Below are 62,614 nucleotides of genomic sequence, written 5' to 3'. Positions count from 1 at the left end.
TGGTTAAAAGGAATTAACTAATCCCCAAATGGGAAATCTAATCATTTTCATGTCTTTTTATGGAAAAATAACCCATTGTTGATATAAATGTCATTTTCTATTTTAAGTATTTACATGTAGGTTTTAAAAAAATAGTTATTTTACAAGAAAATAATGATGGTTGTTTTGTTTAAATGATGCCAAAAATAGATGAGAGGTTAAGGGCTTGTTTGGTTGTTGTTTTTGAAAACTATTTTGGAAAATAATTTTTTAGAACAGTTTTTGGTGTTTTCAGAAAAAAAAAAAAAAAAATTATGTTTGGGAACTAAATTTTGGAAAACAGTTTTTGTTTTTAAAAAAAAATGTTTAAAAGATGTTTTTTTTTCCAATTAATAAAGTGTTTTCTTCAAGTAACTTTATATTATAAATTTATAAATAATTTTTATATACACAATTCATTTAAATTTTAAAAATTATTTCATTTAAAAATTTTTATATTAGTTGACAACTAGTTGTTGTAGATTATAATCATCAACCCATATAAAACAATGAGGATGTTCCTATAATAGATAAATTATTAAAAATAAAATAAAATATGATGTATGTATTTCACTAATATCAATATATTTTCATGTGATAATTAAATATACTTACTTAATAACCATTGTTCTTTTGTGTTTTCAACATGAAAACACGCATCCATCCACACCCATAATAACACATGGGTCTTTTGTCCATCATACTTTTACAATTATAAATTAAATTTATGAGCAATATTTAATCATTAGAAATTACAAAAAAACATCACATAACACTATGAGAACTAGTTAAGTTAATAATTATATATAAATTCTAACAAAACACTAAAGTGTTGATAAATATTTAACATTAAAAATAGGATAAGTCATGGATTGATATTAATATAATTTGCCCACATCACTTGAGCAATTTGATCTCTACAAGTTGTCATAGCTGCTGCACTCTCATCTGATAAATCAATTGAATGGTTTGTGCTACTTGTGCTCTCTTCTTCACCTTGGACTGAAAGGTCTTCTACCTCATATTCTCTAAACAATTGATCATTTCGAGTTGATAGACGAATCCAATTATGAAGAGTACAACATGCAACAACAATTGATGATTGCCTACTTGGCTTATAACAAGGCATCATCCTTAATATTGGAAATCAAGTCTTCAAAACACTAAAACATCTTTCAATAATATTCCGAAGAGATGAATGTCCATAATTAAAAAGTTCTTTATACCTGATAGGTTGATTACGTTTACCCTGATATTCTTGTAAATGATATCACTCATCTCTATATGGTGGCAAAAATCCAGATATACAAGGATAACCAGAATCAACTACATAATATTTTCCTTCACTTGGCCAAGGAAAATTGACTTCTGGTCTAGTCAATGCATTCAAAAAGACATGTGCATCGTTTGCTGTTCCTTTCCAACCAACATAAACAAATGTAAACATCATGCCAAAATCACATACACACATAACATTTTGTGTTATAACTGTTTTTCTACCCCTAAAACTAGTTTGTCTATCAGTTGGGACCCATGCACTAATATGAGTGTCATCAATTGCACCAATGCAATCTTACAACAACAAACATTCATTATTATTAAGGAAATAAATTAAATAATGGTCATGAAAACTATTTATGTACATGAAATTCACATTTATAAATATTTTTTATAAACTCTTACCTTAAACCATGGAAAATATTTAGGATTACTAGCAACATATGAAAACACCTCATTGATCATATTATTAAGACGTATGAGAATTTTGCCTAGTCGACATAATGCACGTCTAACTTTTTTTTTTTTTTTTTTAAGTTTTTATAAAATTTGAAACAAAAATTGAGGGGAAAAAAAATGAAAGAAAAGTAAATAAAAATGATAATAGTTTGATTAATTTTAAAATAAAAATATTTTTTTATATATTTTTAAAATAAATCAAACATGATAAAATAATTTTTATTAACATTTTTTTCTTGATTTAATCTTTAATTTAATTAAAAATTATAGTATATTCTATTGAGATGAGATAAAAAGTTTTAAAAAGAATTAATTTAATTTTGACAACTAATTTTCACCTAACAAGCTTGTAAATAAAATAAATAGGACATGAAAATGAATGCAAGTAAGGTGAAGTTTGAAGATGGTCACTTTCCAAGGGATTCCCACGGTTGAAGATGGTGTCATATTTGTGTTGACCAATATATTTTACCAACCAATATGCTTTGACCAATAAATTTCACTTTATGTATGAATTTTTTTTACCAACCATTTTATCCATACAAATGACCCTCATGTCCCTTAAAAATATCTCTGACCATTCTAATCTTGAGAAAAGTCTTTACCTAATATTACTACCTTATTTACATATTACTACTCTCACTCTCTCTTGTCTCTCATTTTTTCAAAATTGAGAAAAAAATCACCTGCAAAACCCTCTTAATTAGCAACTCGTTTTCTTTCTCTTCCATGTCCTCAAGCAGGTTTTTTGTTTTTCTTGAACAAAACAACTCAAGATTTGATCAAAACTGAGAAACAAGAAAAACTAGGATTTTTTTTTCTTTCTCGTTCCCCACTTTTTTCATCCAAACAGGAAAAATAAAAAAACTAACAACACATAATAAAAAAAACTTAGATCTCATTCGAATAACAGAACTGAGAAACAATCTCATTCCAAATAAAAATAGATTTCAAAACAAACATACAATACCAAAAAAAATTATCTCTTTACCCAGATCTAATATTTTTCTCAACAAATGTTACCAAAATAAGCATATTTTACTAGATCTACCAAAAATAACTTCAACATATGCGGAAATAAAAGAAAAGCACAAATGTGTTGGTGGAGTTACCTTTGTTTTGTGCTATTGGAGATGCCGCCATTGTGCTGGAGAAGAGGAAATGTGAGAACAAGAAGAAAAAAACACGGAGAATAGTTGTTCTCTTATGGCTTTTTTTTTTTTTTTTTGTTCTGTAACCAGTAAAAAAATTGGGAAAACAACATTTTTTTGTTATCTAAAAAGTGCCATTTTGAGAACACGGAGAACAAGAAAAACAAAAACAACTTTCTCAACCAAACAAGTTTTTAGTGTTTTTTGTTTTCAAGAATAGAAAAAAATTCTTCAAAACACCAACCAAACAGGTCCTTAATTTCAAAATTTGGCTTTTGAGAGAGGCCCTTTTAATCAATTAACCCTTCTTAAAAAGGATTCTTGCTTTTGGGTCGAGAAAGCACATGTTTTGAAATGGTAATCATGATTTTTATGTTTAACAATGGTTTTTTTTTATAAAAAGAAAAGAAAAAAAAGAAGTAAGTGAATACTAAGAAAAAGAATCGAGTGAAATATACATGGAAAGTAATGCATAAGATGAGATTAAAGAGATGATGGACCTCATTAACAGATAAATTATTATTTTATTTTATTTCTTATTATTAGTGTAATTAAAATAATAAAATAGAAATATTCACATAGTTTTCATGTGATCTCATTCTTCTTCCCTTCTTTTTATTATAATAATATATTATTCATATTACAACCGTTTTCAATGATGGTTTACAATAGTGTGCTAGTGCCCCCATTTCCTTTTTATGGTTTTTTAGCCTTTTTTTTTTCTTTTTGGTCATAAAATATATCATTAGGATTATATCAATAAGATTATTGAGCTTAGTTTCGTTTAATTTCTTTTATCCCATTATCCTAACCTACATTACATCCTGGGCCTTGAGACCATCCTAAGGCCATGACATCAACATTGTGCTTGATAGCTCACACATGGGTGGTACTTGAGTTTGGTTGGAGATTACATGGATTATGATGGATAAGAAATATTGAGTTGATTCCTTACATTGGGGTATAGCCATTTTTTTTGGGAGGTCATTAGGTTGATTCTTTACATTGGAGCGTGATGAGTGATATGAGTATTATTAGACTATTACATATTTTCATTCTTCTATATTGGGGCATAACCATTTCATAGAAGTTCACATATGGGCATAACCATTCCTTTGAAGGTGATAAGATATTCCTTTCACATTGAAGTGTGAGAGACAACTAAGAGATATTGAGTTGATATGATTATACTGAGGCATAGCCATCATAGAGAGTGTTATTTATACTATGGCATAACCACCTCGTTTTGTTTGTTTATGATTCAGGTTGTGTGGGACCTTTGGAGAGGAGGACACTTTAGGTTCACTTTTTTCAGCATACTTGCTTTGTTTTGCATACTCACCTATGTTGTTTCATGCCTAGAGACATCTCACCTTTAATACCTTTGCTCCAATCTTTACCTTACCAAAGATAAACTATCTACCTTTATCATGTTTTGTTTATCCCATTTCATTGTCACATACAACCTTATTCCACTTTCTTGATCAGGGAAGGATGTAGACCAATCTTGAATTTCCTAGTCAAACCATTATGTGTCTTTTGGACATTAGGTTCAACATCTTCTATGATGGCAAGACCCAATAGATCATCGATAAATTTATGATGATGCTCTCATTTTGATAGTCGACATGTTATGTTTTCACTTACTTACATCGAGGGTCAGAGTTTTGGTTAACATTGTGTGGACCCCGCATTTCGATCGCTCGAATGCGTTTCCCACTCGAATGGCGAAACTCGATTTTTATTTTGAAAAATTGATTTTTATTGATTATTTGAAAATGACTTGGAGTCGCCACTTATTTTTGTTTTATTTTTAAAAGGGTAAACAAAATAAGAAAGAAAAACCCTAAGTGTGACTCCTTATTTGGAAAAGGTGATCTACGAAAAACCGGATCGGGTTCGGGGGTCAGGTTACTTATCGGGAAGGTACGGTAAAGACCGTAGCACCCCTCTAAGTCCCTAAAGTCGGGTCTCTACTAATAAAATGAAGCTGACATGGCAACCAATGAGAAAATCAATGAATACTCAAATCGATCATGCACGTATGAGAATTAAAATAAGCGTAGAGAGTGACTATGATGTGAGAAGCTACGTACCTGGGTGGCAAATCGATATGCGCTATCAAAAGGGGGTTAGTGAACCAATATAGTATGAATATACGCGCATCACAAAGCAGAACAAATCAATCTTGCATGACAATCAGATCAATCAATCAATCATGAATCACATATGTAGGGCCCCCACCAAAGCCCGTTTATTTTTGCATGAATTAATTCCATAAATTCCATTATTCGGAATTACAGAATTTAATTCTTGCCTATTTTTAAAACATTTTAAAAGATCATGAAGGATTTGAAAATTGCTTGCCGAATAGAAAGTGGAAGCAAATTTTATTAAAAAGAGATTTTGAGTGATCCTAAAAATTCTAAAGATGAAAAATTAAAGAGTAGAATTCTTTTGAAATAAAATAAAATAAATAAATAAATAAAAGTAAAGAAAAAGAAATGAGAATTAGAGAAGGATATTTACAAAAAGGGGATTTGAGAAATCATTTTCAAAATCAAAGGTGATGGAACAGTAGGTGGCATGTGGCCCAGAGGTGACCATGCATGCCATGCAAGAGTGGGTCCCACGGTCTTATTTTACCTTACTCACCTTTTGACGCATCCAGTCCACATCGGGGATGCCAAGACCACGAACAGCAACATCAATACATAACAAGATGCCTTTCTCGACTTTACAGAAATCAAAGAAAGTGGAGGTCCGCTTCTGCTGCTTTTGCTTCCCATGAATATCAAGGCAATCTACCTGAATGTATCTGAGAAGTTCTGAATGTTACTTCACCGAGTTACATGAAGAGAAGAAAACCATCACTTTCTTTGTCAGATTCTTCTTCAAGAAAGAATACAGAAGAACGGATTCCTTGGCACTTGGCACAACACAATACCCTCGCTGCAGCCCTTTATTAGTGACCTTTGTCCTCCCATCATCCACATCAATATAGACAGGAGTTGTCTGGAATGATAAGCGTGCAAGATCTTCAACCTTCTTAGTTGATGGCTGAGAGAAGAGCATGTTTGCCTCTCCTTTGATAGACTTAGCAATTTGCTTCATTTCTTCCTCGAAGTTCGCTTCCAATATCTTAAAGTGACATGGCCACCATGCAAGGCCTCCACCAATGAGGTTTGATTGGGTGTTCCCTCAAGACCTCCCATGCAGCCGACTGTGGAGATCACATCCATCTTTGGTTTAAATTCTCCCTCAACAAGGGGACAGAGAGTACCATCAGCATTGTGCCATTGTGCTAGAATCCCACGTTCATTCTTAGGCTTTACACGCCAACAACCATCAGACTTCACTTGTATCTCAGTTACATCTTCCCCACAAGACTGCATCGAGGATGTCATGCGATTGAAAATACGGACCAATGATAACATTCTCTAGAGAATATTTCTTGATACAAATGGGATATTGCCACTTCCTAGAACATTGGTTCATTTCCACAAAAATTTCAAGATCAGAACGGCCCATGTGAGCACAAGGTTTGAATCTTCCAGCAACCTTCATTCTTGAACCACTCATAGGACATCGTAGATTGACAGTAAAGAAATCTGCAACTACTTCCAGGTCACTGTCACTATCAGCATTATCAATTACACCTGGCATTGTGACACGGCGGGTCCAAGTGCACCACATTCCGGGCGGTGTTTCTGGAAGCTTGTTGAAGCAGAGGGACGTTGTCGGCAAAGGAGATCTTGACCCGGCACAGCAGCGGAGCACTGGAAGTGGGATCCAAGAAAAAGATCGCGGCCATCAGACGGTGGAGAGGGAAAGTGGAAGAGCTTCAATGGTTGCTTGACGTTCTGGCGATGGCGGAGGCATTTCGCCGCCGGCGGCAAGCCGCCGGCGTCATTCAAGGACGGCTTTGCTTGCTCTTTCTAGGAGACAAATTAAGTGTGTCTCTTAAACTGTTGGTGGCTGCACCGGCATCAAACTCTTATGAATGCAGTGGCTTGCTAAATCTGATTGTTTGTAACCTTCACCTTAAGGTCATCCACCAAGAGGGCAAACCTCTTGGACTGAGTGCCAAGGCCTTTCTCTGAAAGATCAAGCTCCAGGCCAAGCGCATGCATGTATGTTGCTGAGCCATCAGCCCGGAACTTCACATCCTTGTCATCAGGGTAAGCTCTTTGCCCATGCCTTCATCACCAAGGGGTCATTAACGCTAACGAGCAGAATTTCATCAATGTCTTTTTATTTCATCTCTCCTTCCTTCTCAATGAAGCTTGGCACGTGCTTCAAGCTGCAAGTGGGAGTGAAAGCACCGGGAACACCGAAAATGATGACCTTCCTGTCGGTAGCCAGGGGGTACACTGAAGCCTACTGGAGCTGATCTTGCTCATCGAAATAAGTCAGAATCCCTTCCGGAATAACGTCGCCAACTGCAATCGGAGCCATGGTCGCCACCGGAGATTTTGATATCACAAGCTCACTGATGAAGATTGTAGCGTGATCCAACGGTTTCTGTAAAGTCTTCACCAATTATGATTCCAATACCATTAACAACAACATGATCAATAGCCAAAGATTGAACCAAAGTTAATTCTCGGATATCTAAATGAACGAGGCGCCCAGTGAAAACTGCAATCTTAATTTAAACCCTTATGGCAGCAAGAGAAAATATGTCTGCATCTCGTCCCATATCCGACTTTCTTCAATTCCTCCAGTCTCCTTGAATAGCCCACAGTTAACAAAATCTCTAATAGACCACATTAGAAGGGAGAAGACAACGGCATGCCATGAACATGACATCTCTAACATCCCGATGCATTCTTAGGTAGAGGATTCCAAGGACGATTGGAGACATCTCTCCAGAATAATGAGAACCAAATATGTGGCCAAGAAAAGTATCAACACCACCACTGCCTCAGGGTCCATAAAGAAGCCATGATTGGCATGCATGACCAAGAGTAACTAAAGAAGCCAGGGATAAAAGAAAGTGTAGCTGGAATCTGGGTGCCACCATTCCAACTGTCAAGCAGACAAGTGTTTCGTAATGCTGCCATCTAGGAAGAAAACTCTTTGGACACCTCTTTTACAAACAAATGAGGCAGTAGCTAATCCTGAAGGCTGACCATTTAATCAACTGAGTCTTTGACCTCCCATAGCAAAACCCTACTCACCAAACCATAGTCCATTCTCACTATAATAACCACCTTCAAAACTAACACTGATAGGACTTGGAGTTGTTGAAACATAGAAATGCTCTTCTGGCCAACTTAACATAGCTTCACGAGAGACCTTCCCAGACCATTTCCCAAGGATTTCTCGCGGAGCTTATACAGAAGTCTGACCCGCCTGCTCTTTGATAACAGCTTCAGCCTGAGGACATGTATCCTTATTGGAGCTCATGACCAGATCCGAGTCTTTTCCTCACATCCCATGCATTTAGATAAGAGCCACAAGAAGGAAGAAACCATGGAAACAGAGCATAAAAGAAAACAAAATAAAGATGTCATCAAATGAGGCTCCACTTCATGAGTTATCGGTGAACCTTCTTCTTAGGTGAGAAAAATAGCACTAAATGCAAATATTGGAAGGATTCTTGGGTATTTCATAACAGAGACATGGCACACCAAGATTAACATAAACAAGCATGAATTCAGGATGATATCTCAACAAGTAATAAGTGGCCTTCATTATCCACCCCAAGCAAACCAACAATCACTCAAACATCAATAGGAAACGTAGAGGAGTAATAAGAATCCAAATCAAACAATAAGTCAGTTTGGGTATTTCATAATAGAGACATGGCACACCAAGATTAACATAAACAAGCATGAATTCAGGATGATATCTCAACAAGTAATAAGTGGCCTTCATTATCCACCCCAAGCAAACCAACAATCACTCAAACATCAATAGGAAACGTAGAGGAGTAATAAGAATCCAAATCAAACAATAAGTCAGTTGCATTCATACCTGAGAGAACCTTTTCCAGTAAGGCTCTGTTCAGCTGTAAACGCCTTAAGTCCTCCTCCAATGCCGACTAAAACCGGCAAGCTTGCCACTCTGCTCTCTCACCAGCAGCCTCCAAAAGGCAAACCACCTCTGTCCGAATCCCTCCAAAGTCCTCCTTCCCCGCAGCTGAATAAACTCCTCTGTAAGTCCTTCCCAAACCAAAGAGCCTGCTACCTTCCTCAGCTGAAAGGATATTCTCTCATTTCTCTCAAAAATCCATATCTTCTCTCACCCTCCCCAGAATAACCTCCTCTAGCTCTCCAGAAACTCACCTCTCTGCTCCAACCTCAAACCTCCCTGTTCTCTCTCTCTCGTTCTCCTCTCAAAAGCACCATCTCTCTTGGAAAAACTTCCTGGAACCCCTTCAAAATATCTTCTCTCAAAAACTGGAAAGGAAGCTCCCTTCCCTCTCATCAATGGAAAATCCCCCTATCTCACAGAAACGTACCTCCCCTCAGAAAACCAGTCTCCTTCTCTCAGGTATCTCTAAAAAAAATCCCCCTCTCTCATACGCTCCTCCTGCTGAAAAGGCACCTCCCTCTCCTCCCGCTTTTTCTCCCAAGTAACCCAACAAAAACTCCTCTCCCCCAGATCTCTGCAGTCTTCCCCTCTAAAGATCTCTGCCCACTTTCCTCTAACGGCTGAGCCTCTGTCTCCCACTACTCTGTACCACTACCTTGCTAATAACAGAAGACGCTCCTCAATACAACGGCCTGCAGATCCTCATGCCACCTGTCAACCTTCCATTGGCATCCTAAAAGCATCATCTGATTCTGCACCAGCCTCTCAAGAGAAGACACGTGGTGAAGCAAGGCTCTTCCACGTGGCAAAATGAGCAGCTGCCCGAATGGCCCCAAATGGGGGGTCTACAAATATGCCCCTCTTCGGTAGAGTTCACGAGTGTAAAGAATATGAACAATGGAGTGAAAAGAAAGTGTGAATAGTGAGTGTAATGAAGTGAACTCTACCGAAGAACCAAGGAGACCCCCATAGGGACACTAGTGAGATGTGAACTCACTCAGGCCAAAAGACAAACACAAAGGCTCTAATCCTAAAAGAGAAAGATGGGTGCCTCAAAATGCCTCTGAAGCCACACTAAGGATCCAAGCTCCCTCTAAAACGTCTCCAAAAGTGACCCGAAGATCGATGTCAAAGGTGAGTAACGGTCGAACCACCCTGGAGTACGAACAAGAATGCGTCTAAAGGAGACTGCCCTATGCGGACTACGAGATGAATAGGCGATAAGCACAGGGTAACGAGGTGAGGAGAGTGAGAATAAGTGCAAATCCATGAAGGTGAGACATGCAATGCCAGAGAATATGAATGCTAGGAGCTGTGACTCTGCATGACAAGACTGACTCTAAACGCTAAACTAGAAAATAAGAAAATAAAGCTCTGCAAGCCGAACCAAAAAAAACTAACTCTAAACGCTAAACTGAGAAAATAACAGCTCTGGAAGCCAAACCAAAAAAACTAACTCTAAACACTAAACTAGAAAATATGAAAATAAAGCTCTGGAAGCCAACCAAAAAGCTAACTCTAAACACTAAACTAGAAAATAAGAAAATAAAGCTCTGGAAGCCAACCAAAAAGCAAACTCTAAACGCTAAAATCGAAGGCCCATAGGTGAAGACCTACGGTGGTGATAATAACTGAAACAAAGGCTCATGGATGAAAATCCATGATGGTGAATCTGAAATGCCCATAGATGTCTGATCTATGGTGGTGAAATCTGAAATGCCCACAGATAAAAATCTATGGTGGTGATAATCTCGAAATGCCCAAGGATGAAAATCCATGGTGGTGATAATAATCTCAAAAGCCCAAGGATGAAAATCCATGGTGGTGATATAATCTCAAAAGCCCGAGGATGAAAATCCATGGTGGTGATATAATCTCAAAAGCCCAAGGATGAAAATCCATGGTGGTGATATAATCTCAAAAGCCCAAGGACAAAATCCATGGTGGTGATATAATCTCAAAAGCCCAAGGATGAAAATCCATGGTGGTGATAACTGAAACAAAGGCTCATGGATGAAAATCCATGATGGTGAATCTGAAATGCCCATAGATGAAAATCTATGGTGGTGAAAATTTGAAACAAAGGCTCATGGATGAAAATCCATGATGGTGAATCTGAAATGCCCATAGATGAAAATCTATGGTGGTGAATCCGAAATACCCATAGATGAAAATCTATGGTGGTGAATCTGAAAGCCCAAGGATGAAAATCCATGGTGGTGATAATAACTGAAAAGCCCATAGATGAAAATCTATGGTGGTGATAAATCTGAAACAAATGCTCATAGATGAAAATCTATGATGGTGATAATAACTGAAAAGCCCATAGATGAAAATCTATGGTGGTGAAAATCTGAGTGAAGGGGGATGTCCTAAACAGGATGACAATAGGGGGATGCCCTATACAAGATGACAGAAGGGGGATGCCCTAAACAAGATGATAGTAGGGGGATGTCCTAGGTGATAACTCGCAAAGATCGACAAATGCGCCTGACAATCATGAAATCAGCACGAGACATGGCAAACCCAAAGAGAGGGGAATGCCCCAAGTCAAGCGCTAAAGGGGTATGCCCTAGTATGATGACTCGGATCAAGAAATAGGTCGAGCAATGAGAAGATACGCAAAAGACCTGATAAACCCAAGGATGGGGGTATGCCCCAGTGTGACGACCCATAAAGATCGAGTAGTGAGAGAATCTGCAAAATATCCGATGAACTCAAGGATGGGGGTATGCCCCAGTGTAAGATAGTAGTCAACATGGGACACAGAATGTCACCGAACAAGATACTCTGGGATATGCACAATGATGATGCAATGAAAATGATATACATAGCCTCAATGAAAAAACGCTAAAACAAGTCCAAACATCACTGAAACTATGCTGACAAAGCAAAACTAAAATAATGGATCAAACAAATGCTGACCAAGACTCTGAGTCTGAAATGTAAGCAAATCAAAACACGACATGTCAACTATCAATATGAGTACATCATCACAAGTGCATCAACAATCCAATAGGTCCTGCCATCATGGGAGATGTTGAACCTAATGTCCAAAGGCGTGTGAAAACTCAACCAGAAAGCTCAAGACTAGCCCATATCTTCCCCTGATCAAGAGAAAGGGATAAGGTCATGTAAGACGATGAAATATGTGGGCTCGAAAGATGTAAGGCTCTGATAAGATGGGTGCAGGTATAACAGTGTCCAATGTAGGATGTATAGGTGTGTAACAAAGGAAAGTGGGTACCCAAATCAAACTAGGTATGCTGAGGAGACTGAGCCCAGGGTATCAATGACTCCATGATCCATCGAAAGTCGCAACCATGAACACGAAATGGAGTCTCAATGTCAAAATCAGCAAGGTGGCTATGCCCCAGTGTGACTGTGTCATCTCGAAATGGATAAGCTCTCAGTACAAGATAAACTCTGGGAAGTATGTGTCCGACATAAACTGTCATCTCACAAAATCATCATCGATGAGTAGGCTATGCTCCAATGTAAGCATCTCCAAATCGAACATCAATGAGAGGAGTACAACCAATATACATCATCTGATCAAAGTGAACCTCTGCTCCTCAAAGCCATCGTGGTAATGTGAAGAGAGTATCTGACCTCCTCTAAAGAAAAAGTACGTCCCAATGTGAACTGGTATCTCTAAGATCAACCGCCAATGAAAGGGGTATGCCCCAGTATAGGGCAAACCCTAAAATGACTAAACTCTACTGCATGCACTCATCAGTGCCCGTGTCCTGATCCAATCATCTCAAAAAATGTCAACAATGATGAGAAGGCTATGCTCTCGTGATCACATCAAAGAAATCAACCAATCATATCCCGTACTCCAATGTGAAATGAATCTAATCGCCTCCAAGGAACAACTATGCCAAAAAAAAACCATCATCGATCGAAAGGGGTATGTCCCTGTGTAAAGTACACCAGATGAAATGCGCCAATCATGTCTCATGCTCTAATGTGAAAAAAGGACATCTGATATCCTCCAAGGAATGGACATGGCTCAAAAATCCGTCATCGACTGAGAAGAGTATGCCTCGACATAATGGTCATCCGATAATAAAACTCTCTGATATGGCTATGCCCCAGTGTAAGGTCATACCATAACTCCCGGTCTGTCACAATCAGAATGCTCTCGAATCAATCTCAAGCATCGCTCACATAAGAGCTATCAAACATAATGTGTGATGTCATGGCCTCAGGGTGGTCTTAAGACACAGGACGTAACGTAGGCTAGGGTGATAGGGTGATAGAAATGAAGGGAAACTAGGCCCAAATACCCAATGATCAAAACCCATGCCCTCATGTATAAAATGCAACATGTATAGAAAATATCGTGAGCCATGGACCTGAAGATGCCTACTGTGAACATGGTAACAATGATGATGCAATGAAGAAAAATCGAACTCATGACGAGATGTATAATGATGGTGCGAAGAGGGTATCGAACCCGAAAATGAGGTCACTGTAAGAACGAAATAAGGGGTGGAATGAAAATGATGAAATAGAAGTGAAACGAGGATGATGATGAAGCATAGAATACGAGAACAAGTGATGATCTGCTCAAATCAAATATGAAAGGAGGTCACGTCAATAACGAACACAATGATGGAATGGACAATGACCCAGAGCTCCTAAGAGAAGGCCACTCATCTCGCTCTCAAAACATACAACAAAATGAATACGAAGAATGAAAGGTCCCGGGGAGCTCACATACGAACTCCCATCAATAGACATATCCAACAAAGCGACCCTCGAACACTAATATACACATACTCAATGATAGAGAATAATACACACATGTGCCTCTTTTCTTTTTTTTTTCTTTTTTTTTTTTTTGTTCTTTTCATTTTTATTTTTTTTTCAATTTTTTTTTTATTTTTTTTTATTTTTTTTTTTTACATATATACAAATATACATGCTCTAAAGCAAACCAAGAAAGACCCAAAGACGGGATAAAAAATGAATAAACATGCCCTCAAATATCAATATATCACAAACTCTCTCTAATGATGTGACCCTCTCAAGCCAAGGATCCCTGGATCAACGTCCGTAGGATAGATAGTGGAAAATGACATGACTACCCTCCATGTAATGAATTGAGGATGATCACCACTCGGGGTGAGAGAAGATGAAGTGGAACAAATGATAGATATAATAAAGGAGAGGATGAAGAACCAATAAGATGTGACGAAATGCAATGACGCAATGATAGGAAAAGATAACGAGAAAGATGTGTCCCTCGGTCCAAGGCTCATGAAACTCCTAAACAATGCATGCATACACTAAAGGGCCCCTATCCCGGTGTAGAAGATGAGCAAGGCTATAAGAAATAAAAGGCTATGATGCTCATGCAAGGCTCAAAGGGCTAGCAATGGTCTAGATGTCAATAAAGGTAATAGGGTGTGAGCTAACCGAAATGAAGGCCACCCATCCTGCGACCACGGTCTCAAGCATCGTGCTATCAAGCCCTCAAATGATCAATACTAAAGATCGAGGTCCATCTGACATAACCACATCAATCCTCTAGAATCATGCATCAAACCGTACTCCGAATGCTCCATAATAATCTCAAAGATGATCCTCTCAAAGCAAAGTAAACGGTGATCTCATCAAGCAACTGCCCATCACAAGCCAACTCTCATCATACAATATCAACCTCTGTACTCATGGCAAAATAAGTGATAGTATCATCAAGCAATCGACCAATCCACATATCGTAAGCCACCCAAATATCATAAGCCAACCCTCTCCATGCAAAATCAACCCTAGGCTCAAACTCCTCACACTCTACCTGGTCGAATCAGAGAAGGGATGTGCAAAACTAGAAAAGCCAAGGATGGAAAGGTCATATAATGGTCTCAAAGGGTGATGCTGTGTAAAGCTCACAATGGATGGATGTAGGTCAAAGCAAAGTCAAAGTGCGGGAAGTGAGCAAGGTACTGCTCTGATCATGAGAAGATGGATCACAATCTCGAACTCTCTAGGTCAAATCTCTGATCCTAGGCTAATAGGCTCAATATCCTCCATGATAGGTCAAGCCTCAAGACCACAATATGCAAGTGAAGAGATGCCCCAAGTCAAAAGTACAACACATCATATCACAAAACACAAACACATGTCCATAAAGGAAAATGCATCCAATGGGATAATCCGATGAGTACATCATGTAAAAGAAAGACAACAAAGACAATACTCAAGAATCGAGTTATAGTCTCTAAATGTCAAAAGTAAAACAAGACTAAACAAACAAAAACAAAAACAGTGACTGGTCCTGTCATCACGTCTCTGGCCACAGAATGAACAAAATCTGAGTGCCACCACACCAAGGTAAGCCAATCATGAGTCAATCGCCCAAATCAATAAGATCAGGGACTGCTGGTGAAGGAGCGTCTGCATGCATGGCCTGAGCTGGGGTAGAAATAAGAGACATATCAGACTGAGGATGCCCAAACGTCCCAGAATCAACAATGTCCTGTATGGCATGTCGTAGAGCAGTGCAACGATCAGTGTGATGTCCTACTGACTGGTGGTACGCACAATATAAATCAAGACGAAACTGTGGGGGGACAGGATCTGGAAGTGCCCTAGGAGCCAGAGGAGCCAAAAATCCCATGGCCTGGAACGTCTCAAAAACTCTGCTCAGGGGTGCGCTCAAATCTGAAAAGTGTCTCCGACATCGTCGATGGGGAGGAAATCGATCCTGAGGAACTGTAACGACCGGAGGGCCCCGAAACTGGGGCGGAGGTTGTGTCGGCGTAGCCAGTGAAATGGATGAGGAATGTTGCTGGAACACTGAATGTGGGCGAGACCGTGGATGTGAGGCACCCAAAGTAGCAGGTGTCGATGAAGTCAAGTGTGGCAATGAAGGCATCGCTACTCCTGGAGCTCCTCTCGATGACGATGGATGCCCTGACAAAATGAGCTCAATCCTCTCAACCCTCCGTGTCAAATCCGTCATCATCTCATAAAGAGTAGTAAGAGTAATGGGTGCGATCTCGTTCGACATGGTGAACCTCAACTGAAGAAGTCTAATCTCGATGTACTCTAAAAATATCATAACCATCATGCCATCAATCTCTGCTCGGGGACCAGTCACGACACTAAAACTGTCCAAGACTCTAAAACAAGCACATGCAAAAGACAAAACAAAACAACACAAGATGCTACACAAGATAACACATAAGATGCATGATACGAAACAATGATAATAATAAAAAGAAGACATAAACACATACCCAAGAAAACAACAATATCACTAAGTGAAATGAGAGTACATCATGCAAAATAATAAGACAGTAAGGTCTACTCTCGAAACACAAGGTACGACTCGAATCACTAACTATAAAACAAGACTCAAATACAAAGCAAATGAGAACAAAAAACCCAAACGACCAACTAACAATGTAGTCCCAAAATACACCAACAAGGTATGCAATATCAAAGTGTCTGGTGAATATCAGTGCCCTGGGTGTCCAAGATGTGATGGTATACACCCGAAGGAGGAGGAACTGCATGTGTGGACTAGGCTGGAAAGGAATCCACAGTCATATCCGGACCAAGATCAGTATCTGTGGTCGATATGGGAAAGCTAACTGCGCCACTGTCAATAAGATCCTGTATGGTATGACGTAAAGAAGCACAATAATCAGTACGGTGGCCTGCCATCTGGTGAAATGCACAGAACTCATGAGCATGAAAACGCGGAGGTAAGGTACTCGGGGGTGGCCTAGGGGCCAATGGTACTAAAACACCAGTAGATCTGAGTCGCTCAAAAGCTCTATCCAAAGGCATCCCCAAATCAGAATAAGTCCTCTGACGTTGCCGATGGGGACGAGACTGCTCATGCCGTGGGATGCCAGTCTGTGGACGCTGAAACTGAAATGAAGGTCGCACCATGACGGCATGAGGATGCGTAGAAGGGTACAACTGAACTGGATGAGGATGACGATGCTGTAAAGGTGGGAAATCACTCCTGGGTATCTGCAATGATCTCGCATAGGAATGATAACCAGGTCGTCGATGCTGAAAGTCCGCAGAACATATGTCTCCATAGCCCTCAGATGATCCACCAACTCTCTTTCCCTCAGTATCTGGGGAAGGAATAATATCTGACCATAATCCTCTAGATATGCCATCATCTACATCGAATAAAGCCTGAACCAATGATCTGAAATCCTGGAATGGGACCCCTGTCAGATGTCGAGCAAACCTAGGATGCAAACTCCTCAAAAACATGCTCATCTGATCTCTCTCGGTAGGTCGCTCAATCATCTCTGCAGCCCTTTCCCTCCAGCGAGAGATAAAAGAAAAAACAGACTCATCTGATCCCTGTCTAAGAAACTCGAGCTCTCTACGTGTAACACTTGTATCACCACTGAAGGAATACTGTTTCAGAAACTCCTGTGCTAAGTCCTCCCAAGTTCTCCGACGAGATGACTCTCATGAAGCGTACCATCTCTGTGTCATGCCGCTCAATGATAATGGGAACAAAGTGAGCAACTGTGCCTCATCTAGACCATGGGCTCTCATAACTGTGCTATAAAGTCTGAGATGAATACGAGGACATCCAACACCCGTATATCTCTCTATATCAGGCATCCTGAAACCAACTGGCAAAGTGGCTACTGGCACATCGCCAGGGTCATCCCATGAAATCATCTCATCAGGATCTCTCATCTGTCTAATCCTCTGCTCGAGTCTGTCCATACGAGAATGAGGATCCTCAATAACTGTAACTGGTGTGACCATGGGTGGAATGACAACAGCATGATCATATGAAACAGTAGGCAAAGTCTGTGTAGCTGGCATCTGAACAGGTATAACAGGTGGTGTCACTAAATCAGATGGCGTGTCCTCGAGCACTACATGCCTACTCGGCTGACTATCCATCCTCTAACTCAAACTGGCCAATGCCTCCTGAATCGAAACCACAGAAGCGATAAGCTAACCAATCGAAACTGACTGTGAATCTGTCTATAGCAGCTCAACGATACGAATCAACATCTCTCTCACTCAACCCAGGGCACTGAACCAAGACTGGGACTACAAATAACCCCTACAAAAGAACCTAAACACAACGACTCAAAAACGACTCATGCAACAATGCGGGATGCAACGAACAATGACCAATGCATGATACACTACAACCCAATACATGACAGGGTGTGATACACAATCATATGGTGACAATCAAAAATATGGATGTACGATAGAAACTCTGGAGTCACATGAGCGTTCAGTGTGAGATAACCACAAATATGACTAAAGAATTTCTATCGATGATCCAGAAAATGATCAAGGTATGAATAACAACACTATCACGAGATCGATACTCAATCTAGACCAAAATATCCTTGACTCAACCTTCAACTCGAGCTCCATGAGAAAAAAAAAGTGATAAGGTGATCAAGGCGAATCTCTCGAAAAATGTGTGAATAGGAAAATGTGCCTTTCACCTTTCTGTAATGAAAATATTGAGCATCGAGTTGAAAATCGAACCAAGGATCAAACAAATGATGAGGTACTGAGCCCGTGATAGGTGTACAGTATAAAAATATGATCAGTGAACATATCCCAAAGTATCGAGTGAGTGACAACAAAGTGAAGGGGTGTGCCGAGCCAAGAAATGATAACGAAAGCCCTAGGGAGAAAACATGCCAAACTAATCGAGTGAAAAACACAAACTAAGGCGACAAGACGAAAGGTGATCCGACCGATACTCAAACCCAAACCGATCTCCAAGCACTCTCAACTGGAGACTAAAAAGAGGGAATACTGGATCCGAACTGTAACCACAGAGGCTCTGAAAGCCCTCAGATGCACCCACGTGTAGGGAGGGAGTCCTAATCGAATGATCTACGGCTCAACCTACAAGGTCAAGGTGGCTCTAAATGGATATGGGTAGACTTTAAGATATCCCTAGCAGAAGCGATCATACCCTCCGGCGGTATGCAACCCTCTGCACGCCTCCGAAGAGACGGGGCGCTTCCATGCAAGGTGGTCATCACCTCCACACATGCACTACCTCGCATCCCAGGGGGCTCCTATAATGAAAGCTCTCACATCTCTCAACACTCAATAGTCGACTAAAGTGCATAGTGAATGGTGTGGGTGCATCCGAAAACCCTAGAAAGCTAAAACAGAAGAGGAAACACACTGGCCACACAAATATCCATGAAACCTAGCTCCGGGCTATATAGGTCTTCAACGATCGGACTCCTCCCGACATCAGTGTATCAGTCACCTCCAGAATGCTCCCGTACATCGATATAGCCCGTCGCTAGACCCTACTCCTAATCTCTGGCTCAGTCAGAGAGCAAGCACACAGAAGGTCTCACACTTGCAATAGTGAGAACCGAGATGAAAGGAATGACCGACACCAAGAGAGTTGGAGGTAGGGGGATAGAAGTGAGACCCACATAGACAAACGACATGCAATCATGCAGAAGGAGGGCAGTCATGCATCATACAGTCAAGCAGAGTACAGGATATATCACTCATGTCCACACAAAAAGCTACAACTATCAGGATGAATAGCGATATGAACATCATGCTCAAAAGACGATCGAGAGAATATACAAGCAGGTGAATCAACGTGCCAAATCAATCGATATATACCGATGAATCTATACATGCAAGGCGATCAAAACAGTCATGGCAAATATCAGAATCACTATGCTAAGCGTAATAAGATAGGCAATCAATAAAATCAACATGTCAATATCTCAAACGAATATGGCAATGAAGCACAGAGAAAACACCTATCTCAGAATCCTCTATCAAGAGGAATCAATCATCATAATCAGCATGTCAAATATCTCAAACAAAATATATCAATGAAGCACAAAGAAAATCACTGTGTCAAAATCCCCAATCAAGATAATCGACTAATACGATCAATCATGTCAATGTCCCAAGTGAAAACTCGAGAACCCTCAATGTGCAATCAAGAAGTGAGTACCCACTGATAGACTCATCAAATGCCATGTTTGCTTCATCTTAAGTTCAAGCTTGACCCTCTAATGATCCCCAGCGGAGTCGCCATTTTGTGGACCCCGCATTTCGATCGCTCGAATGCGTTTCCCACTCGAATGGCGAAACTCGATTTTTATTTTGAAAAATTGATTTTTATTGATTATTTGAAAATGACTTGGAGTCGCCACTTATTTTTGTTTTATTTTTAAAAGGGTAAACAAAATAAGAAAGAAAAACCCTAAGTGTGACTCCTTATTTGGAAAAGGTGATCTACGAAAAACCGGATCGGGTTCGGGGGTCAGGTTACTTATCGGGAAGGTACGGTAAAGACCGTAGCACCCCTCTAAGTCCCTAAAGTCGGGTCTCTACTAATAAAATGAAGCTGACATGGCAACCAATGAGAAAATCAATGAATACTCAAATCGATCATGCACGTATGAGAATTAAAATAAGCGTAGAGAGTGACTATGATGTGAGAAGCTACGTACCTGGATGGCAAATCGATATGCGCTATCAAAAGGGGGTTAGTGAACCAATATAGTATGAATATACGCGCATCACAAAGCAGAACAAATCAATCTTGCATGACAATCAGATCAATCAATCAATCATGAATCACATATGTAGGGCCCCCACCAAAGCCCGTTTATTTTTGCATGAATTAATTCCATAAATTCCATTATTCGGAATTACAGAATTTAATTCTTGCCTATTTTTAAAACATTTTAAAAGATCATGAAGGATTTGAAAATTGCTTGCCGAATAGAAAGTGGAAGCAAATTTTATTAAAAAGAGATTTTGAGTGATCCTAAAAATTCTAAAGATGAAAAATTAAAGAGTAGAATTCTTTTGAAATAAAATAAAATAAATAAATAAATAAAAGTAAAGAAAAAGAAATGAGAATTAGAGAAGGATATTTACAAAAAGGGGATTTGAGAAATCATTTTCAAAATCAAAGGTGATGGAACAGTAGGTGGCATGTGGCCCAGAGGTGACCATGCATGCCATGCAAGAGTGGGTCCCACGGTCTTATTTTACCTTACTCACCTTTTGACGCATCCAGTCCACATCGGGGATGCCAAGACCACGAACAGCAACATCAATACATAACAAGATGCCTTTCTCGACTTTACAGAAATCAAAGAAAGTGGAGGTCCGCTTCTGCTGCTTTTGCTTCCCATGAATATCAAGGCAATCTACCTGAATGTATCTGAGAAGTTCTGAATGTTACTTCACCGAGTTACATGAAGAGAAGAAAACCATCACTTTCTTTGTCAGATTCTTCTTCAAGAAAGAATACAGAAGAACGGATTCCTTGGCACTTGGCACAACACAATACCCTCGCTGCAGCCCTTTATTAGTGACCTTTGTCCTCCCATCATCCACATCAATATAGACAGGAGTTGTCTGGAATGATAAGCGTGCAAGATCTTCAACCTTCTTAGTTGATGGCTGAGAGAAGAGCATGTTTGCCTCTCCTTTGATAGACTTAGCAATTTGCTTCATTTCTTCCTCGAAGTTCGCTTCCAATATCTTAAAGTGACATGGCCACCATGCAAGGCCTCCACCAATGAGGTTTGATTGGGTGTTCCCTCAAGACCTCCCATGCAGCCGACTGTGGAGATCACATCCATCTTTGGTTTAAATTCTCCCTCAACAAGGGGACAGAGAGTACCATCAGCATTGTGCCATTGTGCTAGAATCCCACGTTCATTCTTAGGCTTTACACGCCAACAACCATCAGACTTCACTTGTATCTCAGTTACATCTTCCCCACAAGACTGCATCGAGGATGTCATGCGATTGAAAATACGGACCAATGATAACATTCTCTAGAGAATATTTCTTGATACAAATGGGATATTGCCACTTCCTAGAACATTGGTTCATTTCCACAAAAATTTCAAGATCAGAACGGCCCATGTGAGCACAAGGTTTGAATCTTCCAGCAACCTTCATTCTTGAACCACTCATAGGACATCGTAGATTGACAGTAAAGAAATCTGCAACTACTTCCAGGTCACTGTCACTATCAGCATTATCAATTACACCTGGCATTGTGACACGGCGGGTCCAAGTGCACCACATTCCGGGCGGTGTTTCTGGAAGCTTGTTGAAGCAGAGGGACGTTGTCGGCAAAGGAGATCTTGACCCGGCACAGCAGCGGAGCACTGGAAGTGGGATCCAAGAAAAAGATCGCGGCCATCAGACGGTGGAGAGGGAAAGTGGAAGAGCTTCAATGGTTGCTTGACGTTCTGGCGATGGCGGAGGCATTTCGCCGCCGGCGGCAAGCCGCCGGCGTCATTCAAGGACGGCTTTGCTTGCTCTTTCTAGGAGACAAATTAAGTGTGTCTCTTAAACTGTTGGTGGCTGCACCGGCATCAAACTCTTATGAATGCAGTGGCTTGCTAAATCTGATTGTTTGTAACCTTCACCTTAAGGTCATCCACCAAGAGGGCAAACCTCTTGGACTGAGTGCCAAGGCCTTTCTCTGAAAGATCAAGCTCCAGGCCAAGCGCATGCATGTATGTTGCTGAGCCATCAGCCCGGAACTTCACATCCTTGTCATCAGGGTAAGCTCTTTGCCCATGCCTTCATCACCAAGGGGTCATTAACGCTAACGAGCAGAATTTCATCAATGTCTTTTTATTTCATCTCTCCTTCCTTCTCAATGAAGCTTGGCACGTGCTTCAAGCTGCAAGTGGGAGTGAAAGCACCGGGAACACCGAAAATGATGACCTTCCTGTCGGTAGCCAGGGGGTACACTGAAGCCTACTGGAGCTGATCTTGCTCATCGAAATAAGTCAGAATCCCTTCCGGAATAACGTCGCCAACTGCAATCGGAGCCATGGTCGCCACCGGAGATTTTGATATCACAAGCTCACTGATGAAGATTGTAGCGTGATCCAACGGTTTCTGTAAAGTCTTCACCAATTATGATTCCAATACCATTAACAACAACATGATCAATAGCCAAAGATTGAACCAAAGTTAATTCTCGGATATCTAAATGAACGAGGCGCCCAGTGAAAACTGCAATCTTAATTTAAACCCTTATGGCAGCAAGAGAAAATATGTCTGCATCTCGTCCCATATCCGACTTTCTTCAATTCCTCCAGTCTCCTTGAATAGCCCACAGTTAACAAAATCTCTAATAGACCACATTAGAAGGGAGAAGACAACGGCATGCCATGAACATGACATCTCTAACATCCCGATGCATTCTTAGGTAGAGGATTCCAAGGACGATTGGAGACATCTCTCCAGAATAATGAGAACCAAATATGTGGCCAAGAAAAGTATCAACACCACCACTGCCTCAGGGTCCATAAAGAAGCCATGATTGGCATGCATGACCAAGAGTAACTAAAGAAGCCAGGGATAAAAGAAAGTGTAGCTGGAATCTGGGTGCCACCATTCCAACTGTCAAGCAGACAAGTGTTTCGTAATGCTGCCATCTAGGAAGAAAACTCTTTGGACACCTCTTTTACAAACAAATGAGGCAGTAGCTAATCCTGAAGGCTGACCATTTAATCAACTGAGTCTTTGACCTCCCATAGCAAAACCCTACTCACCAAACCATAGTCCATTCTCACTATAATAACCACCTTCAAAACTAACACTGATAGGACTTGGAGTTGTTGAAACATAGAAATGCTCTTCTGGCCAACTTAACATAGCTTCACGAGAGACCTTCCCAGACCATTTCCCAAGGATTTCTCGCGGAGCTTATACAGAAGTCTGACCCGCCTGCTCTTTGATAACAGCTTCAGCCTGAGGACATGTATCCTTATTGGAGCTCATGACCAGATCCGAGTCTTTTCCTCACATCCCATGCATTTAGATAAGAGCCACAAGAAGGAAGAAACCATGGAAACAGAGCATAAAAGAAAACAAAATAAAGATGTCATCAAATGAGGCTCCACTTCATGAGTTATCGGTGAACCTTCTTCTTAGGTGAGAAAAATAGCACTAAATGCAAATATTGGAAGGATTCTTGGGTATTTCATAACAGAGACATGGCACACCAAGATTAACATAAACAAGCATGAATTCAGGATGATATCTCAACAAGTAATAAGTGGCCTTCATTATCCACCCCAAGCAAACCAACAATCACTCAAACATCAATAGGAAACGTAGAGGAGTAATAAGAATCCAAATCAAACAATAAGTCAGTTTGGGTATTTCATAATAGAGACATGGCACACCAAGATTAACATAAACAAGCATGAATTCAGGATGATATCTCAACAAGTAATAAGTGGCCTTCATTATCCACCCCAAGCAAACCAACAATCACTCAAACATCAATAGGAAACGTAGAGGAGTAATAAGAATCCAAATCAAACAATAAGTCAGTTGCATTCATACCTGAGAGAACCTTTTCCAGTAAGGCTCTGTTCAGCTGTAAACGCCTTAAGTCCTCCTCCAATGCCGACTAAAACCGGCAAGCTTGCCACTCTGCTCTCTCACCAGCAGCCTCCAAAAGGCAAACCACCTCTGTCCGAATCCCTCCAAAGTCCTCCTTCCCCGCAGCTGAATAAACTCCTCTGTAAGTCCTTCCCAAACCAAAGAGCCTGCTACCTTCCTCAGCTGAAAGGATATTCTCTCATTTCTCTCAAAAATCCATATCTTCTCTCACCCTCCCCAGAATAACCTCCTCTAGCTCTCCAGAAACTCACCTCTCTGCTCCAACCTCAAACCTCCCTGTTCTCTCTCTCTCGTTCTCCTCTCAAAAGCACCATCTCTCTTGGAAAAACTTCCTGGAACCCCTTCAAAATATCTTCTCTCAAAAACTGGAAAGGAAGCTCCCTTCCCTCTCATCAATGGAAAATCCCCCTATCTCACAGAAACGTACCTCCCCTCAGAAAACCAGTCTCCTTCTCTCAGGTATCTCTAAAAAAAATCCCCCTCTCTCATACGCTCCTCCTGCTGAAAAGGCACCTCCCTCTCCTCCCGCTTTTTCTCCCAAGTAACCCAACAAAAACTCCTCTCCCCCAGATCTCTGCAGTCTTCCCCTCTAAAGATCTCTGCCCACTTTCCTCTAACGGCTGAGCCTCTGTCTCCCACTACTCTGTACCACTACCTTGCTAATAACAGAAGACGCTCCTCAATACAACGGCCTGCAGATCCTCATGCCACCTGTCAACCTTCCATTGGCATCCTAAAAGCATCATCTGATTCTGCACCAGCCTCTCAAGAGAAGACACGTGGTGAAGCAAGGCTCTTCCACGTGGCAAAATGAGCAGCTGCCCGAATGGCCCCAAATGGGGGGTCTACACATTGTTTTTTTTTCACCATTTAACTTTGCATATCAACATAATTACCATAGTGCATGGTCCTATTTGGCTTTGTTGGTTGAGGTTAGACACCTTCATCACATGATTGATAAGCATATTCAAGAGTATAGTAGTTTTTCATGGCATTCTGCATTTCATGTTTGTTTCCAACTCATACTAGGGCATATTCCCTTCAATGAGTTTATTAGATCATCAACAAACTTCATTATTTTCAACCCAGTTGTTGATTCTTTTGAGTTGTCATACTAAGCCATACCTTCTTTCCATTGAGTTTGTTTTAGGAGATTTCAATGATTACAACTGTGTCCATAGTTTTACTTTTTAGGAGATTTCAGTCATTGTAACTACATTCCTCAATTTTTAGGAGGTTTCGGTCATCATGACCACATCCCTTAGTTTTTAAGGGATTTCGGTTATCGTAACTATGTCCCTTAATTTTTAGGAGATTTCGATCATCATGACTGCGTCCCTTAGTTTTCAAGAGATTTTAGTCATCAAGATCGTGTTTCTCGATTTTTAGGAGATTTTGATCATTATGATAGTGTCCCTAGTTTTACATTTGAGGAGATTTTGATTATTGCAACCTTGTCCCTAGTTTTTTTTATTTTTTTTTTATTTTATGTTTTAGAATATTTTCATCATTATGAGTGTGTCCTTCGGTTTCTTAGGGGATTTTGATCATCATGACCACATCCCTAGTTTTTACCTTTTAAGAGATTTTGGTTATCATGACCACATACCTAGTTTTACTTTTCAAGATATTTCGATCATCACGACAACATCCCTTAATTTTTAGGAGATTTTGGTTATTGCGACCACAACCCTTGTTTTTATATTTTAGGAGATTTTGGTCATCGCAACCATGTCCTTAGTTTTTTATGTTTTAGGATATTTCAATTATCATGACCACGTTCCTTAGTTTTTAGGAGATTTCAATTATAGTGACTGTATTCTTAGTTTTTACATTTTAAGAGATTTCGGTTATCGTAACCACATTCCTAGTTTTTACCTTTTACAAGATTTCAATCATCACTCCCTAGTTTTACTTTTCAAGAGATTTTGATCATCGCGACTATGTCCTTAATTTTTACATTTTAGGAGATTTCAATCATCATGTCTGCATCCTAAATATTTTTTACTTTTTAGGAGATTTCGGTTATCACAACTACATCCTTAGTTTACTTTTTAGAACATTTTGGTCATCACAACCCATCTTTAGTTTTTACATTTTAGGAGATGTCAATCATTGTGACCATATTCCTAGCTTTTCATGTTTTGGGAAATTTCAATCATCATGAGCATGTTCCTAATTTTTTAGGAGATTTCAATCATCACGACCGCAACCTAAGTTTTCTTATTATCCATTGATTTCGATTTTCATAACCACATCTTAGGTTTTCTTTATTATCCTTTGATTTCGATCATCATGACCGCATCTTAAGTTTTCTTTATTATCTTTTGATTTTAGTTATTGCGGTTGTGTCTTAGGTTTTTCTTTATTATCCTTTGATTTCAATCATCAAGACTACGCCCTGGGTTTCATTTATTATCCTTTGATTTTGGTTGTCGCCACCACATCATAGGTTTCCTATATTATCCTTTGATTTCAACCATTGTGATTGTGTTCTAGTTCTTTCTTTATTATCCTTTGATTTTGGTCATCATGATTGTGCCTAAGTTTCATTTATTATGCATTGATTTTAATTATCACAACTACGTCCTAGGTTTCCTTTATTATCTTTTGATTTTGGCCATTATGACAACGTCTTAGGTTTCTATATTATTCTCTGATTTCGGTCATCATGATTGTGTCCTAAATTTTCTTTATCATCCTTTGATTCAATTCATTACAACCGCATCCTATGTTTTCTTTCTTATCTTGACTCATGCCTTTAGTTTAAAGTATGTTCGCTTCGAGTCGCATTTTTAATATCAAGTTTGTTTGTACTTTAGGTTGCACCTTTGCAATATTAAAGTTTGTTCAGCTTCAAGTCGTGCCTTTACTATTGGGTTTGCTTGGCTTCAAGTCACGCCTTAAGTAATGAGTTTGTTTGGATTCAGGCCACACCTTTACATTATTAGAGTTTGACGATTTCGAGTCATGCCTTTAGTTTCGAGTTTGTTTGGCTTCTAGTCGTGCCTTTGGTTTCATGCTTTCAATTGTTAATTTTCTCCCATTCCTTTTCCCCTTCTCTTGTTCACCCATTCATTATTTTGATAACATAGCCTTTATAAACTTTGTAAACATTGCTCCCAAATTTTCCTTAGCAGAGTCTTCTCGAAGTTTCATTTAGATATTTCATCTTCCTATTTGACGACCCTTGAGCACACATGTTACGATTTGAGCAAGTCCACATTGTACTAGGACAATTTTTTGTTGTCTTTCTTATTCTTCGATATAGTTCACCTTATTTCACTCATCGTTCATGCTTTCGTCTCATTTTAGCATACACATTCCTTATATTTGTGCAACCTATCAAAGAGAAACATATTTGTAAACCTCAAAATTTGTCTTAAGATCTTTTTATCCAAAGTTTCAGGCCTAATTTTTATTCAAAAATTTTTTAAAGTCCATTGCATTAGAAATATTTTTATCCTTTCTTGGCCCATAGACTTTTTTATATTTTTTTTTATTTTACATTATTTATTTTCTAGGAAAAATGATAGGATAGGAAAGACAAAAAACCAAATTTTTTTCGAGAGTAACATCAACATTTTTGAGAGAAAATTAGAATTTTTTTAAATGAAAATTTTGAATTTTTGAGAGAAAATCATAATTTTTTTAAAATGGAAATCAAAATTTTTGAGAGAAACAATTTTTTTTTTAAATAGAAAATTATATATATATATATATATATATATATATATATATTTTGCTAGAATCTTCGATTTTGAAAGATAATACAAGTTTTTAAACAAAGAGATTTTGTTTGGAAAGAATGAGAGAGCAAAAAAATTTCGTAAGGAATAAGAGATCAAAAGAATTATTTGGAAAAAATGGGAGAGCATAATTTCATGTAACACTTAGTGTACCCAAATCTTATTCAGTGCAAATGGTATTAGTGTGAATGCTCAAATCCAATTAGTGCATAAAGGGAATTACAAACATAAATAAATAAATTTATTAATGGATCTAAAATTTGTTATGTCATATCATGCTTTCTAAAGCCTATCCTAACTCGCATGTAGTGTCGATGTTACTAAAGCTAATGAATAGTCATTAGCAATCCTATAACTAGAGGTATAAATAAGGTCGGTTCAATCAGTTTTTGGATAAAAAATGAACTAAACCGATATAGTCAGTTTTATATGTAATAAAAACTAAACTGACTAGATTTAAAGTGAAAAAACTGAACCCAACTAAGCCTTTTGAGGTTGGTTTGGTTTGGTTTTTGTGGATCGGTTTTGACCCAATTTATTAACTTTTTTTAGTCCTAAATTTAGTTGTAGATTTGTGTTTGTTTTGAGTCTAAATCTTATTAATTTAAGTTTATATTATGTCCTAAGCCTAATTTGCTTTTAAAATTAATTGAAACAAACTTGGATTTGATGTTAAAAATATATTAAATGCATTTAGAATTAATTTGACTATAATATAAAAACAATGAATAATTCTAATATAAAAAAATTTATCAAATATTGAACAATTATATATAAGTTTTAGGATATCAGTTTGATTCGATTTTTATCGGTTATGAGACAAGAAAATTGAAAATCGAACGAACAAGATCGGTTTTCAAAATTCTCAAATCGAACTGACCTTTTTTATTTTTGAAAACCAAACCAATATGATCGGTTTTGGTTGATTTAGATCGATTTATCGATTTTTTTTTTTTTTTTTGCTTACACCCCTACCTATAACATTCAAACTTATTATTTGAAGTCTACTTTACTACTTTGACAATATGTCATAAGGTATAATTGTGAATTGTATTGATGTGAATGTGAAGGGTAAAGATAATTATTACAAGTGAAAGAATTAGATAATATACTCGAGCAATTATTTGATCAAGTTTACGTAGTTGTAGAAGAAGGGATTAGATTTGAAATATAGTGAAGAATATTTTATTATAATGTGAGATTACTTATGTTGTGTGATATAAGTTTTTGGGATAAATTATATATAGCATTACAGGATTGAAGAGCAAGAATGAAAAATAATGAAGAGATGAGAATTTAAAGTCAAAGCAAATTCGAGTATACAATTCTAATTGTTTTGTTTCAAAGCAAAGATATCCATTGGCGGTTCGTCCTATCAGATATTCATGACCAAGAAGTGTTGAATTCTCTTTTGAAGAGGCCCTAAAAGGAGAAGGAATGCCAACAAAGGTCTATTATTAAACTCAGTACCCATTTTGGGAAAGTATTCAATGGGAGGAGAAAGGTGGGAGAGAGAAAGCATTTGTAAGGGCCCGCATGTTTGAAGTCTACTTCAACACTTCTTTGACGGTATGTTATAAGCAGCCGCCAGCCATGTCTTTTCTCCTTGACATGGTCCAGGGAGTACAACATATTTCATGTCGTGGTCCATTGAGAAAACATTAATTTTATTCGAAACACGACCTTCTCCTTAGCGAAATGAAGCATACAAACATTATTGTAGGTTGAGAAGCACAAGCACACATAACATTCAAGAGAAAAATGCACACAAAATCATCCAACCTAATCACTCATCACCGAAGGAGCTAGTGTGTCGATATGATTTATCAATTTGATCATCACTTGAGAGAGTTCTCAATGTCGACTACAAACCGGTACTTGACATCGCTCTTAATCAGCCTCTCCAAAGCTTCATTTGCATACTGGATTGGAACTACTTCAATGTTTGGATGTATCTTGTGGGCAGCACAAAAATCCAGCATTTCTTGTGTTTCTTTCATCCCGCCTGTTGCGCTTCCAGAAATGGTTTTCATACCTGTGCCATATTCACTTCAATTTGTTTAATTTTGTGAACCCAATTGCAGAAATTTTAGTATTGTACAAATGAAATTATGAAAGTCTACATATATTACCTACAAGAATGCTCAGAGGATTGAGCTTGACTTCATTGGGACAGCCCACCAGGACAAAGGTGCCAGCAGTCTTCAAGAGTGACAGGTATAGATCAAATGAATGATTCGGAGATACCGTGCCTATTATGAAGTCAAGTGACTTCACCATACCCTGCATTTCACAACAAAATTAATGACCTTAGTCATCAATATTTCACTAATACAAAACCCTAAGCTCTTTTAGGGAAGTGTTTTCAAAAATAATTTTAAAAAAATAGTTTTTAAAAGTTGTTCTTTCATATTTTTATAACAAATTTCTATCTAGAGAACCTCAAATATTCTTAACTTATTTTATATATTTTTTTTAAATTGGATTCAACGATATTTTTACTCATAAGTATTTTTAGTGAAACTGGTTTTTTTCTGGAAGGTTTTTGGAAAAATCACTTATCAATTGTTTATTCAAAAAATACTATTAGTGATTTTCCACATTATAGTGATATTTCAAAATTTTAAAAGTATTTCTTAAAATTTACCAAACATTTTTTTTAAACACTTTGTAAATTAAAAAGGGTTATTAAAATTAATGTCAAACAAACTTTAAATATATTTTTAAAATAATTTTTGTATATAGTATTTTATTCTTAATTGTTTTTCGTATTTGTAATGTTTTAAGAATAAAAAATTGTTTTTTGTTTTTTTAATTTGTTATCCAACATGTCTTTTTTTTTTTTTTTAATTGTGAAAAAACAAAAAATTGTTTTAAAAAACAGTTATCCAACAAGCCATAATCCTCCCCGTTGTAAGCTCTAGGGGCTTCCGAGCATGCACTCACAGTCATCTCTTGTTCGTCGGATGAAACAATAAACTTGTCAGCTCCAAGCAGATTTAGGGCTTCCTCTTTCTTGGAAATGCTTGTGCTGAAAACTATTACATTCAACCCGAAGGCCTTCCCAAACTTGACAGCCAGGTGACCAAGGCCACCTAGCCCAACCACACCTAGAGATTTCCCAGGTTGGTTCATCTTATGGCGCACCATGGGAGAGTAGACAGTGATCCCAGCACACAGTAAGGGTGCTGCTGAAGCTGATGGGAACTCATCTGGTATGCTCAAGCAGTACCTGTTGAATGTTCAAGCTTGCTTTGAAGTATAAATCATGAGGAAAAAGCCATGGAGAAGTGTTTGATATGATGATCAGTTAATACCTTCATGAACCACAATGAAACTAGAATATCCTCCCTTCGTGACTGAACCATCCACATCAACCCCATTGATCGTGTAGAGTGCTCCCTTCGAGCAAAAAACTTCAAGACGCTCGTTACAATACTCGCATTCCCTGCACGAGTCGAGATATGCTCCCACTCCCACTCTATCCCCGACTTTGAAGCCATGAACATGAGAACCAACCTCCTTCACAATTCCGACAATCTCATGTCTGATACACCACAAAGGAACAGTTAATTCATCGGTGCTACAGATAGTTGTTTGGGTTATGGATGTAAAGCCAGAGAAAGCAAGAGATAGGTACTCACCCGGGGACTACAGGATATATAGAATCTCCCAACTTGTTCCTGGTATACACTACATCAGCATGACAAACCCCACAGTGTGTAATCCTCAGTGAAACATCGTCCTCCCCAACATCCCTGTCCAAATATTTTTCGAAATTATGGAATTAACATTTATAAGTGAGCTAGTTTACATTTCTTCCCATACCTTCGAGTAAATGTGTAAGGGGATAGAACCCCGACGCGTCTCTGGTTGCCCATCCCAGGCAGTTACCCTTAGCCATGTCTGAACTCAATGTTTTTATATCTACATAAATAATTCACAGTGAAACATCAGAAGAATCATATTGTTGGTTTCGGCCATGGCAATGAAGTCAAGAAGAGAAGAGAAGCTGGCAAGCTTGAGACATATATGCAATTAAGTAAAAAGTCCAACCTGGTTGGAGTGATGAAGAGATGAAGAGATCAAGACAGACAGCCTCTTCAAACATTACTTACAGTTTCATCTGCTTGTTTTAATCTTTTAAGGTAATATAATATATAAAAGCTAATTCCAAGTTTGCTTTCAAGGAAATATATAATATTTGTTATTAATTTCTTAACTAAATGTATGTGGGTTCCATGTCCATGGCACCGTATCATCTACGCCATCAATAATTAAGGAATCTTCAAAACAATTAACACCATATTGGCTATTGATTTTAGTAACTGTTTCTAATATTTTATACTCTTTAAAAAAATTATTATTTAAGTGTTAAAAAAATTATAAAACATTTTTAGAATTACTTTAAAATGTATTCTAATTCTATATTTTCAATGATTTTTAAGAATTTAGTGTAAGATGACAAACGGAAAACTTTGATGATAAGATAGGGAAAATAGTGTTTGGTTTTCATAATACAAAATTTTATTTTTAAAATAATAATAAATTAATTTTATAAATGAATCCCAAAAACTTATTTATAAGAATTGGTCTTGAAAATATAAACCGGTGATATGTTTGATAGTCTTTCTACGTAAAAGTGTTTTTAGTGAAAATGTTTTCTTTTTAAATATTTTTTTAAAGAATCATGTTTCAAATATTTCTATAGAAAATACTATAAGTGACTTTTTAATATTATATTTGATTTTTCAAAATTTTAAAAGTGTTTTCTAAATTTTATCAAACACTTTTTTTTTTTATCAAAAACACTTTACTTTATTTTCTAATATTGTGTTTGACATTATTTCTTCTTGAAATGTTTTATTTGAAGCTGTTTTTAAAAGAATCAACTATCAAAGTATTTCTTCATAAAAACAGTAAATGATTTTCCAACATTATAAATGATTTTTCAGATTTTTTAAAATATTTTTTAAATTTTGTCAAACATTTAATTTTTTTAAAGAAAAATATTTTTAAAATTAATAATACTTCCTAAAATCATTGTCAAATGAATTCTAAATATCAATATATTATTATATAAGGAAATAAAATTTAAACATATTATCATATTACTATTTATGATTTAGGCTGTAGAATTTTATTGGGATAATTGTGTTTTGGACCTAGTTGGGTTTAAAAATTAAGTTTTGGTCCATATAAGTTCACTATTTAAGCCCAAGACCTAAAGGAAGTGTGAAAATTAAGAAAAAAGGATGTGAATTTTTTATTTTTCCAAAAATGACCTTTATTGACTATTAAAAAAAATAGAAAAACATTAATTTAAATTTTATTCATTTTGCAAACCTCAATAAAATTTAATATAATTTAGTAATTTGAAAAAAAATACACCATTTTCCAAAAAAAATAAAAATAAATTATTATTATTTAAAAATCAAATATCTTGGAAAATATATTTTTTAAATTAATTTTCTAAAAATAATATATTTTCATAATAATTATTAAAAAAAATTAAGATAAAAAAGTTTCTCAAACATTACGGTAGAAAATAGTTTTAAAAGATATATTGGTCATTTGATATTTTATATCCTCTCTATCAATTATACAACTTTGGTCAAATCTTCTATAGCATCCCGCCTAACTCCCGTATTATTGATCAGGTCATTCATATAAAGAGTCTGAGTGTTCAAAATCCATAATTAAATTTTATTTTATTTTTTTTCAAAATAAATAGGAATCATTTGATTATAAGGAAGATGTGTACGAGTGTGAACTGTATTTTGGGGAAGAATTTATTCTGGTCTTTTTTATAAGGTAAGATTGGGCCGGCAGCCGGCCTAGGCCCAGCCCACTATTACTTGATCGAACGTTCTACAGGCATTAGGGTTTGCTGGCAGCATCTCTCTTGCTCGAAAGCATTCGATCATTCCTTCTCCAAACGCTGCCTTGCTGTCGATCTCTGAGTTTAAACCTTCAAGGTACTCTTCCAGTTTCTGTTCCCAGTTAGTTCAATGGGCTTCTAGATTATATGCAATCGTTTGGGTGCTGAGAAAATGAAAGAAAAGTTTGAATCATAAATTTTTCACCAACTAGGGCTCGAGGTAGTTATTAAATATGTTCTTATGTTTTTTATTTTTATTTTTTTCTTCGTTTTCTTGGTAATCCAAACAGAGGGTTGGATTTCACTCTCAGTGCTTTATAAGTTGGGAATGTATAGCTGTGAGTTTTTGAAGTCTAGGTTCACTTTAACAGCCGTGGAGCTATTGCCAGTTTGGAAGCTGAAATTTTTGTTGGATTAACGGTCTTTGCTAGTGGGGAATGTTTTCTTGTATAACAACAGATTTACTTTTGATAAGGAGAAAATATGAAAAAAGAAATTAAAAAATTTTCACCTACGAGGATTCGGGAATACGGAAATATGCCACTCAAAATTGACGCTGCTGAGGGGCTTTTTCTTCTTTTCTTTTTTAATTTTTCGGAAGCAAAAGATGAGAAATAACTTAGAAATGAAAATGTTGTTTTCTTTCATTTCTGAATTTTTTGGAAACCAAAAAGAGGGCCAGGTTTTTCTTGGAATCCTTTTAACCTGTCAATGCTATTGTTGAAAATTTTGAATTCTAGGAATTCATTCTGGACTACATGGGAAATGCCAAATGATCATTGGAGTATCATTTCCCTTTTGATGCTAAAACCTGTTTTTAGTTATAGGGCTGAATTATTGAGACAATAACCATGGAGAATTTCTCACCTAGATGAGGAAATATTAGAACAAATTGACTAATTCTGGAAAGGAATTTGAGAAAGCGGGGAATTTGCAGAGGGTGTCATTTTGAATGACAAATGTAATTGGGTCAGCCACTGATTTGAACATCCATTATTTGTGAAGTGGAATATTCTGCAAAGGCATCCTTCTTCATAATTTCTTATGCATTTAGCTTATGAAAAGGGAAAATTCTTGGACAGTTAATTGTAAATGAGTGTATATTATCCTTTCATGGTGGAGGAAATTTCATCTTATCTGTTCTTCTATTCTGAAATTTTCAGGCCTCTTCCTTTTGGCTGTTGGGAGGCCTGTATTAGACTTCTTTGAAACATCCAAGCAAGTTCACCAACCTGTCTTAAGTGATGCAAGTATCAAATTTTGCAAAATGTTCATCTTGGTCATTGATTCATTTTGCCTTGCTGTTGAATGATTACATATTTAAACTTTCTTTTAGAGTCTGAATACATTTTCATTTTTAAGATGATAGGTAATTCAGGAGAGTATATAGTTTTGAAATTTCTCTTAAATCACACTATTTCACTGGCAGCTGACTTAGTTTTAAGAGAACATTTAATGCCATGGAGATGAATATCTCACCATCTATATAGTGGTAGTAGTATATATTTCTACAAACAATTCGTACTTTTATATAATAGTATGGTATAGTTGGACTTTTGTATAACAAAAATAAAAAATTCAAACAAATTCATTAGATTTAGGTATTAAGCTAATTCTTGGGGTGACAGACATATAACAAAAAATCATTATTTCATTCAAATACCAACTAATTTAAATGCCAAGTTTCTTTTTTTTTAAAAAAAACCTTGTAATTATTTCCAAATATTACATGTAAGAAATGTCGTTTCTTCCAAAAAGATTTCATTATGAGATGAGACTTCCTTATTCTATTTAAGCCCTAATACTTTTATCAAAATTTACTTCCTTATTCTATTTAAGCCCTAATACAATTTTTTTTGCAAATATTTGCACATTTACAGCCCTAGAATTTGTAATATTATTTTTGTGTTTTAATAAATAAAAAATACAAAGCAATTAAAAAACAAAAATGTTATTAATTATTTTCATTTAAAAGAAAATTAAAAGCATAACTGATAAAACCCAATGGAATGGTGAAAAAAAAAAGAGCCGTCATTCACATTACTTGGGGCATTTCTGTCATTTCGAACCAAGTTGAACAACAAATAAAGACTCTCAGAGTTCTAGGGCTTTTGGTTGTGGGAATAGGAAAAAAGAGAGGTCCTCACTTGGATTTTTCCCAGGTTTTCTCTCACTTGCCCTCATTTTCTCATGCCTTTGTCCTTTATATTCACTTTCTTCTAATTATTGCTCCAGTTGAATGTACTGTACAATTATGAAGTGGAATTTTATCACTTTTGAATGAAATATCTATTATGCTGATGATTGTAATTGGGTTGTTCCAGTCGGTTGAATTGAATTCTGTTTGCAATTACTGCTGATTAGAATAACTGTTTCTGGGTTTGTAAAGAATTTTATGGATGTGTTTACAGTTAAGCTCTGAGTTACTCTTTTGGAGGGCATTTTTGGTTTTTTTTTAAATATTTGATAGTTAGGGTTTACTATGTTCTATTTCTGTTACCAGTGATTATGGCTTACTCTGACATCCTGGGTTTGTTGTTCGCGATTGGTGTTTGGTGCACTGCTTATGCTGCTGCTGCAGTTGTTGGTACTTTTCGGGTTTTCAATTTTCTCTTTGCACTCTGAATTGGTGCAGCAGTTTCAGTAGCTACCATGGGCTTTGCACAACTCGTCATTGGCCCAGCTGGCAGTGGCAAGGTGATTCACTAAATTTGACACCCAATTGTGTTACAGTTCTTGTTTTTTAATTTGAAAGTGCATTTAGAAGAGTGGTTAACGCATTTTTGTTATCATGGTATTAACATCATCCCCATGGTGACGATTTTATTAACTTTTCCCAACTAGTCAACCTATTGCTCTAGTTTGTATCAACACTGTGAAACCATGCGGCGGACAATTCATATTGTGAACCTAGATCCTGCTGCAGAAAGTTTTGACTACCCTGTGGCCATGGGTAAGTAGAATTCTTTGCCTGGGAGGTTTTTTTTTTTTTTTCATTTGGGGTGGGGTGGGTTTGTTTCTTTAGTTTCAGAGCAATGAAGTATTGTTTTCTTGCAGATATTAGGGAGCTTGTTTCCTTGGATGATGTTATGGAGGAGCTTGGACTGGGGCCAAATGGTGGCCTTATGTACTGCATGGAGTATCCTTTTCCTTTGCATTTTATTTATTTGTATTTAAATATTTTTCATCCTTTTAGATGATGTTGCTAGTTGTTTTTGCGAAGGTGTATGTTTTGAATGACCTTACATCTCAGCAATTAGGCACCTTGAAGAAAATTTGGATGATTGGTTAACAGATGAATTGGATAATTACTTGGATGATGACTATTTGGTGTTTGACTGCCCAGGTATTCATGCTCATGTATATTTAATTGATTAATTTATTGTACATGTACTTTGAGTCAGAAAGAGGACTTCAAGGAGGCATTTTCCCTAATGATGTAAAAGTATGCAGATACTAAACTCCTTAGTCACTCAGTGAGATGTGTTTACAAGTTGACATATTACAGACTTATCTGGAAACCTGCAGAACTCACATGCATAGAGGGGACCAAAAACCCTATTTTTCTTCCTTTTTAGACAATGACTTCATTGAAACATTATTGAGAGTTTAAACCCTCTTAAATCTGTTTTTTCTTTCCACCATGTGAAGATATGCTTTAACCTTATTATATGTGACGAAGACATGGAGACATGCATGCATCTGCATATCTAGCACAATACAAATAGTAAACTGGGGGTTTCATTGCTAAATAGCTTTTGCCTATCATCTCCTTAACTATAGAGTATTCTTTTCCTCCTTGCACCTTCATATACAGTTATTTTATTGTTGAGTATTATATATTTTTGATAGGCAAAAGGATAAGTGTATCATATGAAGGTGTCCAGCAAAAAGTGGGACCGCAACTTTGTAAACACTATGTATATAAACCTGGCCTAGAAATGGAAATAATAGAACACCCAGCCCAACAACTAGCAACCAATGCCCATTCTATCAACAAATTCCAACAAGGAAGAAAAGGAAGAATGTAGCCACCCCATTGCACAATAAAAACCATGGTTTTAAAAACCGGTCTGGTCCTGTGAATTAGGTTGGAAAGTGGTCGAACTAATCAGACCGATTGAACCGGCAATCCGACTGGCGAACCGAACGAACTAGCTGGTTCCCTCTTAATCGTCCGGTTCCACTAATTTTTTTTTTCCCAGTATCAAAACAACGCTGTTTTGATGAGTATAAAAACTCATTTTCCTTTCAGCAACCCCCCCACGTGGCTGCACTACTGGCTCCCACTGTCATCGGCACCGAGCTAGGCCGCTGGTCAGTCGAATGTCGCTCCCCCATCGGCAAAACCAAACCCCCTGCCACCCACCCCTTGGCCACCCCTCTCCTCCCTTCCTTTCCATACATATATATATAAAACTTATGATTTTAATTTAAATTAAAGAAAACATTACAATTTTAAATGAATTTCTGATTTAAAATAATGTTTTGATTTAAAAATAAATTTTGAATTAAAATTATGATTTTTGTTTAAATTTCTAATTTGAAACTAATTTTCTGATTTTCAAATAAATTTTTAATTTTTAAATAATATATAAATTATTATTTTACTTTTATAATTATTTTTAATTTTAATAATTAGTAAATTATATATTTATGACGTCATCAGTTTAACCGCAGTTTGACCGCCAATCCGACCAGTGAACTGTGAACCAGTAACTTTTCTAGTTCAATGACTAGTCGGTTCTAAAAACATTAATAAAAACAAGGTCTTTAAGAAACCATTTTTTACTTCCAAACTAGTTTGTTTTGGCCCTTCAAATATTCTGTTATTAAGGCCTTCCCAGACAGTCCAAAACAGATAATAATAGAATCAGCCTCCTCACCATCTTACACTAGCATCCTCAAAGCACCATACCAGCTGAGTAACACCTCATTAACTGATCACAGGACAATTTAGACACCTCAACTAAGGATAATACCAAAGTCTGTAACTCAGGAGCCCATTCACAATGGTTATGGACATCATTGGTAGATTCAGAGTCATGTTTGCATAGACAACATCTATTTGACCAGCATCCATCATCTTCTCATGAGATTATCCATAGTAAGGATTTTCTCCCATTCCGCTTCCCACACAAAAAATCCAACCTTAGAAGGTGCTTTAAGATTTCAAATGAGCTTAGATGGGAAAGTGACATCATCTCTGATATTCAAAGGAACATGATGATTAACTGAAAATAGACCCTCTATTTCTACTCCAAGCCAACTTATCTGCCAAACCATTGGAAACAGAAAAGGTGCTCAGCACCTGCAACATCAAGCCCATAAGAGCCAGTTTACTGTCCAAAAACCACTGGTGGATTATATGCGCATTTTACATATAGATCCATATATTCTTTTTACATAACTTGAGCTTGTCTCAATGTCAATGTTCTGCAGCCATTTCACAGTGTGAAGTGCTTCTACCGTATTTATCTGGTAAAACCACTGGTGGATTATAGGCGCATTTTACATATAGATCCATATATTCTTTTTACATAACTTGAGCTTGTCTCAATGTCAATGTTCTGCAGCCATTTCAGAGTGTGAAGTGCTTCTACCGTATTTATCTGGTACCCTATGCTTAGCTTCATTACCAGAGATGAACCCAACAAATAAAAGAGGAATATAATCCTTGTTCAGGCTAACCTCCCTCCAATACTTTCCTTTCTGCCTCTTTTGTTCAAGTGCTGGAAAATTCCATATTCTTCATGCTATGTTGCATATAAATTTTTTCTACCCTGGAGCACTGGGTATAAGAAGAAAACATAGAAAATCTGTAATTTGGCTGTCTCAATGTCATAAGATTTGGAGATTAGTTGAAACTTATGCCTGGGGTATCCACACTTGACAATTGTACCCAATTCCATGCAAAACAGCTAATGTTCTGTAAAGGAAGCATATCTTACAAGTATTGACAACCCAACTTCCTTAAAACAATATTAACCTTGGCTTTGGTCTTGGGACACCATATATTGTTCGGCTGTTTCTGTGGCTGGCACGGCCAAAGATTATATGATTGTACTTGCCCATAGATGTACCCATTATGCATATTGTATTTTTCTTCAGCTGGATTGATCTTATAAATTCTTTTGCCTTCACATTCTCTATAGACTAGATGGAGCTTTTTTCACATGCTCCAGTACTTTGGAGCTTTGTGGACCATTTGAAGCATAAAAATTTCAATATTTGTGCCATGTTAGGGCCCTGTATATTGTTTGGCATGCATATTTGTTGCTTTGTTGGCATGGCCGAAAATTATATGACTGCCCTTGCCCAATAGATATGCACCCAGTATGCATATTGTTTGTTTTTTTTTTCAGCTGGATTGATCTTATAAATTCTTTGGTCTTCACATTCTTTATAGGCCAGATAGAGCTTTTTTCGCATGTTCCAATGCTTCGGAATTTTGTGGACCATTTGAAGCGTAAGAATTTCAATGTTTGTGCTGTGTACCTGCTTGATTCACAGGTTTGTAGAATTTTCTCCCTTGGGCATAATTTTATTATTTTAATGACTGGTTATTGCTTGTATTGAGAGTTCTTTTTTTTTTCTTCTTCCTTTTTAATATCAGTTCATGACAGATGTTACCAAGTTCATTAGTGGTTGCATGGCATCTCTTTCTGCAATGGTCCAACTCGAATTGCCTCATGTTAATATTCTCTCCAAAATGGACCTTGTAACGAACAAAAGGGATATTGAAGAGTGGGCCTCTTATGCACTTCACTATATCCTACTTCTTGATGTTGTTCTATTTTATTTTCTTTTTCTGATATTCATGTCATTTTTATATTTTTGCTCTCAGCTACTTGAATCCGGAGCCTCGGTTTTTACTGTCAGAGCTGAATCAACGCATGGCTCCTCAGTTTGGCAAGCTAAACAAAGCTTTGATCGAATTGGTGAGTTATTAAGCTACTCAAACTCCAATACTCCTTTTCTCTTGTCCATAGAAACTAGTCCTTTATGAAAGTGATGTCACATTTTTATTCATGCATAAAATGGAGGGATGATTTAGTGTCAATTTATTTTCCCTTTATATTGTGGAGGATATTTTTCTATATGCAAACTATGTCCAAGATGCCTCTTGATAGTGTTCAAAGGAATCCTTCCATTGGCCTTAGAGATAAACACAACTGGAACATTTTTAGTCTACAAATAATAATGATGTGACTTAAAAATCCTAAGGGGCATAACAGTTAGAATATTTGAATTTATTTACATATCAATGGATAATACTTGATCACTATTTGGAAGGCTAAATGGAAAATAATGGTCCATTAATGACAATAGCATGTTGTTTCGGATCCCAAATGTAAAGGACAATAATATAACTCAATGAAGTAAAAAGGGCGCCCAAAGGTCAACCCAAATCTTCATTCTGGGTTTTTACCTATCAAAAAAATTAAACTCAATGAAGTGGTAAATCTTCATTTTCAGTTGAAGGACTAAAATTACCAACCACTGCATTAGAGAAAAAAAAAAAAAAAAAGGTGATCAAGTAGGAATCCAATAATACAAATTAAAAAAAAAAAAAAAAAAACTTCCAAACCAGCAGTATAATTGTGAGTAAGTGGTTTGAGCAAAAAAAGATGATCTAGAAGATAAAGAAATCAAACCCTTAAAAGCCAGAAATCTAAATGTTCCCTCAACCCAACAATCACCCACCCCCACACCATCCACAGACACAGAAGAAAGAGGGAAAAAGATTTTCTTTTGTGAAGTCGGAATATGGGACTGGATGGATTGTGAAAACTGTAGTTGCTGGCTGTTATTTGTTGGAGGGTGAACCAAATAAAAGAAATGGCTTTGTAATTTGTGAATCGTGGCTTATTTTGTAAAATTTGTTGTGGTTAAGTTTATAATATGTTTAGATGATGATAGTATTATCTCATGTGGTTCCATTAACTTGTATGCCTGAGCACAGGAGACTCAACAAAGGGTGTGGGTTTGAGCCTTAGTCCGGTCCCATGAATTTGGAACACTTTGTCAGTATTTTGAAATACCTCACTCGAAGAATGCCTTGGATTGGACATGCCTTAAAAAACCACAACCACGATTATGTCAAGCAATGAACTGTACCTTTTCTGTCTTAGAGAAATAAGGATTCATTACCATGTTTTGCAAATGAAATGTTTACAGTTGTTATTATCATTTGGTTCATGGTAGGTTGCAATTTTCATAGTTATCTGTTTCCAGGGAACAACCATTCATCATTTTTGAGCAAGAATTTCTTAATCCTCAATAAGGATTTCTTGTGGATTATTTGTTACTAAATTTTTTTTTTATGTATACCAGGTGGATGAGTATAGCATGGTGAGCTTCTTGCCTCTCGACTTGAGGAAAGAGAGCAGGTACTCTCTTACTCTCCCCTGCTCTCTGTTTCTGTGAAAAGTTGATCCTCTTACTCTTTAGTTGTCCGATCAGTGACACTCCAAGATCTATTGGGCTTATTTAATGACAACCCTATTACTGGAACTCCTTTTTTCCTCTTAATTTTCGATGCTTTTTCTCCATTTTATAATTTCCAATTTCTAAACTACAATACCCAAGGGAAAAGATCAACTTTGACTGCCCCTTCGTTGTTGACATCTTTCAAGGCAGAATGACATTGATGCTCCCCTCCTGTTTTACAGCATACGGTATATCTTATCTCAAATCGACAACTGCATTCAGTTTGGGGAAGATGCAGATGTGAAGGTTAAGGATTTTGAGGAAGATGAGGATGACGACTAGGCTGATAATCATACATTTGGGTACCCCCAAAAAAAGGTTAGTGGAGTGGCAAGCCCCTGGTGAAGGCCATCATTTAGGTTGAGGAAAAGTTTTTTCAAGCAAAAAAATGTCATTTTGTGGAAATCTTATAGTAGAATGGAAAATCTTTAGGTGAACCAGACATATTCTAGTTGTGTATATTCCCAATGGTTTATCCTCGGATGTTTTCTAGACTGAATTTGCAGCCGTGGTTTGAGCATTTTTCACTATAAAACATTTTCTAATGTTTGAACGTGTTTTTCTCGTCAAAATTAGGTGTTTAACTAATTATTAAGCATCACTTGGAGTAGATTCTTTTAAATATCACTATTCAAAATTTCACGTTGGTTGTAAAAGCGATTTTACAAGAATTACTCCCAAACGGGAATTGGGAATTGGGAATTGGGAATTTAGTTTATGAAAGCTTTAAAAAGTAGTATAAATTTTAGAGTCTCTTATCAAGTAATGACGTGTTTTTCCAATCGTATTTTATGTAACATGTTTTATGCATATAATAATATCTTATTCTTCAAAAGTTGGGTAACGACGCAGATTATAATTATTTAGAAAGCTCTCCAAAATCTGTGTTAATAAAGAAAAAGGTCTAACGTAAAGCCTTTTTAAACGCATTCAAAAGATCTAACGTAAAATCTAGACGATAGGAAGCCTTTTAAACAAATTCAAAAAGAGACATTTGGCCCTAAAACGTAAAAAAAAAAACAGAATTTTAGTGTATGGTCCTTGAATCTTAAAATTTTCAAAAATAAAAAAGGAAAACATGTTACAACTCTTTCATTAAGGGAATTGAGTATGTCACATACCGAAATTTGAATTTTATTCGAGCCGGTTATAACTTATAATTAAATGAGATTTATCACATAAATAAATAACACTTGTATATAAAAACGTGGCCATTTTTATAGCCTAGAAAAACCGAAACTCTTTCAGACTAACCATATTGTTTTTACCCTAAATCCAAATGCCATGTCGAAAAGTATTTAAGAAGAAAAAAAATGTTAAAAAATATAATTTTTGCATGGTTTTACTAATAAAAATGGTTATAAATAAATAAATATATATAATTAAAATTAATTATAAACTAATATCTTTTAAGACACTAAATCTTTATAATAAAAAAATAAAAATAAATTTAATGATTTTAAATAATATTTTTATTTTAAATCTACTTTATTTATTTATTTCTACTTTTTCTTCAATCCTCACCAGTAAATGATATCGTAGAATAAAACACCTACTTGATTAACCCAAAATAAAGCAAAATATGCAATGCCGTGCGCCTACTCAAAAATTTTCATAAACGCTGAGACAGACTAGACTAGTATGTCAAAAATACAGGATGCAAATTCAGGACAGGAGTCAGCCAGCCTCAACACAGAATGCCACACACACACTTACAAAGAGTAATTATTAAAAATAAAAAATAAAAATAGTCCATTCAAGAATTAAAAGAAAATGCTCATCAAAAGAAACCCATAATAACACACAGGCCAAATTTGATCACCATGAGATTACTTAACATTCTTATAAACTTTATAAGCTTCAAACTTGGTAGGATTGGATTTGTCCTTGGGAGTACTATTAAAAGGGAAAATACTAGGTATTGCCCATCTAACATCAACTAGTGCTCATACTCAAATTAAACAGGCAAAATTAGGTTCTCAAGTGTCCAGTTCACTCATCATCTTCATCATCGTCATCAGCCCCAGCCGCAGAGTTCAGTGCATTCAACCTCTCTATCAACTTAGCCTTCCTTTCCTCATATGTCAGTTTCTTCAAGTTGTGCCTGCCACAGAAGTAAACATTCAATCAAATTTTCAAAGTAACTACCATCATACATCATCGTCATCTCGAGTATCACAGCTCGATGGTTGTAAATCAATCAGAACCCTGGGTTTTAACTTGAAAACAGGTCTCTCTTTGTTTCTTTGGAATATCCTAATTCATTGCTGAGGTTTTTTTTTACCCTTTTTTTTAATCCATCAAAATTTCATTTCCTATAAATTATTTGGTCTGAATTTAGAAATTTTCCTCCACTTTTTTTAAGAAAATGCAACCACCAGCTTTTCGATTTCTAATCCAAGTTTCAGTTGAATATCCAAATGTCTTTACATATGCTTGACATCAATTTGACAATGTTACCAGTCCAAATCTGTAATTCAGTCAACCAGAGACAAGTTCTAAAACTTTAAGACCATAGACAGCACATAGAAATGTGACTTGAATTTTCTGAACACACCCTTAGAGGCCCCATCCAGTGCACCATTTTTACTGCACAAAAGCTCTTAGACTCTCAAAGAGCTTTTAAGGATGTTGCTTTGGGAATGGAACACTACAAGGCTCAGACATGTGGTATGAGACACCCATCTAAAATGCATCCAGGTTTTAACCAAACTCAAATCCCATGAAACTTAGAGCCCGTTTGGTAGTGATTCTAAAAAGCGTTTCTAACCTTTCTAACACTTAAAATTTTTTGTCGTTCAAGTGTTAAAAAGGCTAAAAACGTTTCCTATAATCACTGCCAAACACACTCTTAGATATGGAATATTGCAAGAGGATCAAGTAACACACTCCAGAATTCAGATCTCATAAGGTGCAAGGATGGAGTAGACACGAAAAACAAAGTCAACAAAATTCACCTTCACATAAGTTTTAAAACTTTGAATCCCTATTACACATTAAGGATTAGTCAAAGGAATGTTCTTGGCCATTATTTGCTTTAATTTAACCTACAATATGAATTGATGGCAAACAATTTCCTTATAAGTAAACAAAACTTCAGCTTAGTCTATACACCTTATCCATCTTTGACTGGTTTTTTGCATAGTGGTTGTGGAAACAGACACAAGAATTGATATTTCAACAATTGTACATTTTCTCCTTTCATTGTCCTTTAGCAACATTGGGAAAGGCAGTTGAAGCTTAACCCTAAGCATCTTATGGGATCACACATCATATGGAAGTCCCAAAATCTCAATCTATTTATGTATTTTAATTTTTTTTTAACAATATTTATTGAGCCTCAAAATTCAAAAGCAACAAGTATCATCCAAATAAGAGGAAAAAAGTAGGCCTTACCTCTTATGCACCTTTGGAGGCTCCTTCTCAGATTTCTTTGGGGTGGGATCAGCTCGTATGGAAGCATGGACCTTTTTGTACATCTCCTCTATGCCATCAGGTTCAATACCTCTCTTTATGTACTCACTAAAGTGAGACTGATACTTCTCTGGCTCGTCTTCCATTAAAGTCTGCATAGTTCTCAACAATGTAAGAAATTATGTGCATGAGATAGAGGGATTGGAGTCTCTAATCAAGTACCGCTAATAATGCAGGATTCAGAATCACAATTTTTCCCCCCTAACATCCAAGCAGACTTAGATCTCACCGTCATATATGCAGCAACATGGCCACCAAAGATATACTTGCGGTGAACATCAGCATCAAGTTGCTTACCATCCCTGCTGAATCCAGCAAACCTCTTGTCACTGTGAGGAATATCAAGTCCACCATCCAATGCTCCCTGGAATTAAGAGGAAACAGGTAACTGCTGAGGCTCAAGATGAAGAGATGGTTTGAATGGGCAAATTCAAAATTAAAGAATCATCTGGAATCATTTGAAGGAAGTTCATTACAATCACTTGGTGAACAACCAAATAGCATCATAGTGAAAAGTACTCATAATTCAAGAATTTATTTAGAAATAATCACTTACAATTATTAATTGATTGATTATATCAAATATTTCCAATTTTATAAATAAAAAAAATGAAGCATTTTACAAGTTAATAACAACAAATGATTAGATGGAGTTGACCTCTCTTACAGAATTGAAAATAATTCAAAACTTCTCCACAGATGATTAGGAATTACATATTGAAATGTAATGTAAATGCTTTTGAAGCATTTACACAAGAAATAATTGAACAAAAATAAATGATTACTAATGTAAAATTCAACCATGAGAGAAGTCTAATACAAACAAACACAGAATAAACAACATTATCAAGAAGTAAAAAGGATGCTACATGAGGTATAACCCCCAATAGAAGAAGCATAAGGAAATAACTCAACTAGACAAGTCATACCATAATAGAATAAGCACAAGATGGAAATAGTTCAACCAGACAAGTCATCTTCAAATTCTGCCACAAACTTAATGAGAAAGGGCACCACAATACCTTGAGAGCACCAAAAACACGATTTCCAGTTGTTGTTCTTACAAGACCAACATCAAGAAGAGCACGGAAAGGCCTTCTGGTCTCTGTTGGTTCAACAGAAAAATCCTCACCAGTTGCCTATAAGCACAGTTACTTAAACACTGATTAGTGCTCCTACAAGATAGGAATGAAAAAACATGTATAAATCAATAAATCATCCAAAAAAAAAAATGCTCAATACCTCAACATTTCCCTGATATTCCTCATCCATCTCAAGCATTTTCAAAACTCGGCGAGCCAGGAGAAGTCCAGTACAATAAGCTATGCTCATGATAGAAGCAGTGAGAATACTTCCACATATAGAAGGTGATATAGACTAATGGAGAGTAAATATATACCTGCCGCGTAATTTGTAAGACCCACTTCAAGCCCATAGTGAGGCAGTTCATGGGAATAGGCCGCTGCAAGAACCATATCACCAGCAATACTAGCAGATATAATTTGAGCAGTTATATCCTTGTTCGTCTGAGAATAGTGTTAAGGTTTACAAAAAGAGGAAAAAGAAACAGTATGATTGTCTATTTACCCCCAAAATAAGACCTTCAACTATATGTCAAATAAAAATAAATTTTCTTTTCGAAAAAAAGAAGCTAATTTTGTGATTCTCAGTTAATTATTAAAAATTTCACACTACCCTTACTAACTGATGAGATTCGAAAGGGTCCTAAATATCAATCAATATATGCATTTTCAAACCACATCAGAAAAGTTTTTCAAATTTGATCATTCCCCAATGGGAATATTGGAAGTTCTAGAGCTCCTTGGTGTTATATAGACATGATATGCAGAGTTCTTCCAACTCTTTGTTCTAAACCATTCCCTGAATTCCTTGCACTTCTCCATTTTTTCTCTTCTTTACTCATAAGACAACTGACACTCCAATATTATTAATAATGATAACCTAATAATGTATAAAAAATAATATTTAAAAAAAAAACCTTTTAGATTTGGTAATAAATTATAAGTACCGAAAAGAGTATATTCTCCCATGTGACATAACTTGATCAATATATCCTTCCAACATTTGGTAACACTAGATGACCAAGCTATCTGATCAGCACTTAAGCAAACAGAAATATCTTTCAATGAGAAAAACAACAATTCATCGATAAATTTCAAACTCCATCACTTCTTCACATCTCATCTGCCTTTGACTATCTAATTATCTCATGGAAAGTTTTGTTACAAGGTCTTCATTTTATGCAGGAACCCAGAAATCATGTATCTACTTAAGGAAATTGCCAGCATAGGAAAGTTGGTGAGCAAATTTAATATTTTAATAATTATTTTAAGTAATAAATTTCTGTGTCTCCCATCTTAATTACATACCAGAGGGCCAACCAGTACACACGCATAAAAAGTAGAATCAAACTTGATATTAGGATACAAATCGCACGACAAATCGATATTTTGGAGTGTTGTACTTATTCTTGTCTTGATTGATCAGGCGAATCCTGGCACGATAGTCTGTCTTGCCCGCTACACGATTTGCAAATAGCACACCATCAAAATAGAGCTAACCAAACCAAAAGGAGGCTACCACAATATTTGAAGGGGCAAGAGGAATACTATACCTCGCCTTCTCTTGAACTTAACTTGAAACCGCTTAGAGTAAGCCCTTGTCTTTTGTGCTTTAACAAAAGCCTACAATGAACGTAGCAAACGCATTACCAATAAGTATATGTTCATTCTAGCATGATTAGGCATTTAGCTCATTTCAAAATGTGGAGAATAGCCCCACATGTCCTTCATTTTTCAAATTCTGCAGTGAGCCTCAAATTCAATATAGTTTATTTACAATCAATTCCAGAATTAATTTTGTTGCTAAAAACATATGCATATAGCTGCCAATTCCACACCTCATTAATTCCGCTAAAAATTAAGAAACAATTTGGCAAGATGGATTAAATTCCGAAAAGTTACTTAACAGCATAAAATTCAGGGCCAAATTGAGATAATCATATCATATTTTTTTCAATTCAGCGAAATATTCAGACAAAAATTAGAATATTTAGTTAAAATATAGGAAATTCGATCGAAATACAAGAAAGGAATTCCAAATTTCGCTTTGATGTGAGAATTGACAACTAAAATGAGGCTTAAAAAAACCGCTAGAAAAAACCCGAAATAAAAGAACCAGTGATGAAGAGCAATAATAGTAAAGAAAATAACTAGATCTTAAAAGTATATATATTTACATATAAAATAAGAACATAGACATTCAATTAAAAATCCAAGTAAAGCCGCAGTGAGGTCCGTTCGATTCCTGAGAAAATGTAGGGGAAATGTTTTCTTCTGTTTTCTTTGATTTTCCTAGGTTTTCTCAGGTACCAAACGGATATGTGAGAAAGAAAATTGAAATACTAGGGCAGAAGCCTAGGCTGTTACCATTGGCGATGGTCTCTGGAGCAGACACGGAAGAACGGAGCTGAATCTATGAAACCCTAAACCCTACGGGCTTTTATAGATGCATATCAACGGCCCTGATTCGTTTTCATCGATATCGTCTTCTACTCACATTGTCTTGGACCGGGTCCTACTCTTCTCGGACCGAGCCCGGCCCATCTGATGAAAGAAACGAAACTAGTCCAATCCAAACCTAATTTAATATTTTTATAATTTCATGATTTATATCTCTTTCTCACTTAATTTGAAATCTATTTGCCTAGTGATAATATTAAAAAATATATATATAGTTGTGTATACAAGAAAAATAGTAAAGTCATGACTCTTACATCTATACTTAAGTTTCATATTATTTTTAAAAATTCTTAAATCTTTAAAAATAAAACTTAAGATGGCACTTGATTCGAGGTTCATTTCTCGTGTGATAGAATTTATAAAAATATAATTATGTACAAAAATAATAATAATTATTGTAAATCAATTTTTATTCATAAATTTTTAATGTTAATTAAGTTATTATTCTGAGTTTTAAATTATTTTTAAAAATTACTAGTTTCACTAATGAATTTAACATATTAAGTCTTATTTGATTTGAAATTTAATTGTCTAGAAAATATATATATATATATGATTCTATGTAAAAAAAACGATAAAATCAACTTAAATCAATTTTGTTCATAAATTATTGGTATTTAGTCGAATCATTATTTGAGTTTTAAGTTATTTTTAAAAATTACTAGATTCGTTAATGAATCTAATGTATTAAGATTTACTTGATTTTGAGTTTGTATGCTTAGTAAAAAAATTTATAAAAATATGATTATATGCAAATAAGAAACTAATTAAGTCATTCAAAATGAATTTTGCTATATAAAGTTTTTATCGAGTTTTATGATTTTTTAATGTTACTGAGTTCCACGACTTTCTAATACTATTTAAATCGATCATTGAGTTTCAAATTATTTTTAAAAATTAATAAATTTAAAGTATCAAATATATTTTGATTTGTAATTTATTTATTTATTTAAATAATTAAAAAAATTTATATTAATACTAAAAAAAATGATATCATATTCAATTTTTTTATGATTTTTAAATTTTTTTTTTGTTTAAATGAAAATAATTTTTACTTATTCTCTAAAAATTATTATCTATTTCAATTTCGTCTTTATTTAAAAAAAAAAACGAGAGACAAAGAATACTAATCAAAAGTATTATAAATTTTTTTAAATATATTTTTTTTATTTTTTTTTAAATAAATAGACTTTAGCTCTCAAATCGAGTCACATCTAGGTTCACACAACAGGTTGAACCCGTGCCATGGACGGGCTTGTCTAGATCATAAAGTACAATTAGATCAAATCTATGAAGTCATGTCCTTGGACTAGTTTGTCTAAAGGACAATGTTTTGGCCAATCTAGGTATATATAAAGGGAGCGACCTAACTCCCATGTCTTCATTTAGGTACATAAATGACCTTAAACCTAGTTGCCATGGACAGTCCTAACCTCATTCCAACCGAAAATTCACTCAACTTCTCAACAATGGTTATCACTGACTATAGTAGGTGCCAACCAATCACAACTAGGGTTTTTGACAACTTTGAAGTAATTCTAAGCATTCAATCATAACCCAAACACACCATCAGATTCGCTACCCAATTATGTTAGATTGCTTTACAACTTTTAACTTAAAGTATCTTTGAACCTTTTAAAATTTAAATAATAAAATAAGATAAAATTTATAGCAATAAAAAGTATTAAAAAAAAATTACATATCTTTTGAAAATATAAAAATAAATATGATATTTTAAAAAAATCCTAAAAATAAATTATTATTATTATTATTATATAATTATAAAAATATTAGATCAATTAGGTTCGGGGTTCTCTAAACCGTGGCTCAACTCCAATTCACATTGTGTTTAAATTAAAAAGACCTGTTTGATTATATCAGGTCAACCCGTTCAAATTATATATAACGTTAAACATTGATGAAGGCTTAAACAAATATTGTTACTAACATTTTTTATTTTCTCTCCTTCATTCTCCTCTACCCTTTCTCCTTAATTCTTTTCACATCACTTACCATTTTTTTTTTATTGGTCTCATGACTAGCTAAATCTTCCAAGGAGATGCATGGGAGCTTGTCTAGCTGTCTTGTATCGCCGACAAATTCTAATGCAATTATCCATTAAGCATTGACAAACATTAAATTACTCAACCAATTGATAAAGTATAATCTTAACCCCCTGTGACCTATCAAGCATAACAAAGTTGACCTTTATTTTTTTATTTATTTTCTTTTTAGGGTTTGCTTCTTTTGTCAATCATCTTCCAAAAAGGCTAAGCTACTTTGATATTAGCTCCATGGACGGCCACTCCCAATCTATAAGGACATGTGATGAAGCCTAGATATGACTACATAAATAAACAAAAATTGGAGGGTAATCCCAAGGAAATAAGAGAACTATGATTTCTTTGATATTCCCTTTTCCAAAAATGGTTTCTTTCTTGATAATCTTTTCTTTGCTTTTATATATATATATATTTAATATTATTAGATAAAAAAGAGTGGAATTAATAAATAAATAGATGGGATGAAGATTAAAAAGAAAAAAAAGTCAAATGATACATTAATATGAAGTAATATTTAGTGGGGGAGAAGAAATAACTGAGAAGGCAAGAAGGGCATTGCAGAAAAAACCCATCTTGGTGTGAAGATTTGGTGCTCCAAAACTGCCAAAGTGACGTGGGTTTGTGGGGTTGGATCTTGGGAAATTTGAGAGATTCATGTTTTCCATGGAATCCATGGTCTCAATCTGATCACCACCAAAAGGATGTCCCAGGCTGATGTCTCTTACAGGTGGGATTTCAATTCTCCTTTCTGCAATTTTGGTTCCTAATTTCCTTTCATTTCAGACCCAGACTTTTGTTTTCTGTAATGGTGTCAATCAAAGTGCCCAATTGGGCTGTTGATTGATGGAGGAGAGGACATTGGAGGCCCTCTTTCGTCATAATTCACTAGGCATTTTCATACTTTCTTTGAACATTAGACATTAGATTTATGGATGGAGATTGGTTTAAATTGGTAAGAATTTTTTCCTGCCCTTGTTTTTGTTTCCACGGCTTCCTTGTTTGTTGAAGAAAGGTTTTTTTTCTTTCGTTTTCCTTTTGGTTGTGATAAATTTTGAAATACGATGTGTGAGAAAAAGCTGGATAAAAGCATTCTAAACCCCCAAATCCTTCACTTTCAACAATTTTCCATTGTAGGGTTTTCCGCTGGTGTGAATTCTGATTTAGGAGTATGAAATCATGGTCAATTATCATGTTCAGATTTGAAATATTGTAGAAAAGATCAACCCCATGAACAATGTCATGACAGTGGTATTCAGGGGATGCCCCATTATAATTTAGTAGCATGAAATCATGATATAGATATGGTTAGTTATATCGGAATATTACATTTATAGGGAACTTCAAGAAAGTAATTAATCATGTAGAGTGACAAGAAAATTCAGCCGTTTATGCGGTATGAGTTCGTTGTAGTAGAAATGTTGCTGCCTCCTGCTCATTAGGATATGGTGCAAAACAACAAAAAATTCAAGCAGTTAACTACATTGGATTAGATTAGTCGGAGGCAAAAGTCAATAGCGATTTTTTCATAAATGGTGACGTAGAGTTGACGTCTGGGGTGGTCAGTGTGAATAGGTATTTCAGAGACATTTGTGGAACTACATTTATTTAGATTGTTAGCTGTGGATCTCAATTTTAGCCGTATATGGACCAACTGGTTCTCCATTCGATCATTCCTGTCATTCACTATACACCCTTTTGTCTTGTAGAATTTGGATAAGTCATAGTATTTCACCAACAGTGTTATTAATTATCTTAAGCTCCAAAGAAACATTAGTTCATTATTTCATCTTTTCAAATTCTATGAATAGCTTTGTATTTTTTGGTGGAAGCATTTCTATGGATATCTAGAAAATACCGGTTTTTTCTCTCCATATATTACATTATCTGATCATCATCTTTAATATAGAAGGGGGTATGCAAAGCGTATAATTTATAGAGAAATGGGGTTACTGCTAGTTTCCTTCTTTGTTGCATTCCTACCATTTCTGTTGCTGGATACATATTTTTTGTCTCATCGTGTGTCTCTGATTTATATTACCTTGATTTTAGAAAACCTTAAGATCATGTAAATCGCATACCCAGTGATGACCTCAGCAAATTATCTATGCTAATAGATCCCTGCTCTATTTATTCTATCATCTTATCAAAGTTGAATATTGGAAAATGATTATTTGTTGCTGGACTATTGTAACAATCATTCTTATCTCATACAGCCCAATACTGAAAATTTGAATCAGATCCAAATAACATTGTGTAACACAACTAAGTGAGCTGACCTCATTTCCTAAAGTTATATGATTGCTCATTTGTTTTTATGTTTCTCTATACTTTGCATTTTATGGTTTTGATGTTTTCTTATATGATGCATGGTGTGGTTGCATGCCAACTATTGTGATGTTAAAGTTGATATTCTTTTTGCCTTTTTCTGCTTGGCAGTTGCGGGTCTTGTGGGTACCCTCTGAATTTAACATCTTCCAATCGTATCACCTCTGGTATAGGCTCCGAGTATCGCAAATCCATAAAGAAAGGTCTCATCTCTTTCCTTTCTGTTGATCTCAGTCGATTCACACAAGTTGACGAGGTACACTGTCTTCCTCTGCCTTGGGGGGGCCATCGTTCAAAAACTAAACTCTTGTGCCGTAAATGTGGAGTTCTTATAGGCTATGGATATGGAGATTCACCTGCTCTCTGTGGTTTTGACTTAGCTAACTCATCTAACTCAGCTTGCGAAAAGTTTGTGATAAAGATCCGAGCTCTACAACCTTCAGAAGAGCGCTAACAAAATTAATATGGAGGGTCCTTCTAGATACTATCTTACCTCCATCAAGGACCTCCCTGAAGATTGTCTTAATTTTATTTTCCAACGGCTTGACTGCAACTCTGATCGTGAATCATTTGGTTTGACCTGCCATCGTTGGCTTCGCATTCAAAACATAAACCGTCGGTTCTTACAGTTCCAATGTTCATTCACCCAACTTGACGTTTCCTCATTATCTCAAACCAGTCCCACCATTAGCTCTTTCCATCTCAATAGGCTGCTTACCCGTTTCCAGCTTCTAGAATCATTATCCCTTTCTGGTTGCACAGAGCTGCCTGATTCAGGCTTAACTCCTTTGCAGGATTATGGTTCAAGACTGCAAACTATTTTCCTGGATTGCTGCTTTGGAATCACTGATCAAGGACTTTCCCTGATTGCTACTGGCTGTCCTTTGACGGTTATTAGTCTTTACCGCTGTAATATCACTGATGTTGGGTTGCAGAACTTGGCAAAATCTTGCTCAGCTTTAAAGGATGTGAATCTTTCCTACTGTGCACTTATTTCCGACCATGGGATAAGAGCTCTTTCCCAAAAATGTTGTCAGCTTCGGGCAGTTAGCATATCTTTCTGCAAGGGTGTGAGTGGTGTTGGATTTAGCGGCTGTTCGCCAACTCTAGCTTATTTAGAAGCCGAGTCATGCAAACTTGGGCCAGAGGGGATAACTGAGATTGTCAGTGGAGGTGGACTTGAATATTTGAATGTTTCTAATCTGAGATGGTGCATTACTGGAGATGGTTTGGCAGCAATTGGGGCAGGACTCGGTACAAAGCTGAGAGTTCTTAACTTGCGAATGGGTAGACTTGTTAGCAGTGAGTCTGTTGCAGCAATTGCAAAGGGATGCCCATTACTTCAAGAGTGGAACTTAGCATTATGTCATGAGGTGAAGATCCCAGGGTGGAAGGCTGTCGGTGAAAACTGTCACAACTTGGAGATAATACATTTGAATAGATGTAGAAATCTTTGTGATCAAGGGTTGCAGGCTCTGAGGGATGGGTGCAGACAACTCAGGATAATGTACATCAATGGATACTATCAGGTCAGTGTTGCAGCCATGGAGATGTTTAAATGGTCAAGAAGTGATGTGCAGATAAAGGAAGAAGAAATAACCATTGTGCCTAACTGGCCATTTAGATAAATGCAGGATGAAGCAATCAACTATTTAGAAGAAAACTTGAAAAAAAAACCATCAAGATGCTTGAACTTGGCTGAAAATTTGTGTGCCATTGAAGAAGCCACAACTGCTCTAATCATTGATGAAATTCCATTTAAGTTATTATTAGGTCTTAGATACATTGATAAACAGATCTCCGTTTCTAAGATTCATCATTTAGATGATCCTCAAATGAGTAAAACTCATTCTTCATAGAAAACCAAATATTTTTATGCTCTATGCTTCATTCACTCTGCCTTTTCTTTTTGTTCTTATGCAATGTTAATTGTATCATAATATTATGGCTCCAAGATTCTTCTATTGAGCTCAGATGTATGAAGTGTAGTACCCTCTATCAGTCAATCAATCCACCTATCTCAGAAGAAAACAAAAACGATGATAAATTCACCTTTCAACTCCAATTAGTTGCGGCATGAAAGGCTTTGCCCACATCAATGTGATATAATAATTATTTCAGCAACAGATTCAGAGAGGTAGGTGCTATGAACTCTGACATGAAATTTGCTCTGTAAATAGAGGTCAAACAGATAAAAGAGGAACTCAGTTTCACTCTTCACAGTCCAAAGATCCAAATAACAAGAAGTAGCCAAGTGCAGCAGTATCTATCTCACAACCTATTTGAACCACATGGGTGGTTATGAGATCCTTAGAGAAGAGCTAAGTCTGTGAACCCTTATGAGATGCTTAGTAGAAGCCTAGGTCCATGACAAGTACCAAAAAAAAGTAATAGCAGACATTCACATTTCCGACTTGAATAGATTTCAATTCCATTCCATATTGAGAAAGCATCTGTGGAAGTTTTTAGCAAAATCTCTCTCAACTTTCCTCATGGTAGGCAGGCTTAAAGACTCATCACTCCTTAAGAAGCCATATCAACATCAACAAATGGATATAAGAGAAAACAAAAGGTGCAAAAGGGACCTAAAATTTTGTGCCCATGATCCACAGCCAAACACTGCTATCTGGGGTCCAAGTCCCTAAACAATTTCTCAGCTGGAGTCCACCATCCAAAACAAAAAATTGAAAGAAATCACTAACAGGACCATGAACGATCACGTTGTGATAAACATTGCAAGACATCAAGCAATTGATAATACATCCTCAACCCACCAGAATTTTCTATAAGTTCATGCTAATTCAGCTAGTAAGAATCCTCTTGAGCAACAAATTGGGCACGCAATTGGAATACAACAATTAACATTGAACCAGTACAGTGTTCCATATCAATTTTTATGTTCCATTACAATTTCCATCCTTTCTTATATTTCAAGGGGTCTTTGATCCAAATACAACATATTATGCAAAAACAGTAGATCACTCAAAATCCTACAAGAGATTCTTTTATTTCATGTGAACAGCAATCCACTTGAATGGGTTCCAGCTTGACTGGCAGACGGAGAACCTTTATTTTATGCAAACAGCATCAAATTCAACAACTCCAATCTTTACTGGGGGCAGCCCTATCAAATTCCAAAGAACTTTCACTTTACACGGACTGCTTGTTGCTGGTTAGTTCCCTTTTGAAGATGAATAGAGATTGGGAGGGATCAAACTAGTTGCTATCTCCCCACACATTATCCCAGGCACCCGCAGGAGCAGCCTTAGGTCCCTCAATATAGTTCTGACTCGCATGGGGATTGTGTGGAGCAGGAAGTCCATCAGGGCCTGGTGGATTAATCTTTTTGGACTTGGTTCTGATACCCAGCAGTCTGAATACAAATCTAGCTAGCTCTCCATATAGCATACCCGAGCGATCAAAAAGCTGCAAACAGTAAAATTCAACAGTCCTAATGTGAGAAATCATCATCCAGCTCAAACTTATCTGAAAATACAATGACAACTTCCCAATTCAATCATTAGTTCATTATTTGGTATTAAGCAAGACAAGAAAAATATAAAAAGCAGCACCTGGAGAAGGGCAGACATGAACAAGTGGAATGCCTGGGTATTCTGGTCTATCAGAATTGAAATCCGGCCAAAAAAGGTTACTACACCTTGCATCTGCCATCATGTCAAAAAGAATAAAAGTTAAATATAAGGTATACAGTTACTTCTCTGTTCTCCTTTCATTTAGGTTTATTTTACCTTTGAGCTTTGTTTTCACAACATAAAAACCCAGCAGAAGCTCATGGATAAAGTTACTCAAACACCAATTATACCAAAAAGAAAGAACTACAATAGGGAAGCTCATTTAGGCAAGAACCATCACAACCTGCCTCCAAATTGAACAGGATATATTGCTGTGTGTGAGCCAAAAGAATCATCTAATTCTTTAATCTATTTTATGTCAATGAATAAAGGCATGGTCACCTAGGGGCTAGGAATACTGTAATTAATAGCCACTTAAACAGTCAACACACATCTTATGCAGTGGATAATCTAATTTTAATAATGCCGCATCAAGCGATCATGAGCATAAAGCATTAAAGAACTAACTTTTTCTTCTACTTAATATGTAAAAAGACCGACTCACAAACAATAAAAATGGTTTAAGAGCAGGGAAAACGATCCCACAAGTCTAGGTTAATCACCAGTGAAGAAATCTAAAGATCATCCAGCAACTTTCATTGCCTAGATATCCAGCAACCATACTGTTAAATTAAAAAGCCACTTATTTTTACTTAAAAAGAAACATTATCTGGATCATGAGCTCGACAATAATCCATCAATAGATAGACTTGAAGAATCAGCCTAAGAAAGCAAGAACTAAACAAGCTAAAGCATTACAGCTTTTGCAAATGTCAAGTATAAAGAACCTAAAACCTGGTGAAGGTAGCCATGAGAAGCAAATGAAAAAGGAAAGGGTGATGTTTTCTTACCACCCGGAGAAAGGACATCCAAAAGCCTGGTGGAGATGGTGGAGGACCATATGGATTATTTGGATCCTGATCACCATAAGGACCCCCCATTCCCATTCCAAAGCCACCCATTGGACCCCCAAGACCACCCCCAAGACCACCACCACCATACATTCCTCCACCATACATGCCAGACCCTCCATAAAGCCCGCTGTAACCACCTCTATACATGTTGTTACCGTATAGCCCACCACCATAATTCCCTCCATATCCACCATATGAACTGAATCCTGAACCCAACCCTGAGTTATAATTCATACCAGAACCATAACCTGATTAAACATGACAAATCAATGAGCTCCAGCCTCCATTGCATAAACATGGAAGAATAAAACATTAATTATTTATACAAACAGATACCTCCATAACTGTTCCCATATGTTGTCTGCTGCTCCCAGGGCCTCGTTGGTAGAGGCCTCCCAAGAGCATTTCTATTTACAACTGTATTCCTATTTGTGGTGGAACCGATTTCACCTGGATTTGCTGTTCCTGAAGCCTCAACTACATCACTAGTATTACCAGCCGATGAGGGTTTAAAAGGCACAGGGCCAGATGAGGTCCCTGCTCGCTCCCAAGGCTTTGGAGGAGGATTATTAGCTGCAAAACCCAAAATAAGATAGGAAGAAATTTCTGACTAATGTATTGCATCAAATTAGAAAACACAATCAGACACCAAAATACTGAAACTAATATGGGTGCTGTAATAAAGTATTCAAGTTATAGATAATTTAAGAGGCTAAAATTGAAACAGCAAACATAATGTCAGGCACATGAGATCAAGGAGGAACCATTCATTGGTAATCCTCAACTCTCAACATCATTTGGTGAGTCAAATTAAAATCATACCATAATCATCAAAATCGTGAAAATTTTAAAGAGTTAATCAAGGAAAAAAAATTGAAAGAAGGCAGCAAAATTTGATTTTTCACCCGCTGACAGGAAGCAATATCAAAATAACTGGAATGACAGAAAATAATACTTGCCCAAAAAAGAATTCCTGGGGAACTGTTTTCCTTCAAGACAAACAGGACCTAACCCAGGGGTTCTGCAAGAAGTCTAAATTGAGAAACCCGAAAAAAGGAAAAGGCAGACAAAGTTGAAACCAGAACTGAAAAAGAGACATGAAAAGAAAACCAAACAAACATTACGATCCTTTGCTTAAACTTCTCAACTCCAATTAACAAATTAGGAAAAGTTGAGCCATTTAAGCAGCAAAAACCCCAAAATATGTTCGCAATATGGAATTGCAGACTCTAATCATATTGGTGGCGGTAAAAAAAGGTGAAAGGCAGGCAAAAAAATTGAGTTTTCACCGATCCCAACATGAAAAACCTCAACAAATGGGTTAAGAAATTTAAGAAATTAAAGTTTTACTACAAGCAATTTCTGAGGAACTGTCTCCTTCAAGACAAACAGCGCCCAACTAACCCCCGCGAGGTTCAGCTGGTGGTCTAAACTAAGAAACCCAGGAAGAAGATGAAGTCGAAAGGGACAAAAGAAAATAAAAATCCCAGCATATAAGGAACAAACCTAAAGCACATGATTCAAAACCCCAAACCCAAATCAGAAATCAAGAGAATTGAACGATACATGCAGCAAAACCCCCCGAAATTTCTTCAAAAAATGAAAAACCCCAGTAATGAAACAGCGAATGATAAAAATATCCCAAACCCACATCAGAAATCAAGAGAATCAAGCAACTCAATAAAATAAAAAAAACCACAGAAATTTCTTCAAAATACAGATTTGCAAAAGCCCTAAGGGTAGCAACAACCATAGATAACATAATAAACAAAATCGAAACCAAAGATAATTGAACAAAAATAAAGAAAAAGAATAATCGAAAACTCACCACCCTGCTGGGGCGGATTGGAATTGGAATCCATAGGTCGAACGAAGAACAGAGAGAGGGATTTATTGTGTGGCCGTCTCTCTCCACCACAAGTCCAACCACCGCGTTGGGTCAAGGAGTAAAGGCCCACCACCGCCAGCACCAACGTTTTTATCGTTTCTATTTTTTTTATTATTCAATCATTCCCATTATCCTTACTTCAATGGAGATCTGTGCCCGATATCCCACCCTTTTTTGTTTTTCCTTTTCTTTTCTTTTTTGCTTTCTAATTTTCTAGCGCCATGATTGGCGAGAAAAAATAGATATAAAAAGAAAATAAAAATAAATAAATAAAAACGAGCATAAATCTACGCTGTTCATAAATTCTAGGGAAATAGAAGAAACTAAATAACGAAAACAAATAAAAAATAAAATAATAAATTTATATATTTTAAAATTATTTAATTTATATATATATAAAGTAGAACTTACATGGTACAAGGTAATATGTAAAAATAATTTATTAATTTTAAATCTATTTTTAGTTTAACTTTTATATATTTTTATAAAAACAATTTATCAATCTTAAATCCATTTTTATTTTTATTTATTTTTTCTTCCCTTCTAATTTTTCTCTTAAAAAATAATATGTATTTTATCTCAATAGAGGGGTAGGCTAGGGTAACGAAAAACACTTTTTGGTACCATACCCACTTTTTTATGATAATATGATTAAGATACATAGCATGCAAAATTAAAAAAAGGTTACCCAATCGGTTGCCATCGGAATTAATCCCATGCAACACACATTATTACATCTATTACATTAACCAATTATAAATTTGTTTAATGTAATTATTTTGTTTGGGGAAAATTTTTATGAAACAGAAAAATAAAGAAAATTTTGAAAAAATAAATTGCAGTTTATTTATTTTTGTACTATAAAGTGATTAAACCCCAAATAAAAATTAAATTTAAAATAAACAAAAAAAATTATAAATAATTTGGTGATATAATTTATAAATTAAGGAAAAGTAAATTTAATTTATTTTAACATCAAATAATTTGTTGACAAAATTTGACGAATATTTGAAGTGTGAAAAGCAATATAATTGATTTATGAAGTCAAAAAAATGGGAAAAAATAGAAATAAATTTTATAAAATATATATTAAATTAAAATTAAATTAGTTGTGTACTAATTATTAATTGAGAACATATGACTAAATTATTTCTTAGCGTTTTAAAAAAATTGGTTGAAATATTTAAAATACGAAAAAGGTATAATTACTAACAATATAGAAATCCAAACCCCTCATTGATTTTTTCCGTAGATTTCCATTTTGAATTTTTCGATCCATTTCACAGCCTCAAAATGTACTCAACTTATCTGAACAATATTTTAAGTCATAAGGAATCCCATTTTTTAAAAAATAAAAATAAAAATCAAATAAGTGGATAGTAGGAGGACACGAAGAATGTGAGATTCTCTTACTAATTTGTTAGTATTTTTAGATTTTGATTTTTTTGGGTATCATTTAAACACCTACTCAGTGTAATGAATGAATTTAAACAATATTTAAGTCATATGAAGTCCCTAAACATTTTTAAAACATCATATAAGCAGAGAATGGAGAGGATTTCTCACATTCTTCGTACCCTTGTATAATTTTTTAGTATTTTTGGAGTTGGATTTTTCCGAAAATCATTTAAACACCTCCTAAGTGTAGTGAACCTATTTAAACAATATTCAAGTCATATGAAGTCCCAAAAAATTTTAAAAAGTTCAAAGAAGTGGAGAATTGGGAGGGTACGAAAAATGTGATGATTCCTCACATTCTTCGTACCGTTGTTAATTTTTTAGTATTTTTGGATTTGGATTTTTCTGGAAATCATTTGAACACCTCATAAGTGTAATGAACCTATTTAAACAATATCTAATTCATATGAAGTCCCAAAAATTTTTAAAAAGTTCAAAGAAGTAGAGAATTGGGAGGGTACCTCACATTCTTCGTTCCCTTAGTAATTTTTTAGTATTTTTGGATTTGGATTTTTTCGGAAATCATTTGACCACCTTCTAAGTGTAATGAACCTATTTAAACAACATCCAAGTCATATGAAGTCCTACAAAATTTTAAAAAGTTCAAAGAAGTGGAGAATTTGGAGGGTACGAAGAATGTAAGGATTCCTCACATTCTTCGTACCCTTCTTAATTTTTTAGTATTTTTGGATTTTGATTTTTCCGGAAATCATTTGACCACCTCCTATGTGTAATGAACTTATTTAAATAATATCCAAGCCACATCAAGTCCCAAAAATTTTTAAAAAGTTCAAAGAAGTGGAGAATTAAGAGAGTACGAATGT

At 36.1% G+C, this 62,614-nt stretch overlaps 5 protein-coding genes and 3 pseudogenes across 9 annotated transcripts; 3 read left to right on the top strand and 5 right to left on the bottom strand.

Annotated features, from left to right (window-relative positions):
* Positions 1-6,312: 6,312 nt before the first annotated feature.
* LOC132254084 (peroxiredoxin-2-like) lies at positions 6,313-8,029 on the bottom strand (annotated as a pseudogene).
* Positions 8,030-21,735: 13,706 nt separating this feature from the next.
* Positions 21,736-23,451, bottom strand: LOC132254080 (peroxiredoxin-2-like; annotated as a pseudogene).
* Positions 23,452-29,958: 6,507 nt separating this feature from the next.
* Positions 29,959-32,231, bottom strand: LOC100259483 (probable cinnamyl alcohol dehydrogenase 1; annotated as a pseudogene).
* Positions 32,232-33,781: 1,550 nt separating this feature from the next.
* On the top strand, positions 33,782-43,047 carry LOC100264657 (uncharacterized). 5 transcript variants are annotated; one of them, XM_059738311.1, is made up of 12 exons: positions 33,954-34,098; positions 35,165-35,247; positions 36,326-36,411; positions 36,505-36,698; positions 36,846-36,954; positions 37,059-37,140; positions 37,262-37,347; positions 40,411-40,514; positions 40,618-40,748; positions 40,849-40,942; positions 42,339-42,394; positions 42,677-43,047. In XM_059738311.1, the coding sequence occupies exons 4-12, from the start codon at positions 36,654-36,656 to the stop codon at positions 42,774-42,776; spliced, it is 807 nt and encodes a 268-aa protein (XP_059594294.1). In that variant the 5' UTR covers positions 33,954-34,098; positions 35,165-35,247; positions 36,326-36,411; positions 36,505-36,653; the 3' UTR covers positions 42,777-43,047. The 5 variants fall into 5 exon arrangements, with proteins under 5 accessions (XP_002266090.1, XP_010646083.1, XP_059594294.1 ...); XM_010647780.3 differs by lacking the exon at positions 36,326-36,411 and having other exon boundaries at positions 36,583-36,698; XM_059738310.1 differs by lacking the exon at positions 36,326-36,411.
* A 1,189-nt stretch (positions 43,048-44,236) lies between these two features.
* Positions 44,237-49,547, bottom strand: LOC100242372 (large ribosomal subunit protein uL18). The gene is made up of 9 exons (XM_059738315.1): positions 49,418-49,547; positions 48,604-48,673; positions 48,417-48,508; positions 47,368-47,494; positions 47,211-47,290; positions 46,991-47,107; positions 46,198-46,332; positions 45,891-46,060; positions 44,237-44,598 (listed from the first exon to the last, which is right to left on the bottom strand). Exons 1-9 carry the CDS (start codon positions 49,418-49,420, stop codon positions 44,487-44,489), a joined length of 906 nt encoding a protein of 301 aa, XP_059594298.1. The 5' UTR covers positions 49,421-49,547; the 3' UTR covers positions 44,237-44,486.
* A 2,527-nt stretch (positions 49,548-52,074) lies between these two features.
* On the top strand, positions 52,075-55,779 carry LOC132254083 (uncharacterized protein At4g08330, chloroplastic-like). The gene is made up of 2 exons (XM_059738314.1): positions 52,075-52,300; positions 54,010-55,779. Exons 1-2 carry the CDS (start codon positions 52,275-52,277, stop codon positions 54,350-54,352), a joined length of 369 nt encoding a protein of 122 aa, XP_059594297.1. The 5' UTR covers positions 52,075-52,274; the 3' UTR covers positions 54,353-55,779.
* On the top strand, positions 54,363-55,779 carry LOC132254081 (uncharacterized LOC116803646). Its single transcript, XM_059738312.1, has one exon. It carries the CDS (start codon positions 54,363-54,365, stop codon positions 55,524-55,526), a length of 1,164 nt encoding a protein of 387 aa, XP_059594295.1. The 3' UTR covers positions 55,527-55,779.
* A 951-nt stretch (positions 55,780-56,730) lies between these two features.
* On the bottom strand, positions 56,731-60,608 carry LOC132254082 (uncharacterized LOC116803646). The gene is made up of 5 exons (XM_059738313.1): positions 60,273-60,608; positions 58,781-59,017; positions 58,382-58,692; positions 57,471-57,563; positions 56,731-57,324 (listed from the first exon to the last, which is right to left on the bottom strand). The coding sequence occupies exons 1-5, from the start codon at positions 60,304-60,306 to the stop codon at positions 57,115-57,117; spliced, it is 885 nt and encodes a 294-aa protein (XP_059594296.1). The 5' UTR covers positions 60,307-60,608; the 3' UTR covers positions 56,731-57,114.
* Positions 60,609-62,614: the final 2,006 nt, after the last annotated feature.

This window comes from Vitis vinifera, chromosome 7, assembly GCF_030704535.1.
Source record: "Vitis vinifera cultivar Pinot Noir 40024 chromosome 7, ASM3070453v1".
Lineage (NCBI taxonomy): Eukaryota > Viridiplantae > Streptophyta > Magnoliopsida > Vitales > Vitaceae > Vitis > Vitis vinifera.
This window is presented reverse-complemented; position numbering and strand designations above follow the sequence as displayed.

Coding starts and splice junctions, on each gene's coding strand:
- LOC100264657 (XM_002266054.4), top strand. CDS start 36,654: ATGGGCTTTGCACAACTCGTCATTGGCCCAGCTGGCAGTGGCAAG. Junction 36,955..37,058: donor TGACTACCCTGTGGCCATGG/GTAAGTAGAATT, acceptor GTTTTCTTGCAG/ATATTAGGGAGCTTGTTTCC. Junction 40,943..42,338: donor ACAAAGCTTTGATCGAATTG/GTGAGTTATTAA, acceptor TATGTATACCAG/GTGGATGAGTATAGCATGGT.
- LOC100242372 (XM_059738315.1), bottom strand. Junction 46,333..46,990: donor GTGTTTTTGGTGCTCTCAAG/GTATTGTGGTGC, acceptor TCTTAATTCCAG/GGAGCATTGGATGGTGGACT. Junction 46,061..46,197: donor ATGTTGCTGCATATATGACG/GTGAGATCTAAG, acceptor AGAACTATGCAG/ACTTTAATGGAAGACGAGCC.
- LOC132254083 (XM_059738314.1), top strand. CDS start 52,275: ATGTCCCAGGCTGATGTCTCTTACAG. Junction 52,301..54,009: donor CAGGCTGATGTCTCTTACAG/GTGGGATTTCAA, acceptor TCTGCTTGGCAG/TTGCGGGTCTTGTGGGTACC.
- LOC132254081 (XM_059738312.1), top strand. CDS start 54,363: ATGGAGGGTCCTTCTAGATACTATCTTACCTCCATCAAGGACCTCCCT.
- LOC132254082 (XM_059738313.1), bottom strand. CDS start 60,306: ATGGATTCCAATTCCAATCCGCCCCAGCAGGGTG. Junction 58,693..58,780: donor ATATGGGAACAGTTATGGAG/GTATCTGTTTGT, acceptor ATGTTTAATCAG/GTTATGGTTCTGGTATGAAT. Junction 57,325..57,470: donor TCATGTCTGCCCTTCTCCAG/GTGCTGCTTTTT, acceptor TACTGTTTGCAG/CTTTTTGATCGCTCGGGTAT.